At 40.9% G+C, this 71,533-nt stretch overlaps 7 protein-coding genes across 7 annotated transcripts; 2 read left to right on the top strand and 5 right to left on the bottom strand.

The window, feature by feature from the left end:
• Window positions 1-19,047: 19,047 nt before the first annotated feature.
• On the top strand, window positions 19,048-20,896 carry cuedc2 (CUE domain containing 2; the record flags this gene model as incomplete). The annotated part of the gene is made up of 8 exons (XM_079230091.1): window positions 19,048-19,121; window positions 19,204-19,347; window positions 19,440-19,501; window positions 19,703-19,833; window positions 19,973-20,140; window positions 20,263-20,327; window positions 20,587-20,647; window positions 20,750-20,896. The coding sequence occupies 8 exons, from the start codon at window positions 19,048-19,050 to the stop codon at window positions 20,894-20,896; spliced, it is 852 nt and encodes a 283-aa protein (XP_079086217.1).
• Window positions 20,897-22,830: 1,934 nt separating this feature from the next.
• Window positions 22,831-31,238, bottom strand: hif1an (hypoxia inducible factor 1 subunit alpha inhibitor). The gene is made up of 8 exons (XM_079229307.1): window positions 31,005-31,238; window positions 27,708-27,958; window positions 26,915-27,063; window positions 26,668-26,813; window positions 25,851-25,957; window positions 25,377-25,440; window positions 25,167-25,277; window positions 22,831-24,855 (listed from the first exon to the last, which is right to left on the bottom strand). Exons 1-8 carry the CDS (start codon window positions 31,182-31,184, stop codon window positions 24,799-24,801), a joined length of 1,065 nt encoding a protein of 354 aa, XP_079085433.1. The 5' UTR covers window positions 31,185-31,238; the 3' UTR covers window positions 22,831-24,798.
• A 5,199-nt stretch (window positions 31,239-36,437) lies between these two features.
• On the bottom strand, window positions 36,438-41,351 carry wnt8b (wingless-type MMTV integration site family, member 8b; the record flags this gene model as incomplete). Its single annotated transcript, XM_079230299.1, has 6 exons — window positions 36,438-37,007; window positions 38,226-38,368; window positions 38,462-38,587; window positions 39,175-39,313; window positions 40,370-40,403; window positions 41,281-41,351. 6 exons carry the CDS (start codon window positions 41,349-41,351, stop codon window positions 36,438-36,440), a joined length of 1,083 nt encoding a protein of 360 aa, XP_079086425.1.
• Window positions 41,352-44,372: 3,021 nt separating this feature from the next.
• Window positions 44,373-51,726, bottom strand: scdb (stearoyl-CoA desaturase b). The gene is made up of 6 exons (XM_079229438.1): window positions 51,650-51,726; window positions 50,326-50,603; window positions 49,388-49,518; window positions 48,537-48,742; window positions 47,438-47,670; window positions 44,373-46,109 (listed from the first exon to the last, which is right to left on the bottom strand). The coding sequence occupies exons 2-6, from the start codon at window positions 50,555-50,557 to the stop codon at window positions 45,910-45,912; spliced, it is 1,002 nt and encodes a 333-aa protein (XP_079085564.1). The 5' UTR covers window positions 50,558-50,603; window positions 51,650-51,726; the 3' UTR covers window positions 44,373-45,909.
• Window positions 51,727-57,528: 5,802 nt separating this feature from the next.
• On the bottom strand, window positions 57,529-60,966 carry trmt2b (tRNA methyltransferase 2 homolog B; the record flags this gene model as incomplete). The annotated part of the gene is made up of 3 exons (XM_079229512.1): window positions 57,529-58,155; window positions 59,882-60,636; window positions 60,894-60,966. 3 exons carry the CDS (start codon window positions 60,964-60,966, stop codon window positions 57,529-57,531), a joined length of 1,455 nt encoding a protein of 484 aa, XP_079085638.1.
• Window positions 60,967-61,009: 43 nt separating this feature from the next.
• Window positions 61,010-65,875, top strand: dnajb12a (DnaJ heat shock protein family (Hsp40) member B12a; the record flags this gene model as incomplete). The annotated part of the gene is made up of 9 exons (XM_079230012.1): window positions 61,010-61,142; window positions 61,485-61,662; window positions 62,353-62,498; window positions 62,599-62,769; window positions 63,213-63,292; window positions 63,406-63,515; window positions 63,606-63,778; window positions 64,074-64,216; window positions 65,204-65,875. 8 exons carry the CDS (start codon window positions 61,010-61,012, stop codon window positions 64,193-64,195), a joined length of 1,113 nt encoding a protein of 370 aa, XP_079086138.1. The 3' UTR covers window positions 64,196-64,216; window positions 65,204-65,875.
• Window positions 65,876-66,803: 928 nt separating this feature from the next.
• Window positions 66,804-67,682, bottom strand: LOC306746683 (DNA damage-inducible transcript 4 protein-like; the record flags this gene model as incomplete). The annotated part of the gene is made up of 2 exons (XM_079229635.1): window positions 66,804-67,309; window positions 67,520-67,682. The coding sequence occupies 2 exons, from the start codon at window positions 67,680-67,682 to the stop codon at window positions 66,804-66,806; spliced, it is 669 nt and encodes a 222-aa protein (XP_079085761.1).
• Between the last annotated feature and the right edge of the window lie 3,851 nt (window positions 67,683-71,533).

The following is a 71,533-nucleotide window of genomic DNA, read 5'->3' as shown; positions in this document are numbered from 1 at the left end:
GCACAAACAAACACTTGAGCCTGCATTTCATCTACTCATTTGCGGCGATTATTCAAAGGAAAAGTCGTATAAGCTACTTATGTAAGAGTTCTTAGGATTTTTTCTCTCCTAGCCTTGTTTAGCTTTAAATCCTAATCAGAGAGAAATTGTCTGCCCTGCAAAGTCGAGCCAGACTCAGAGAACGGTGAACTTTGCTGCTGGAAAACAGAAAGAACACTGAAAGTTTCACAGCTTTGTGGCTACTGTACGTAGAGTATAATCCTTGTCATGATCCCTGTGCAAATTGGATTAGCATAAGTGACATGTGTGTTTTTTACGGCTACTTTTGACAACCCGACAGGAACAGAGTGTGAGAGGTAGACTTGGAATGAAGCAAAGTACAACCTCATTAAGACAAAAGAGAAAACGGTGAAGTAAGCTCTGTTATGGCCCAAATACTGCCACTCTCACTGATTAAACCTCTCATTCTCAACTGCATCATAATCCTGCCTGGAACTCATGAAGGCGGATTCTTTAAGAGGTGGAAAAAAGAGGGATACAAAAAACGAGTGTCAGTCCCAATTTGAAGACCATCTTGGAATATTCCCATTGCATGTTCCTCCGAGGGAAAGAGCACTTTGCCAGAATGAGAACGGTTGCAAATTCCATCTTCCTCAGTAATCACACCCGCACCAGTCCGATGTCCCTGACTGTTGCTGCACCCGTATCTGTTTGCAATATCAGACCACAACAAATAAAAGCTGTGTAATGGAGGACATTAGAGGGGCCAGTGCATAGAGGCAGGATTTAATTTGCATGGCAGATTAGCCTTCTAGTCCCACTGGTGGGGCCACAGCCTCGGGGGCAAAGGCGCCCCTTTCCTCCATCTCTTTTATTCCTTTATTAATAGGATCTAGTCTCTTCAAATCCATTAATTCAATTGAGCAGGCCCGTATATAATCTGATTTCAAATCTAGCATGAAAATGCTTAACCAGTGGCCCCGGCTCCATGCTGGTTTTACTCTTCAGGCTACTGAAGGGTCCTAAGAGGAAGGAAGGAGATGAGAAGGCAAAGCAGAGTGAGGATAATCAAATATGTGTTCACTGAGAAGATGAGAGAAAAAAAGAGGACTGTACTCCAAACAAACAGCATCACTCGAAAAAAATAACAAATGGTCCAAAACAACAGTGTATTACGTTCAAGTGACAAAGCCCTCTAGAGGCCAGAGCAATTATGACTATTGTTTATCAGGAGCAAAGGAGGAAATATTGGCAGAATGAAGAAGTCACTGTTGACGGATCGGTCAACAACACTTTTGGACTTTGAACTGTTCGCTTCCCCTTTTCTTCCAATGGTCACTGTAGCTTGTGACTTTGTGACATTATTGCAGCCATGACGACATTTCTCCTAACGTTAACAAAATTATAATTATAAACCAAACAATGATCATATCCAACGCAAACTACGATAAGTCGTTTACCTAAACCAGTGATAACTGTTCTAAATTACATAATAATAATAATAATAATAATAATAATAATAATAATAATAATGATATGTAAGTCAGATCAGAAACTGTGTCCCTCTGAAGGGCAGCTGCAAACGCTGCATTTTGCTGTTAGATTTTTAGGACTTGAAATTGACAAATCTTAACAAATCACCCACAAAGTTGATGGGGTCATTTTCAGCCAGCCAATGCACAGTAAGTAAAATATACTGCATGTGCATTTACAAAAAGCAAAAAAAATCCCTGAGTGTTGTACACAGAATATAAACTTGTTACATCTTCCGGGCTACCTATTCCCAAATCCCAGTGGAGGAGGGAGGAGAGATTGAGAGAGAGAGAGAGAGAGAGAGAGAGAGAGAGAGAGAGAGAGAGAGAGAGAGAGAGAGAGAGAGAGAGAGAGAGCACGGCTGGAGGCTTTTTGGTCTCTGCCCTCTGCGCACTGGCCTGACTGGGGCCAAGTTTCGCCTCAGTGCCCCGACGAGCCTCAGCTTTACACAGCCACACAAACAAATACACAATCTCTCACACACACACACACACACACACACACACACACACACACACACACACTCACAGCTGGGGATACCAGTTATTAGACAGCAAGAGGAGAGGAGAGAGCCAAATACACACTTTCACAAAATCATGCATTCATAAATACATTTACAAATCCTGAACTCTTCTCTCTACAACACATAACTGAGTGACATGGTAGCAAGCAGCTTGACAGCTTGAAATGCTGCATAAAAGGCACAAATACGGGGCGGTTGTAATGAGCTTCAAGGGCTCTCTGTGTCAAAATAGCATTGAGTGTCAAGATAGTATTGAATATACGAATATAACCTGAGTCCCAAAATACCATGTTTGAGAATTAAACTTTCTGAGAATTAAACTAATTTTGTCATCATTTATCCGAGCTGCCCTGATGTGAAATCATGCTCTGCAGGGGCGTCTTCTGGATCGACTTTTAAACTTTGCCTAAGGTCTGCCAAATGCAGGATACCCGTCGCTATAGGTGCATTATGAATCCTGTGATGTCAACCTTGAATTACATCTGTGCGCCCCCCGTACCCTCTACCCCAATCCACGTCTTATTAACATAGAAGGCAACAGCAGCAGCAACAATGTTTTGCTAACAGTTCATGCATTACTACTCAGGGGAGGGTTGGCACCATGCATCCCTGCATCTCAAACACACACACATGTTCCCCAGTGTGATTGAGTGGGAGAGAAAAAAATAGCACAACACTGCTGATCGGAGCTGCTCAGCCCGCCTGCTCTGCACTCGGGGCCCCTGACAGAAGTGGTGATGTTTGAGATGCAGGGAGCCCTGAGTTTGTCCATCACTGATTAATAAAAACTCTAGCTCTTCTTGCCCAGCTGCAAGCTGATGTGCACATCTGTGGATCTTGACACACGCGCCGAACAAGTTTATTTTTACAATAAGCCAAAGTGGACACACACACACACACACACACAAACAAAGGCACATCTAAACAAAGACACACAAACACACATGCGTGAGCTGCGTGCACACACTGACAAATGCTCTACAGTGCGCAAGAGCTGTTATTTAATTTGTAAAACACTGTTCAGCAAAGCTGGAGCAAAATAGGCAATTAGAGACTCTTCTTCCTGAGCACTTGACTGTATTCCTTTAACCTTTACACACTGATTCATGTCAAAGGATTTGTCACCTTCGCAGTGGGGCCTTCACACACAGCTTTTCAAAACACACAATAGGGGAAAAGGAGGGGAAAAAACTTAAAATCCTCCTGTGAGGATTTGAGAATTTATATAACTCCCAATTATCAAAACTTCTTGCAGCCTTTGCAGGCCTCCCCCTGTTTGTAAGACTCACAAAATGTCTACAGTGCCACTGAAGAGTGTATAATGCCTGTATGCCCACATGACTGGCGAAAACACTCCTGCTCTTTCTGCCCCGCTGAGTCCTGCTGCATAATGGGGGTCTTGAAGGCTCTGGGCTCAGAGCAGGCCTGCCTAACAAAGCCTTGGTGGCTTGCAGCAGACAGGAGAGTGTGTTTGCGAGCCGGTTGCCAAAAACTAATTTTCAGGAGGTTTTCTTTGGGATGCAGTGGCAGCAGCATGACAGTGTGAGGTTTAGATATCTTGGTGAGCGGGGAGGGCTGGGTGAGATATGTGGGTCTTTTGTGAAGGTCCAAGAGAGTTGGTTAAAAAAAAGAGGAAGTTCACAAATTGGTAGTTCAGAATACATTTCAAAAGTTATGCTTGCCATTTTTTTTTCTTTACTTTTATGTTTGTTTCATTGCCGTTTGTAAATTTCCACCACTTCATCAAGCAGTTTTGGGAATTAATTTCAGATTAACCGCACGAAGGAATCCACTTTCACCAGTCTGCCAGCTAGTCTCGTATTTATTTCACTCACTCTGTATCCATCTCTCATGAGTATTTTTATCCTCTATCAACTCACCATTCACTTTCCTTTTTCCTCCACAGTAATGTACCTGTTTACCTATTGGGTGGTCTTGAGCTGGGCTAAACTAAAGCCCCAGTCCCTGCAATCTAAGTGTAGAGTAGCTGCTAATCCGATTTCAGGAAACAGCCGAGCCCCCACCTTCCTACCCACCACCCCCAAACACTGCTCCCCTCTTTTCTTCTCCCTTCTCCTCAGAGAGGAAAAGAAATAACAGAATGAGTGACAGTGAAGGAGTTGGAGGAAACAATATTTCAACTTTGGTTTAGTTATTGGAGTATTTTTCAGCAGGACTACATAACCAGGGCTGATACATGTATCTGTCCCTTTAATAAGGTGCGACACTGAGGACATAGTACCTGCTCACCGACTGGTCTCTCCTCTGAGTCCACTCTGCCCTCTCTAGTACGTTACCGAGGCCAAACATAAAGCAGTGTTTCATGGTGCTGAGGCTTATCTGGGCTCTGAAAGTATGTGAGACATGCCAGCAAACAAAGGAGCGTCTCTGCGCCAACTGCAGGGTGAGCATATCCCTTTCACAGGCCACACATCTCCCTGGCTTTGCTTATTTGACAGGCTCATGGTGGTTTTTAGTGGAGAAGGTCTGCACCTGGAAAGAGGCTGACCAGCATGGCACATGGACCAACCTATTCATTTGGTTAATACTTTCTAATACAATGTGCTTTAAGGAATTCCAAATTGCAATATCAAACTTATTTAAATGGCCATTTAGAGGTTAAAACAAAACAAAAATGGAACAAACAACAAACCATAAGCTCTGGTTAAACTGTAGAGATTGTTCAGATTTTTAGGTATCTCTTAAAAATGTTATTCACTCACAACTTCCCATGTTGTTGTAGTTACTTCAGTAATTGTAATTATGAAAGGACAGCAGTGATGAACATTCTTAAATTCTGATCTACCGCACTTCGTCGATACAAGGTCGCTTTGGTCTTAATCGACTGAATCATGAATATGAATCGTAGTTGTTTTTTTAGGCTTTTTCATGCTGAGAGACTTAAGTCCAAGAAATGTATGAGAACATATCTAGTAAACACAAGAATTTATGTGGTGTTTTTGTGAGTCTTTCTTGAGAAACAAAAAAGTGTTAACAAATTAAGAATTTATTTGTTCAAGGACAGCCCTATGGTGAAGTCAAATTAAGAATTCAGTAATATAAACACTCCAAACTTTGAGTATAAGTATAAAGATATTTGCAGTAAGTAAATTTTCTAAAGAATGGTCCCATATGGATTTTTTAAATATTAACACATTGACCTGCAAGAAGCATTGTGCAAAGCATCTTATTTCTGAGACTAGCCAAGAATATGTCATGCATAAAAAACATATTCTACGAAGCGGAAACTATAAATGAAGAGAAAATAATAAGTGAGTAAAAGAAAAGAAATGTACACTGGTAATGCTTAATTAAAAGAGTATGTACAGGAACTTATACACACTTTTTTACTTTCCACTGCAGCCCAAAGTGTATAGAAATGCAAGATGATTGGAAATGCTTCCAATTGCATGGCCCATATATACAGCTGTAGAAAAGAAGTGGGCCAGAGTGACAGCATGTTGAGGCTGGAGACAGACTCTTACCCTGAGGAAAGCATGGCCTCAGCTGGCCAAACATGAGCAGTACAACCCACAGCACATCCCAGCTACCCCTCTGTTTGTAGACACTAACAAGGCAGAGTGAAACCTGCAAACCATACAACAGCCAACAGTACTTTTGACGCAGTTATTTAAAAAGAAAACTCTCATTTTGAAGCAATGAAAAAAAAAGGGATATCGGTTTGGCAGACACGCTGCACCGTAAAGGTGCATAAAGGTGGACAAGACAATGTCATATTACTGACATGAATAAATCTGCTGTAGTATGTTAGACATGATGAAACCCCGCCACGCACCTTCATACACACTCGCACAGACACGGTGGTGTTCGGACAGCATTGTGTGTGACATGAGGGGATTGGTGTCACTGTGTCACAGCTGATCCCTGGTGTACTGTCAGACAGAAGAGACCCTCAGCGCCCTCCTTTACAGCTGAGAATACAACAGTCCATACGGCATCTGTCGTACCCACTGAAACACAAGCCAGTGTGTGTGTGTCTTTGTTTTACATGCATGCCTTCGTGGCCACATTTGTGTGTGCATTTTGCCTACTGAATCATCTTGTTGCAATGCCCAATTTCATTCAAATGCTTCTCCCATTCACTCATCTGATCTCCAACACCCACCCAGCACACCTCTTTTTCCCCGCTCATCCTAACCTGCCAGCCACCTGCCATTGTGGCTCCCCGATTAGCCCAATTCTCCAGAGTTCTTCCTGTGTTTATTTGTCCCATCTTTAACAGCAGGTCACTCTGGTTGCACCCACTGATGACCTTGTTCTAGCACTCTTGACACAGTAGGATTGCTCCATAAACGATAAGTAAAGACGCAGTGTCTGGGGGTTAAAAGCCTCCACTTTCACAAACAAAGGCAAGTTAAAAGTGACTTGGTTGTGATTGTGGTAGAGCTTCTGTTCCTTCTGGGACAACTGTGTTCACAGCTCCTTTTCGGCTTTATTGCTTGATTCAGAGAGTTACCAACTGCTCTAAAATCAATAATTTGCTTTCTCTATATAGGCTAGAGTGAGAAATTGAACACCAAATAAGTAAAAGAGAACGAATTTGTTTTGTTCCTCATTTGTTTTTGCACTATTTGTTAAGGCACCTGTGTTTCGTGCATTCTTGTAAAACTTTGGTAAATGCGCTTTTCTAGTCTTCCGACCATTTCAAATCACTTGTTTTACACGACATGTCATTCAGCCATTCACATCCATATCAGATTTTTACCACATAATTGGACTTAAAGAATTCACGACATAATATTATTATCTGAATATCAATAGAAATTTTGAATAAAAATATAAATATACTATAATTCACTCAAATTCGTAATTTTTTTTAAATTTGTTTGTTGTGCTTGTCTAATTTTTGGCAAATTAATCAATAAAAAGAGTGTAGATAGGTGGGAAGAGAGTTTGTAACCATACAATTGTGTTAAAGGCGCTGGATTACTTATACAATATTATCATGTATATTATTAACATGATATAAATAATGACATGGTTATTCTCAATACCAGTATATCGCAACACCCCTATTTGGACCATTCATGTTCTCCTCAGGACAAAATGTATTAAGTCTGATGATCCCTCAACTTTTCATGCAGCGCCATCATCAGGTATATTTTTGTACTGCAAAACTTATTTCATGACATTCCCATCAGCATTAGCTGTACTTTCTGTTTAGTGTTAATTAATTAGCAACTAGCAATGTAGCATCCGAACACGCTAAATTAAGATGGTTAACATGGTTAACAGAATACCTGCAAAACATTAACATAACAGAGCCATTGTGAGCATTTACCGTGATGTTAGCGTTTAAATTAAAGCATGTTGCTTAAGTACAGCCTCACAGCACTGCAGACACTGAGTATTATTATTTTTTTAAACAGATTTGTTATGTAACTTCAGTACTTGACACAACATGTAAGGATGCTATGATAGGACACAATACATGTTGTGTTGTTCCTTTTATAAATTAGCAACATATTTTTTAAAGCCTTCAAACTCAATAAACATTAAACAATGACCAAAAAGGCTAACCACTCATCTGTTTTCCCACTTTGTCTTCATCCGAGCAACTGAGTAAAGTGCTGATCTCACACTTCTATAGTTGCTGTTAGGAGAAGCCTCTTGAGAAGGCACCAAGGAGCTCAGTCTACTCCCTGGGTAGACACAGACCGAATGCTCCAGATTAACAGGTTTTCTTAATGTCTCCTCTCTGGCGAAGTTTCTTTCAGAGGGCTGAGAGGCAAACCGGCCCTGGTGAAAGGCTCACTCTCCATTAGTGGAGGTAAATGGCTCTTCTGTGAGCAACCTGCTAAAGCAGGGCGGATAAAGGGCCTCTCCACACATTTCTTCAGCCAGATTAGAGAGGTGACTCTTGTCTCGAGGATGTTAATGTTTATACGCGCACAGGGGAGCACTCTAGCGTAGGAACCTCAGCAGTGTCACTGTTACGTTTATCACCAGGAATTCACAAGGCTCTGCTCGTCAACATTGGAACCGCTCACAGTGCATTTTATTCTACATTCAGTCATTTTGCATGAAGTCACTTTGTTTATAGTTTGAGCCACACCGTAAGCCTAACATTTTATTATAACCACTGCTTTAGTATTAAATGTTGAGGATTGGTTTAAAATAATGGTAAGTACATCATGAAACTCTGATTGATCTTTATGTGCTGGAACTACTATTGAAAATAATTCTTCAAAAACAAGGGAATAGTAGAATTTCAGAAAGCTGGAAAAAATGAAAGGCTTGAGAACTAACATAACATACATGGATGTTATAGGTTTTAATGGTTTCATATTTTTCTACTTTACTTTTGTATTATAAGTTTATACATGTAAAAAATGTTTTTAAAAAAACATGCAGTTTTGCGTGAGTTGCCAAACTACAATATATTTCCCCTCACAGTTTTTCAACTCTAACTCTTCCTTACTTTTTCAGAAGAGAAAAAGGCTGCACCTAATAGCAGGCTCATTGCTTCCTTGCCAGCTACCAGCCCCTGATTGCATTTCAGCCGAGAAGTAAATACTACATGCTCAGTTACCAGGTGAAATCAAGCAGGCAGATGTGTCGGCAGCCTCAGTAGACACTCGCTGGACCCTGCCTCTGTCTACCTGTGACACAGAGTTTCTAGCCAAGTCAGCTGCTGCTGATCCATGTTGCTGAGTGGGTATGTGTGTGTGTGTGTGTGTGTGTGTGTGTGTGTGTGTGTGTGTGTGTGTGTGTGTGTGTGTGTGTGTGTGTGTGTGTGTGTGTGTGTGTGTGTCAGAGAGAGAGAGATAAGTAAGTAGTACGATAAGTTGGACGGATTTTGTTGACTTCTTAAGAAATAAACATTGAGTATGGATCCAAAACAATTAATTTGTAAGATTTCATGAAGCAATACCGATAACTTCAGATTTCTACTGACACTCCGCAGAATCCTTCAGGCCTCTTTGGTATGAAGAGTGTAGAAAGCAAGAGAGCAGCAGAGGTATGCTTGCCAGAGAAGGGGTGAGAATACAATAGCCCTCCTTCCAAGGGTCTGTAACCAAATACTCTAATAAAGTCACTGCCTGCAAATAAAGAGCCACTGCGCAGCTCGCCTTACAACAACAAGGACGGCATTATACAACTCGACTCTTTGTTTTAAAGTACACCACCACCAAATGTTAGAGAGCAAGACAACACAGCACAATGCACAATGACCCCGTAATACCCTATATTATTCTCATTTGTTGAACAGCGTATGATGCTATTGTCGAGGGATGCTTTCAAGTTCTTTAGCAGACAGTGTTTGAGTGATTCATGCACTAAAAACTGGTTCACTTACTAAGAATGTATGAACGTTTACACACACATGCTGTCAGATCTGAATCAGAAAGATAATGCCATTGCATAAAATTTCACTCAGACTTTCACAAACAGATTGGATAGGGGAATTTAAAAAGGTAAGAATGTTTACAATATGTAAATGTTTTATATTTAAAATGTTTTCTCCTTTTGCCTGTCAGGGCATTAAAGACAATGGGTTACTAGTATATACCACAAGGCTGAACTGAGTAGCATTAAATGTTGGATTTAATGAAACTTACAATTAGTTTATAAGTGAGTTGATCATTAACCTGAAAACACAAGTAATACGGTGTTTTTGTAATAGTCTATATGACACTGTAGCAAATACACCTGAGTTAATCAAATATTAAATACTAATGCAAACCGACTTGTTTGACGTAAAACACAAACAATGTAACAATGGTGATATTGACTGGACTTTCCTCTAAATTATAACTTCCCTGAATAAACACTTGCCTGTATTGTGTCAATAGTTGCATCCAGCCAAAGAAGGAGCCTCTCTTTGCTGATTTCAGGCCTCCCCGTTGCTTAAGGTTGTGACCCCTCTTTTTATTTTTCCCGGGGCTGTTGGGTTAATGAAGTAACAACAAACTGGGCCTGCGGCTAATTTGGAGTGGCACTTCCTGGCCCCTCCTGTCTCCACGAAGACGTATTTCATTTTCTCTTATCTCTGCCTCGGTCATGTGGCTTTCCGCATGGACGCCCATGTCTCCCCCAGTTGCACGACTAATGGAAACTTCGTTAATGTCATTAATCTGCAGACCAGGACATGAACCAAACACGTTTAACCTTTCTGGGCAGGCCTCTGCCACCGAAGCTGTAGTGACTGTCCACACACTCTTGTACTTGTGGCTCAGTGTGACGTGTAACGATAGGAGGTCCTCTTGTGTGCATCAATTGACGCCACTATAAAGATGTTCGGGTCCAACATGGGACTAGAAAATAACAGGGAGATTTAATACAAAAATGTACTTTCAATAATGTTTTTTAAGTTGTCAGCTGTTACCAGCGTTTCACCAGACAAAATGCTTAATAACTAATGAGTTCTGATTTCCTGCATCTCTCAGTTTTCACTAAATATCTATCTTTTCTCATCAGCCTCACTTGACTGAATGGGTGTTTATACATGGCAGCACTCTCACTTCCACCATGCACATTTAAACAATGGTAACGTCAAAAGACTACTTAATGACTAATCAGGTGGCTGTGATTCATGCCTCATTCAAAGCCCTTATTCACACATTCCACCAGCTCTATGAATGGACACTCTCAGCCCCACATGTCATATACGTTCATTCATAAAGAAGAAAACAACGAGAGGGGGAGAGAGGTTGCTAAAAAAAAAAAGGACTCTCTCTCTTGTAGGATGGGTAACCCAGGGGACATTTTCTTTTGTGTGGCGCTCAGCTTATGGGGCCAAATGCCAGCAGGCTTACCTCCACACTGTCTGTCTGTGTGTGTCCCCCTTTCCTTTGCACACAGTAATTAGGAGGATCTTAATGGAGAGGGGGTTTATTAGTGTCTGAGGAAGGCTTTAAACGTCACTTTAATTAAGGGGGATTCGGCAGACAGCTTGTGTGGCGATGTCACCCATTTTATAAAATCCTTGTTTGGGCACAACAGAAAAATAGAAGTGGGTCTTTAAAAGGAAGGGAAAAAGCTTTCCAGCGGAAGGCCGTCTAGACCTGCGGTCAGAGACAGAATAGATAGTCTGACCCTGGCTGAGCATTAAGATGACGGTCATTATCTGCAAGAAATTCCAAATGTGTGCATGCCGGGAGAAAACTAACCCCCCTTCAAGAAAAACAAAATCAGCCAAACAAACCGTCTGTCCCTCTAAAACTGTTAAAAGATAACCTGCTAAAAAAAATGGGGTGGGGGGGATTAATTTATTCTCAGCATATCCTATGGCCATTCATGCAGGATATAAAATCCTAGATTATTTCCTGCTTGGTTAACCCGCATCCGGCCAGTCCCTCTCACAAAGCCATTCTAATGTTGCCATTAGTTATGCTCCTCTGGTGGCCAAAAGATTGATCCCGGAGACTTGGAATCCAATAAATGTGTACATGAATGGCAGAGGGAGATAACACGTTTCCCACAGATAGTGCGAGGCACCGATCAGTGCTGAAAGACGATTGAAAAAGGCTGATTAATGATACCATATTTGTAAATAACCTCAACATTAAATTCAGCATTAAATTCTTTAATAGGCTTTTATTTACCTTGACCTTTTACTTTTTATGTTTATTATATTATTCACTCTTTTCAGAACAGCAATATTAGCCACTGAGAAATTGAATTAGTTTATATTTTTCTAGTTGTTTACCAAAAACAGATGTGTCAGGTGTGTTGTAAACTTTTCAGGAATTTAATAAGGATTCATCAGATGTTAGTTGACGAGAAAAAAAGAGAGAAAATAAGGGGGAAGCTTCTCAGTCCCCCACCCCCGCCAAAAAAAAGGAAACGACACACAAGACAAAATGTACTCACTCATAAAAGCTGATGTTGTCACAAACATCACGGGGCTATAAAAGTCAAGTCTTCCACAATAACTGCAGCTGCTGGGAGCCTGCAGAGGGGATCTGATAATGGGCCTGAGGGGAAACGACAACGTGCTCAGGGACCAGGGATTGTCTGCAAGACAGATAAGAAGACACGGGAACAGGTTATCAGCTAGTTTATGAGGTGTCACTCCGCTCAAACACTCACCTGTTCTGCAGGAACATCGTCGAATCACAAACAGGCGGCCTGTTAAATCATGCAGGGATCTGGCTGTTATGGATCATATAAATGTAAATCTCTTAAACAGCTTTTAAACCAGGTCTCATACACAATGTTTAGATTATTTTATGCAGAATTTGCTCTATTTTGTTAACTATTTTAAATAAAAACATATCACATTTAGACTTTATTTACATGTTTTTATGCAGAAAAACGGAATATGGTACCGACACTAAGACATATCATTGACATAACTCTAAGACTTAATATAACATACGGATTCACAGTGTAAACCCATGTGACATTGTGGCTTTAGCCAGCGTGTAAACTAAGAAAAAGCCTCATGTCTAACATGGAAGAAAATTGATGCTGTGCTTGAGAACACGTGAAAACATCTCAGAGCAGTCTCTTGAGGCTCACAGGAAATACACAATGTCCACACAGAACTGGTTCTAACAATGTTAGAAGAAGACATTGTCAAAGTTAAATGTCTAGATGTTTTAATTGTTACTTCAAGATAGATTAAATTAGCTAGCTGTCACAATGCACAATGCAAATTCCTTAATTAGCGCAAAGCATTCAACAAAGCAATGCTTTTTCTGTCAAATAAGGCCTGAAAACACTGAAAAGCATACAAACGGGGAAATACAATCTGTTTTAAAGCTTTACTTAATCACGTAATTTTATACAAAGTAATGAATATTTTAGAAAGAATTTGTTTCATGCTTCAAGTGGATAATAGTGTTGAGCAGTGAGAGGGAATTAGCTGAAAGAGCATCATGACTGACTGAGATAAATGGCAGCTGACCCGGGTGTACATAGATGTGACGAGCCTTGTGGCTCTCCAGGACAGGTACTCTAAAAACACTTCCTGTGAAGGTGGAGAACAGTGGCGTCACCTCACCCTGGGCCTGTCTGAACACAAAGCTTTTGTTGGCGCTACATTTCAACAGCCAAGACGGCAACCTTTTATACTTACCACTTTCTATAAATGCTATTGTACTTCTTTACTTTGTTTTAAAATCACACCAACGGCCTCATTCATTTATACAAATCACACAGAATGAAAGAGTTTCAGTGCAAAGAGAAATTGCATTTTCCACAAAGAAATCAGACTAAACTAATAGAAACAATGTCAATTTCTCTTCTCCGTTGGCTTCTTCCATGCATGATAACAATCACCACATCATGAATAATTAGAGAGTAGTTTTTGTTATCATCTTTAAGCAGCTTGCCACTGTACACTAATGTACAGGAAATGCATGTTTACTGAAATATTTAATTGCAAGATATTTCTAAAAACTTCATCGTATCGCTCGCAGCGCCTTTTTGTTTAGTTTTACATGAAATAACAGTTTCATGACATGCCTCAATGTGCAAAGCACAAAGCCAATAAATCAGAAAGAAATGTTCCTTTCCATGACAAAAAAAATGAAAAGAAACAGTCCAACTGCAGACTGCTCAACTGCTTGGGTACGTTCTCCAGATTTTTTATCATTATGCTTTCACCCACATAAATGATCAAAACAAATGACAATCTCTGCGCAAAGAGACAGAGCCCACAAAAGGGAGTCTGACAGCCATTTCCACAACAGATGTTTTTACAGAGGGGTGTCTTCTCTCCGCTGAGCAGTCTCACACATGAGAGACCCCCAAAAGCTTCAGAGAAACGTCCAGAAAACCAACATGTAAATTTGTAACTGCCATGTCTCAGACTAGCAGGCCCACGCCAATTGTATTTCTTTAGGAATAAAACAAAGAAAAAAGCGAGAGATCGTTAGAAAGCCATGCCCAAATATACATATCAGTGTGGATGATATAAAAAGGCGGAGGAATAGAATTAGAATTCCAATATCAGAAAAAGACAACAGACAACATCGTTATGTGTCATGAAAAGATAAGTCTCTATTGATCCAGGTTGTGGGCAAAGGCTGCACTATTGACAGGAAGACAGAATATGTCGCAGGGGCAATATTTCATACATTTGGCCGGTTCACTCCATCACTGCGAGAGGGTGTTTTTCTGGGCTGTATATAATAACACGTGTGCTCTTTATTTCCTTCAGATCAATGGTAATGTGAGGGAGGCCACACAAGATGGATGCCACGGGCAGGTTAACCTATCGACTGCTGAACAGAGACAGGCAGACCAAGACAAGGCAGACCAACCCATTTACTGAGATGAACCTAGCTGGGGTTTCAATCGCCCTACTTATTGCACCCATCTGTTGTGCCTTATAATGCTGAATAAAAAAAAATTAACTGAAGAACTGCAATTAAAACGTCCAACATCTTACATTGTTTACTTTTATAGATCAAATATCCATCCACTATATGGTTCTATTTTTTTCAGCAATAAATATAAGATTGTTCAATTTGATTTGAGACAAAATGATGCCTGCTTCATGGTTTACACGTCCTGTATAACGCTGCCCTCTTGAAAGGTGACGTGGAGGGGAGAGTGGCAGTGGGCTGCCTGGTGACCACTTCCTAGAGACAGGACAGGAGGCAGACGGGAGGGCCGGCTAGCCGACACAGGTGGCCCGGATCTGGATCAGGTCAGCCACGCCCCGGGACAAGCAGCCAGCTCATCTCATGCCCATGCACCAAGTCCCTTCAAATCCTTAACCTGCAGCTCTTTAGAAATTAAAAGGTATATGGGTCAAATTTAATTAACAACATGATTTGATTTCACAAATGTTTTTTTTTATTTATCGTACTGTACTAATCAAGACAATACTGTTTTGAATTACACAACCTTCAAGCCCAAGCAGAGAGGTGAAATGATCAGTAAGTCTTAGATTTTATTTGAAGACGGGTTATGATTGTAAAGGAGGCCTTATATTGTAAAAGTTTCAATTAATTAAATTGCACTGTGCTTGAATTCACTCTGTAAATGCCCCTTTTGTAATGCTTTAGAAAGATATGTTAAGTGTTTCAAATTTTTAACAAATTATCTTTCAAAATAATGTGTGGATCCTATCTCAGGTAATTTAACTGAAATGATCAGATCATTCTGTGCCATTCTATTGTTGCTACACATTCACTAAGAAAATACAATAAAATCTAAATATGAAGTCACTCTGGCTGAACTGCAAATCGAACGTTAATAGAATAATACTGTTCCGACAGACAGCTCCGAGCATTATTGTCTAAAGTTGGGTAAAGGGTAATTAATTTGGCAGTAAATCATTCAGTGTTTTGGTGACTCTGATGAGAATTGTGATCTTTTCTTTTTCACTCAGACATCCCCCAAGCCAACCCCCAGTCCCCATTGTCTGTGTGAAAATGGAAATCTGTGCCACCAGTACAATATCCACATTATGTGCCCTGCCTCGACATTGTTGCATGACATGCTTGATTGTACCCTGGTATATAGGAGCAAAAATGTGTAAACATACCATTAGCGCATATTAAGGTTTGTCCTCCACTTACTTATCAATGTGTAATGGATGCGTTTATACACTTTTTAATGATTTATTCCATGGTTGAATCAAATACCTCTGAGACATTGTCTTGTTCTTATGCCAAAAAACAGAAGAAATGCATTAATTTCCAAATTAGTTTGTCTTCATGTGCTTTGGAAAGACTAAAGCTGTCTATTCCAAAATAACATTAAACACATTTTATAAGAATATATGTATGTATCTATCTTACTGTCACACAAATGCACAAAACACTCACAAGGATGTTCTGTCACAGCGTTTTCACTCAAACATTCTACTTGTTTGTGCCTCCCTGAAAAGCAATTCATATTATTAACATTGCTTGAGGCTAAAGGTGCAAAATGTGCCTTGTTCTTATTGAAGGTATATGACATTTGTATACATTGATTTGACTTATTGTACATGTTTATATGTTATACAATGATTATGCAGCTGAATGCCTGGGCGTCTCTCAGAATGTTTGTTCCGGGTAATACAGTTTGAGGACGTGTGACCAGGACAAACTGCCCAAAAGAAGACTTTGACCTTTATCTTAAAGTGGTTCTATCTTTTAAGTGATCCTAAATTTACCTCATGATTGTTTTTCCTATATTCACCTTAGAGAATTCAAATCTCTTTTTGCTATGCTATCATTAAAAATGAAGTCAGTAAATGCATGCATGTCTTCCTCGCTCACTCACTCACACAAAAGCATGGACTGCTTAATTTAACCACAGCATGGAGTCTCGGCTCTAAAAAAGACAATGAGAAATCATGGAGATTGACCAAACATTAACAACATGTTGCAATCTGAGTTGTTATTCTCTGATAGGATTGATAGGCAAAATGAACACGTATACTTCCACAAAAAGATCAAATAACGTCGGCTGACCAAATTCATGATCAAGAATGTTGCTTCTGTATTGGTGAACTCCCCCCACAGGAGAGTTCACCAATACAGTTACAGATGGAAAAGAGCTGTTTTGAAAATATCAGAGTCTTTCATCCCCAAGGGATGCTATGAACTATTGTGGATCTGATATTCTCTTTAGTTTGGTTTCTACTGGAAGGAGTCCAGAGTGAACCATCTCTGGGAGACATGGGAGGTCCTGCTGTCACTAATAACTCAATGCTGCCACCTTGTGTTTGGGAATCCTTTGACTTTAAAAAGCTTTGGTAGGTCTGTCAGCATGAGTTAATATTTACCACTGAACTCTGCATTGGTGGAGATGAAAAACATGAATATACAGGAACCATGGTGGCTTTTGGATCGTTAATTATTGATTAGGGAAAAACAGAGCAGTTAAGAATTGGCTTTGTATGTAAAAGTGTAAGCAAATGTTGCCTCAAGCTTAAGTCTGATTTCTATACGTGTGAACATAATATTACAGTATATTGATGCTTCTGAGCGTTAGTGTGTGTTATGTAGTTTGCAGGATTTCATCAATGTCAGAGAAAGCCGAGATGCTCTCATCTGCTGCAGATTTAACACGCTCTCTTCTGATACCTCAACCCCACCTGTCTAGCCATGAGCTCAGAGTTGAAACAGAGTTCAGCCAAGTTGAGGATTGTTCTTGCTTGCTTTATCAGCAGCGTGTACCATATTTCCCCCATGAAATACTACAGCCGGCGAGAGATACTGCCAAGGGAGTAGGGAAACAATTGAATGGGCATTAATGATTCACAAGTACATATCTGCTATAATACCAACACAGGCGGAGGTAACTGAGAGCAGGATCTGATGACATCATTGATGTTGCCTCAGATAACACCTTGATCATCAACTATGTATGGTTCTGGCCAAAGATATAAGATAATGTCCAAGTGAGAGTAGAATACTTACTGGCCTAATGTAGGCTAGACCGATGTTCAGACAGTGAGTCAGGAAGGTCACAGAAAGGTTCGCATTTATTTAGGAAAGAATTTAGATCAAACATGTTAGCAGCTTCGGTTTAATATTTGATGAAAGCTGGAATACAAGAAAAATATTTGTATGTTTGAAACACATAGTTTTATAACCTTGAACAGTTTTTGGACACATATTAGAGCCATTACTAGCGTATTGTGTTTCTGATGCACTTTTCTTAGAGCAGCAGTAAAATATATCATTGGAACAAATAGTAATGTAGAGGTCCCTTCTTGTTTGTTTTAGCCGATTGTATTTTTTTATGATTTATCGAAAATTGTGTTGTGTAAGTATGTTAACCACCAAAAGACAACCCTAGAATATTGCTGCAATACCGATATTGAAATATTTTGTCTGAAATATTGTGATATTTGGTTTCTCTATAATATCACCAAGCCCTGCTTAAAACATATTGGAAACAATGTTGTGACATATAATATAAATAACTTTTGTTATGTGGACAATTGTTAAACATTTAATAAGCAGCATTTTAAATAATTGTAGTTAGAATAATTTTAGAAGTAGTATTTTAGAAAAGAAGGGAAATGAGAAAATGGTTTTCAATTTCGTATCTTCATAGTTTACATGTAGTTTAGGGCAGCAAGTCACAATTATTTTCATATTCAATTAATCTGCTAACTATTGTCTATTAATAAATTAGTGCTTTCTATAAAATGATAGAAAATTATGAAAAATGTTATTGCTATAAAATATAATATTTGAATATGTTGTCCTGTCCAAAACCAAAAGATATTCTGTTTCAAATTACTTAAAACAGAGAGAACTGAACATCCTCACATTGGAGGGGCACGAACAAGCACATTTGGGGCATTTGTGCTTGAAAATGACTGAAAAAAATAGTTGTTGATCAGCAACTAAAAAAGGTCAATCGGGACTATGTTTTAGTGGTGAATAAGCCCTTTATGAATTATGCAGGTATTTGCAAGACAATGAATTGAATGAAATGGTCGATATATTTGTCACTAACTAAATTAATTGACGAATTTCAGCTCTAAAAGATGCTTCAGTGTCTAATCTCAGCTGAACTGGTGTCAATTTGCTGTCTGTTTTTCACGATGCATAATGTATCCCCTCCTTTTATGGTTGAGCATTTAAATAAGTTCACCACACACACACACACACACACACACCAGCCACGCTGCGTAATCAGAGGAAATGACGTGCCAATGTTTTGAATCGTGCGGGCTAACAAGTAGCACGGATACCGCTGCACCGACCCACATCCCCTAACGCAGCTGGGGGAGCAGAGAGCTGCATGTCTCCGTAATATTTATCACAGTAAGTTTAACTCCATTAAAAGTCGCGCTGACCTTCAACCCGAGAGGTTTATTGGACTCAGCGTTAGCTCGTTAGCTCGCAGGAAGCGAACCGATGCCCGCTAGAGCTAGTTCGCTAACAACCCACCGCGACTTCTCTGAGAAAGATACGAAGACGAAGGTTACGCGTGTTGGTTAGCGACCAGTGACACTGTTAATACAGTTTGACGGGATTACATGGCTGCGTGAGAAAGATGCTAATTTAGCTAGCTACTAGGTTAACTACTCTGTCTCCTCTGCTGCGCTGCAGGACGTAATGGACCTCCACAAAATCATCCACAGCGCGCTCCATGAATTTATTCAGGCTTACATCCCGGATGCTGATCTCAGGTAAATAACCCCCCATGTGTTGCATACTTGCATACAAGCTCCGTCCAGTCGGTGTGTAACCTCTTCTTCCCCGTGAACGCAGCACACTGGACGATGTGCTCCTGTCCTACATCACCGGGGTCCTGGAGGATCTCGGCTCCCAGCACAGTGTCGAGGAGAACTTTGACGTCGAGGTCTGTGCAGAGATGTTGGAAGCTTACATACCTGGCTTTGCCGAAATTGACAGGTAAACAGACAGCCTTTTTTTTGTTTTATCTGTTTTGATTGTAATGTCATCTGTTGTTATCACAAACTTAAAAAAAACATTTAATTTTGCAGTGTCAAGGTCTGTGAAATGATGTTCAATCTGGCTTCAAAACTAACCAGCGCTCGGACCTCAGGTAGTGCTTTTAAAATTAATAGTATGTATAATACATGCAGTAAACTACTGTGGGAGTCCTACCCTTTCCAAATGGTTTCTTCTTGTCATGTTACCAAATGAGTCACAAAAAAAAACTTTTATTGGGCAGTGCCACCTATTTTAGACGTAGATCCTCAGCTCAACATTTATACTAAAGTGTGCTGATGTGTTTCTTTTTGAACTGATGAAGAAAAAGTTGCGCTCAAGGCCAGGAGAGAAGAGAACTTACTGAAACTCACCACCCTGCCCAGTGAGCCGCCACCAGCAGAGACGCAGTGCCTTAAAACACAGGCAGAGGGCGCCACTGCCAAGGTAATCATTGCACATTGTTTTCCCTTTCTTGAAGCATTTTAATTACTATGCATTAACGTATCATCATTGTTTGTCCTACCGCTGATATCCATAGTTTAAATGTGTCAGAGTGAGCTGATATTTGTGTGTGTATGTCCAGCTACCAGTGCCCGAGTGGGAGTCCCAGGAGCAGCACCTGCTAGAGATGTTCCCCAAGTGTAGTCTGTCTGAGGCCCGCAGCGCCCTGTGTATTGCCAAAGGAGACATGGAGGAGGCTGTACGCCTCATCATAGAGGGTGACGTCCAACTCAGCTCCACTCCTCATAATGTAAGTATCTTCTCTCTCTCTCTGTGTGTGTGTGTGTGTGTGTGTGTGTGTGTGTGTGTGTGTGTGTGTGTTTGCGCGCGCGCATGTGCGTGGTCTGATTTGATGTTGTCCTGTTGCCTCAGGTAAACCATCGGAAGAGTAGTTCCTCACAAGGAGACCACAAACTTAAAGAGAGCATCCTTGAGAAGTGAGTATGGTTGCTACTATCCTGCAGAGTTGGCCTCACTTTGTTTTTACTGTTCTCATATTTCTGTGCCTTTTTTTTTTTTTTTTTTTTAATATATTCTTTACTATTGGCACTAATTTTTACCTTTTTAGGTTATTGTAATTCTGTGTGGAAGGAGGACCCAGTAAAATAAGCTTTTCATTGTACACTACTGTGCATATGACAATAAAAATATCTATCTATTTGTTTCTATGTTTATGACTATGTTTCATCTCCATAGATACATGCTGGTGGATAGGGAGGAGGATAAGAAAACCCACCGGCCTGTCGCCCCAAAGGATGTAAGTTATACTCTCTATTCACTATACAACTCTATCATACAGTGTATATACATGCTGTATGTTTCATGCAATACAACTTGCATTCTGATGTGATTTTTACAGCCTCCAAAGAAGCTAGTTCGGTACCACGGTAACCAGGTGGTAAGCACTAAAGGAGAGCGGTATCAGCTCGTGAAGAAAGATGAAGCAGAGGACATGAAGAAGACGTATGTCAACCTCAAGCCTTCACGGAAGTATCGATTCCATTGATGACGAGCACAAAAGTGTAAGCGCAACTACTGACAATATTGTTTACACTTTTTTTTTTATTTATCAAGTTACTTTGGCCTACTTTTTTTTTTTTTTTTTTAAAGAGTTTTTCCAAGTAAAGGAACATATTTATTAATGTATCAGTGGCTTGTTTTTAAATTCTGCTACCATTCTATGCCTTTGTTAAAACATTTGATTATTCTTTCAGTTACTTGAGGAGCTTTTGACATTTTGGTGAGGTTGTTGTAACGTGTGTTCTCGTTCGTGTAACGGCCTAACCTCTCCATCTACTTTTTTGCCATCTCAGCAGGTCTGATGTTAAACTAACATTATTGTAATTTTTTACCCATTCATTGTTGTTGTTTTTAATTTATATTCATTTTAACTTCCCATAGATTCATAATCATGACATGATAATGTAGAGATGAATCTATGGTCTTTCTGTAAATACGTTCTTGTGGTGCTGTCGAGTTTCTTCTGGACATTACAAGTTTCAACTGCTTTTATTTATGTACATATCATAGCCTTGTGATTTGGACAGTTTGTTGTGCATAAAATGGTTTTCAAAGGAAAACTCATTTCTGAAACATGTAGGGTTTTTTAATGAACATTTGTGCAGTGAGTAGCTCCAGCGAGTTAGATGTGTGGTCTCCCTTTGTTGGATGTGGTCTCATTTATAGTTCTCATGATCCACCTACACTAGTGTTTACTTACAAAGACTCGACTATCGTGTGTACTGAATGTCGATGAAAAGAGTATGTAACGAAGCAGGTTAACAGTTATCTGGACAATGTTTTTCTCTGAATCTGTTCAAGATTTTAACAAACTTTTCCAGATAACTTTTGAAGGAGGTTCTATGCTTTCGAGGCCGACTAGCACAACCTTGAACTGTCCTCATAGCAAGTAAATATGCTGCGAGCAATTAAGTCCACAAGAGGAAGGCAAAAGTTCTGATTGGTTTTCATCCTCTCCCCCTTGGTGCAAATACAGGAAATGTATGTGATGATATGCAACGTTTTACATGATAGTAAATGTTTTCTTGAATTTCTAAAATGAAAAACAACTTTATAAAAATGAAACATGACAACCTTCTAAAGTGAGATGTGTGAGCTTGTGGCTGTAACCTGAGAGATCTTGACACAACTAAGCTTTTTTAAAACAAAATGGAAAACAAATTAATTCATACTATTTCCAGCACCACACATTAAATTATCAAGAGCACCTACTATTACGGCACTCATTTTTTTTGATAATAAAGTGGATGACTTATGGTCGCCACGAAATGTTTTTGCAAAAATGCTGTGGGAGGACCTGATTTTCAAGTTCATTCCAACAGCGTTGCTTTATTTTTGATATAGATGTTTAGATTTGCAAAGTCTCCGATCATGTATTTATTGTGAAGAGGGCCGTTGCTTTCAGGGTCTGTGTTACTAAGTGGTCCTCTATCACGGCCCCGTTCACCACATTCGTGAATTTTGCTTCGCTTGTAATTGTTGGTTGTGGAATTGTATATTCTGATAAATGGGTTGGTCAGGGGGGGTTTTCCTCCAACAAATATATACTGTCATTTATTTGTGTTCTTCTATGCATCCACTTTTAGAAACTATAAGCAATTGTTTTTGATTGGTGGTAATCTAGTGTGTTTTTTTTTTTTTTTAGCGTAGGTGTAACAATCAACTGTTTGAAAAGATGTGTTGTTACTGATTATCAGCAGCAATGTTGTCTTTAATTACTAGATGAAGCTGTTTTAACCATGTGCTTTGAGAAACCGCTGATGCACAATTTGTAGTAAATAAATACTAATTTTTGTAGATCACTCACCTTGTATTCTTTGAATTGTTCACTCATGTTTCTAAAGATACTAGTTCAAAGGCAACAACTATTTTATTCCATAACTTGATTATAGGAAATCATCACAGAACTCAGTACTGTAGAACTTTGCAAACAAACTTTAATCAGACGATAAAGGAGAGCACATACTGTATGTTTGAAACAAAAAACAGGCATCCATTCATAAAAACATGCCTCTATTTATATGACTCAATCCCACATTTAAAGCTGTTTAAGGCCAGAGTGAAAACAAACATTTTGACAATAAAATAAAAATATAAAAATCAACTCATTGCAGCATTTAGTGCCATGCCATTGTTAAGCGAGGCACAAACGTGCAGTAAACATTACCCATCAATAGAAGAGGGCGGTGAAACATCAAGTAAATTCTTTCTACAGAGGAAGTGTATTTGTTCCATTGTGGAAATAGATATGCATGATATCAACAATTTAAATGTAAAACTGTATCATAACAAACCCTGAAGACCTGTATATTCCTGGTTAATTAAGTGCTTGGATATTCCTATACCACTTAGCAATTCATCCAATAACACATGCAAACAAAGCTGTCTGAGTATGGAGACGCCCACCTACTGGTCTGTATATTGGTTTGGCACATACAGCACATGTGAAATGATCCTCCCCTTTTTATACATTTTTACAACCGTTCTGAAGACCACTTTAAACTTGCACAGAGACCTGCATCCTTCAAGTTGCTCTCACTTGAAAGGTCTTCAGAATATGGCTGCATGTAAGTGAAAATAAGGGGATTTTTTATGAAAATCTGGAATTAGACTTTTGTACACATTGCAGAATCATTTCATCTCAGATCTGCTGCATTTATTACAGCATAATGCTTGGTTGTATTTGATGTACAATATTGTCCAACTTGACAGCTAGATGGTACATAAGCTACATCCCAGCAGATGGCCCTGCTACTTCAGTCTGTTGATTTAACATTTATCATTGAAGCTGCTAACTTTAATCCCTTTTTACAGTTTTTACCATCAGAAAAAAGCGTCACCAGTTATTTCTCTTCAGTTTCCCAAAGCAGTGCCTTACTTTATTTTGTTTCATTTCCTTAACTGTGTAACTAAGATGGCAGAATGTGATTTATTTCCAGTGCCCCCTCACCTTTAACTGGTAAGCACAATAGCACATTCAGTCAAGTCAAAAGAATCAAACAAGCAGGAGCATAAATAAACACAAAGCAGCATCACTCAGTTAAAACAATTTAGCTGCAAGCAGTTACATTTTTCCTTCAGCTGATTATATGAGTACCCACACATATTTGATCATATTTAATTTCATTTTTTAATCACTGTACTTCTGTGTTTAATACCGTGCCTATACTTTCCTCTTTGCAACAGAAGATTCTTGCTGATCACTCCCTAAAACCATGTAGGTAGGCGTGGAGATGATGCAGATTTCGTGGCTAAATATATTAAAGACACTTAAAAGACCCGTCGTCTTTAAAGGTATGCACCACGTCAGTTTTAAAGCTGTCTTTGTGATAAAGACGGAGAATACAATATGATCACTCCACACTTAGTAATCAACCCACAGCTGTGTTTTTACATGTGTAAAAGAAATGTTCTGAATTTAACTGATGTGTACTGTGTATATAATACCCCTTGACTCATCCATTAGTGGTCAAATGTTGTAGTTATTCCAAAGGTACCGATCTCAGACAACTTCAACTGGATGAGCAAATGCACCCAACAACCGATTAGCTTGAATTTTGTCGAGAGGACACTAATTCACATAAATACATCTGGACGAAAGCCAAATCAGGCCTTCTTCGCAAAGACAAAATAAAAAAAAACACTTCTTCAAGCAGGGCGGATTCCAATGAGTTAGTCAGATGTTTCTTCTCTGATGGATGTATTGGCAATGACCAATGACCGTGGCACTTGGAGACGACTAAAGCAGAATGGTGTCAATATGGCCGCTCATTGCCAAAAAGTGATGCGTAGCTCCGACATCAGAATGTGCATTATGCACGCAGCAGTCTCACTTTCACACGGCAAACAGTTTCCAAAGCAGTCTGATGAAGTTTTAGGAGCGGGGCTCTAACTGAGATCCTGCTCATATCGCCCCTTGATCATGGTTTTCAGTAAAGGTCCAACCTACAGAAACACAAAAGGACTCTTGGTTAGCATAAGCTGCTTCATAGTGTCCGACATATTGCATTGTTTTACTCCTCGTCCCAGTCTGCATTTATCTTTCCTTTGTACTAAATCAGATACGCCATGAATATTCACATTAATTGGGTTGCTGGAAGGGTCAGCGTGCCCCAGGGATTTCATGTAACAGGTGACCTAAATGTCGATCTGATTTGATGTTCTAGAAAGTGGCAGCGCGACATTCATGTGTGACTAATGCAGCTGGTAGGAAAGAGTTTGTATTGGGAAGAGGATATAAAAGTACGTTATTTTACCTCATGTGGGTCTCCTAGTGCTTCTCCCAGCATTTTCTCAATATTTCTCATGATGGCCACTTTCTGATGAGCTCGGAGGGGGTACTCTATCTTCCTGGGTGTGGAGGCACCCTGAGTGAATGATTCAAAAGAAAGATGAGTGAGTATGGAGAAACATGTGGTGGTAAGGCAACACAATTAAAATAACGTTAAAACAACAAATGTGCATACTTTGTACCAGAAGTTTACAGTGATCGTCACTCCACCGTTTAATAGTGATTCAATGTGATGCCACCTGAGGAAAGAAGACATGTATTAATAAACTCTGGCTGTCAAAGCAGTTCTTACCAGTTAAGAGTAGTTTATAAAATAACACCAATATCCTGCGCTAACTGTGAATTAATAGATTAAACACATTAAAATGTATGACAAAAATTACAACTGCATTATACAGTAATTCCCTTCGACAGCATGCATGTCTATCAATTCTGGGCCGAACAATAAGGCACACTTAATGCTCATAAAGGAAGCACATTGATGGATCATTTTCTAACAGCATGTTGAGCTGTTAAATCAAAGAATATCATCCTGAAATACATCCAAGAAACTCAATACCCTGGAGATAATCAAGTGATTTGGTGGTGGAGATAATTTTGCTCCATAAGTAATACAGAATATCTCTAGAAATGCCAAAGTACTTCTTACCAATACATCGGGATGTAGAGCACATCTCCTGGGCCCACAATAGCCTCATAACCAACAATATTTTTAAAATTGGGAAACTTCTCATAATCAGGGTTATCAAAATCCACCTATAAAAGAAAAATATGGATTCATTACAAAACATGAAAATACTGAACCTCGTGCATCCAACTTTATTAAAAGTAAAAGACATTTATTCCTTCCTGCTATTCTTACATTTGCTTTAAAGTAAGTAAATGCACACTAATGTGCCAGTGTTTATGTATGCCCTTATTTTAAGTCATCTTAACACATTAATCTTCATAATAACTTTAAATAAAGTTACTCCAAGAAACTTTCATTTTTGTGTTGATTTTGGCGACCCCTGTAGTCAAACATGGTAGTGTTTCCAAGTACCAGATTCCCTTAAGAGAAAACCTCTCACCACACTAGGGGTCAGTCTACTACTGCCTGGGTCACCAGCAGCGTGCTGTCTATGTTCAATTCAATTCAATTCAATTTATTTTGTACAGCCCAATATCACAAATCACAAATTTGCCTCAGAAAGCTCCATGTTTAGTGCCAGCTGGAAGCGGCAAAGCATTGAGGCAAAGCTCTGCTCTCGGCCGGAGGAGGAGACGCTTTACTTATGCAAGTCATATAGATCAGTATTCAATTGAGACCTTTTCATAACCAAATAATGTGTCTGTCTCCCTCTGAGAGCTTTAAGTCAATAATCTCTACCACTGTAGATGAAGATAACAGAACTGAATCACAAATCTGCTAAATTATATGTTCATATTATTAAACCCTACTTGGATTTCTACATATCGTGACTTACTTGGCTCTGTCGGTCACAGGGGTGGTGCACAGGATATGGATAGAGACACTCAAACTGGTCTGGAGGAAAGAGAATGCATCTCTTATGGCCTTTAATTTGTGCAAAGAAGTTCTGCTGCTCGTCGTAATGTGCTGGTGTCACGTTGCCTAGTGACAGAATATTAACAGACATTTAGACAACATTTAGGACATTATACAACAGAAACTGCATCTCTTTCACAGTGGATAACATCTGTGAGAGCCCTTACCCTCCATTCCTATCAGCAGCAGGTTGGATGTCAGTTGTCCCCAGTTTCTCTTGGCTTGCTGCTTGTTGATCCAGTTCCAGTTGAAACCAAGGAAGTCAACAACAATCTTCTTCCCTACTGTGTCATTCAGGGTCTGCTGCAGGTATACCCTTGAAATGCAGGAGAAAAGAGACATGCAAAATGTATGAGCCACCTTGCTTTACTCTCTGCGACCTGAAGCAGGTCGCAACGCAGCTCATTTTTGCTATAAATGTGTCTTCAAGGTCATAAGCTTCTTTACAGTGTACGTCTATTTCAGGTACAACTCCTTTACAGCATGAGAAACAATATGACTTTGAAGGAAGTGGACAGCAAAATCCAAAGAGGTTAGAGCCGCTGTGAGTGTCAACGAGTCAAACAGTGACTTCACTTTAGTAAGTGATCAGTGCGTGTGTGTGTGTGTGTGTGTGTGTGTGTGTGTGTGTGTGTGTGTGTGTGTGTGTGTGTGTGTGTGTGTATGTGTGTGTGTGTGTGTGTGTGTGTGTGTGTGTGTGTGTGTGTGTGCGTGCTGCAGGTCAGGTCAGTGATATTTCTCATGTGTAAATGCTTAGTCATTTGCTCCACCTTCCTGCACACAATAACATGTCATGAGAGAAAACACCCTTCACTGTCAAACACACCTGCAGACTGTCTCTTGAGCTTCAAATAGAGGATTTTGTTTAGATTGAGCATCAGCCCAGAAAGAGTTAACATAAACAAATAGCTTTCATCATGTTCATTTTCCAACTAAAATATGTTTATGAATACATCTTACCTCTCCTCTCCTCCCATTTCCTCCGTTATATGCATTTTATCCACAAATTCAGAGAATTTCATTTCCATTCGTTGTGACTTGGGGACAAAGTTCTCAAAATTAGCCATTTTTTTCTCATCATAGTAGAGGAATTTGTGGTTTTGTGCAGTGTAAACAGAGAAGTCTCCATTCCCAATGTTCTCCTGGAGGTATGCAATGTCCCATTTAAGAGCTGGATACACAAGGTTTGTGTCTGTTAAAACCACAGGTTCCTGAAAAGAGATGAAGAACATTTCAGTCATATTAGAAAAACTGATATTTAATCAAATAGAACGAGCAAAAACAAGCAAATTCGATAGAGCAAGGGGATAATCACTGCAAGACAAAAGGGGTTACGTTGTCCATACATTTAAAGTGACTGTTCTTTGTGGCATTTCCTGATCCACTATCATGATTATAACAAGTAAGTATTGTTTTTCTTCATCTACAGTAGTTGCATAACTGCAATTAATAGTTTAACTTTATCATATATCAGACTATTGTTAATGTACTACATAAAATAGGGGAAACATTTTATTATTAAAAACTGTTCTATAAATTTTTTTTGTTAAAGTAAAAAAACATGTTAAACATTTTTGCATTACTGCGCATCATGTTGCGTCTGTGTTTCTCCAACATAATATCTCAAAAATACTGTATGCATGTCTTTCATAACCTTTTATGCAAAAAGGAACATAAATCCCAACACGCGCCCGCGCAGTACAGTTTATGGCAATGGACACACGGAGCTCCGAGGGCTACGTGACTAACTGAACGTAGACCGCTGGGCGCGCTCCCGTTACGTCTCTCTCTCTCTCTCTCTCTCTCGCTCGCTCTCTCTCTCGCTCGCTCTCGCTCTCTCGCGCTCTCTCTCGCTCTGCACCACCATGCTCTGGGACCGCGGACTCTGGTGAAAGTGAAACCGAGAGCCGAAGAGTTAAATAATGTGTTCGTTTTTGCGGGTCGTCTTATTTTATACAGATGTATCTTACATCATTTTTAAGCCCTGATACGACTTGCAGGTTTTCAGCAACATGACCTATGACCCTAGGGTTCAGCGCTCCACAGGGTTTTAACTGGGATGTTGTTGTTGTTATTGTTGTTGTTGTTGTTTTGATCAAATAACTATACTGCAATACTGTTGTCATATTTGTTGTCTTCTTTTATCTTCTTATACTATTAGCATGTATAGCAATGTTTTTTTGTATTCTTAATTCTAATCTTTTTTTTACCTTAAGTTTATTGTAATTCTGTGTGTAAGGAGGACCAAAATAAGCTTTTCATTGTACGGAGAAACAATCTGTTATCCGTGCATAAGACAATAAAAATATCTTGAATCTTGAATCTTAATAACGAGCCAGCATGGACGATACAACTTTTTGCTTTTTGCTTTGAAATCATTTGGAATGAATATGTATTTCCTTAACATGTCATACACATAATCTACCTGTCTGACCTGAAGACGATTCACGCACAATCGAAAAATAGAATTATGGCAGGAGTAGTGTGCCTTTTACATTTCTCAAGAGCTGAAAATTGAGCGCTGAGTGGAAATAGAGAACCTGGTACATTTTGAGAAGCGAATGAGACATCTCTATTGTGCACCAAGAATCACAGGACAGAAGAGAAGGGTTCAGATATCATAATGCAGAATCTATTTTATATGTTAACTTATCATTTTGCATATATCTGGGTGCGAAACTTAAATAAAGCATTACTCGTGTGAATAGGTTTCCTCATCGCGACAAACACAAACTACGGTTGTGTCTAATTAATGAAAATGAAAATGTTTGTGCAGTAAATACAAGGAAATGGGAGTTTAGTAATATTCATCAGAACCGTTTAGGGTGGAGTGAAAGGCCATTTCCTTTATAATCTAGATGTGATAACAAATGATAACATATTGTCATGAACTTCTATATATGCATGATGACGTGCCCCTTCAAGAGATTTCTGAAAAGGCTTATTGTCTATGTCGAACAGGTGCACAACCCTCCTGGGAAAGGCTCCAGCTGGCATCGACACTGACTAAAAATAAAGAGAGCTGGAATGAGGTTTGTATTCCTATTGTACGCCTTCTCGTCGGTTTTATGGAAGTCAAAAAGCTTGTTCCCTGCTTTAAACCAATACCACTCAGAAATGTAATTATGTCGTCCAGACAAAAGGTTAGCGGTGCCTCCATCCGAGTACCTGATCGTGCTTACACATAAACCTACAGCTGTTTCAGCTGTTTTTCCTTCGATGATGTATTTCTGAGTGAGACACAATGATGTCCACAGGTGTTTTCAACCAGATGTCAAATGCAAACAACATGATGTGACATCGCTGATTGAATTATCCTTGGACTTGAATTCCAACGGGTTTTGCAGTTTCATTATGCTTTCATTCCCAAAAGTATAAAATGCTCACGGATAGCAAGCAAAGTCACACTTTAAAACTTTCCATGTGCAGATGACCAAACGTGAAAAAATGCATTTCTGTTGTTACTTACTTTGGGACATCTGTTATTGTCACTAATATTGTTGTTTCATCTCTATAGATGCACCTCTAAAAGTATAGATAACCTTTTTACATCACATCTCTGCTCATATTATGCACTGTCAAAATAACGCAAAAATAATCAAATAAATACACAATTTTCTTTGTATTTTTGTATCAGAATCCAATCATCATCATTTCTTCTAAATCAAACTATAACAACGTGTGCTTACGTAGGCTATTACCAACTCATTTCAGCCAATAATATCGTGACATCCATCAATTCATTTGCACGTTATAGCAACAAGGGAGGTGTGCAGTCTGGAGCTCTGTATTTACATTGTACACTTTATAGCAGTCCAATCAAATGCTAAGGATTTGGCTCTTGTAACTGTACACAAACCCAGACTCCAACATCCAGTGTCCCAGTAATCCCAGTGCAGACGCTGAAGATGCTCTAACTTCTGTTTCACTGGGATCTCACCATCTAAAACTATAGGCCGCATCTTTGAATACATTTGTCTGGGATGACCTACAATGAAAGCCTTCACTCAACACCAGACTAAAATACTATATACCACCCAATAATACAATACTTATACCATCCAATAATAAAATACTTATACCACCCAATAATAAAATACCTCGCCATACATTACTGAGGCAGTGTGCATTGTTGCTTTATGGTGTAGGTTCTTGCTATGAAAAGGTCTGAGGTCTCTTACATTAGGTTTAATATCTCAATACACCTTACAAGAAGTAAGGTGTTTAAACTTTCAGCCAGCGAATGAAGTGCTTTACCTCGTTGTTTATCAGCATCTCTGCTCTGGGGTCCGTGTGAGACAGCCTGGGAATGGGCTGCGTTAGGAAAGAGTATTTTCGGAGCTGAGCCTCATCCCAGTCCCAGTTCTGGACGCCAGTGAAACCAGTGCCGCCTTCGCTCGCCGCCGGATCAGCCTCCGCAACGGTGGCCGCCGCCATGGTCGCTGATGAGCCGCCTCCGTCCTCCTCGCGATGCGATAACCCGCTTTTTCTTCCGGTCTTTTGGTTTCACCCGGCTGGGCTGCAGAGTCAGCAGCGGGACGACTGCGCCAGCTTTCCCATTCACCGTTATCAAAGGAACGGAGGGGATGTGCGCCGTCCCGCAGCAGCTCCTCTCCGGCTCTGCTCCGGACTGTTTACACACCAGTCTGACAGCCAGAAAGCAAACGACTCCTCCTGCAGCAGAAAGAGGAACAGCTCCACAGTCCGACTGCCCCGGATTCCAGACAGCGAGACCTAGTGTGCCGGGTGGCTCAGTGCTCGTCCTGTAATAAAGCGCCCTGGCCGCGAGAGGGCGCTGTTGTACTTGGTTTTCTTGCCGTTCTTCCAAAAGAAATGCATCGCCAGAAAGGTCATTGAGCGTGCTCAAATCACGTCATGATTATCATTACCCATGTTAAAAAAGGTTACTTTTCTTGAGTATACTTTATATGTCTACACTATATTTCAGAGGGCATGTTGTATGTTTTTGTCCCACTACATTTACCCCACAAAATAGACATTGCAGATACATTTTTTAATACAAAAACCCATGATTGACTTAATGATAATCATTATAATAAGTATAGTAATAAAAACAATGATGTATTGTATAATATAAACATTATATACAAACTCTGAAAGTGACTATTCTAGTGACCATAATACATGATCTAAGTTGCATGCAGGGGTTAATTTTAAATTCCCTCAGTTATGGAACTTTAGTACAATTTTGGGCTACTTTATTGCAACTTTATTGCTATTAATTTCACAGCTATAGCACAAATAATGTACAAAGCATTGTATTGCATTAAACCACCCTATACAGTAAATAGCTGCTAAAAGCAGTTCCATCTGGACCAAATACAATATTAAAGTGCAATAATAGCACTGTAAGGGTTCATTCTGCATAATATGTACTTTACTTTTGACACTAAGAACATTTAGCTGGTAATACTTGTGTATTTTAAACAACTTGAATCTAAATACTTCTTCCACCAGTGTTGGTCTGAACAATGTGCAATAATACACAGTAATGTATATGTCACAGATGAAGTACAACACAATTATTCATCAGACAGGTTGAGAAGTTGTCCCTGCTCTTTGTCTCTCTCTCTCTCTCTTTCTCTCTCTCTCTCTTTTTCTTTTTCTCTCTCTCTCTCTCTCTTTCTTTCTCTCTCTCTCTCTCTGTCTGTGAGAAGATATGGCCATGAAAAACTGAGCAAACACTTTTGAAATCCTCGTTCAATATTTAACTATTGTCATCATTGCCTCAACATTGCTGTATTGATCCCTCTTTGTGAGATAAGAGTGCACACAGTACCTTGCTCACTGGACTGATCAGGTGATGGATTCTCGCTCAGTTTTTTTCAATGTCAGACTGCATTGAACTAGATAGAGAAAATCTTATCAATCACTTTGATCATTGCGTTTTAAAACCTTTCTGGACCCTTTTTAAAGCCACAAAAAGGCAGAATTTCAGCTCAAATGCATCTCCTGAAGTGTCTGTAAAACCTGATACATCTTGTATGTTTTCCCTTGATTCAGGCTTTACCAGCAGGTTTCCACGGCAGGGACTAGTTTAGGGCTCCCTGGTGGGTTCCCATGCTCTGTGTTTCCTGTGCAGATCAGTGAGCTGAGCTGAGCTGATCCCCCGATGCTCCCCTCTCCCCATTCTTTGCAGATAGAACCAGGAGATTGACCACCCTGGTGAGCCTCAAGAAGCTTCTATCTCAATCCTGCTGATAGCAACAAACATACACCGCGGCCGCCTTCTCCCCAGCGGATGGACTGCTGTCAAAACAAAGACTCTCTTGAGGAGATACTGTTACAATGAAACGGTTTCCTGATGAGTGGAAGCGTCTGATGTTTCTTGAGCTTGTGGTCATGTAATCATAGCTAACAAACCGACACAAATATACACACAGGTAAAGTTATTTCGCTGAGTTTTTGTTTTAAGAGCTTTCATTTGGACTCATCTGGCTTTCTCTCACATTCATATTGACCCTCGCCCCTCTAGGTGTTGTAGGTTCAGAACCCCTAAGCCATAAATCCTATTAGCCACGGATTCTCTGAAGCATTATAAGTCGTTTTCCCATCTTTCAATGATTGCATTATCACTTGCTACCTGAGAGAAATTTGTATTATTATTATTATTAGTCTATATTATTTATATATATATATATATATATATATATATATATATATATATATATATATATATATATATATATATATGTGGTATGTTGCAGAGCCATAAAGTACTAATTTAAACAAAATCACATTCTACCTCTCTACTAAATACTAGTACTAAAAAAACATGTACACATTTCTATGAATACTTTTTGGTGTACAGAAGTTTAACTTGATTTTTGAAGCTCTGTGAGAAAGCATCTGCTTAAAACCCCACTCTTCCTCTGTGGTGTCAACTCTCCCTCCGCCACCTCAGGCTTACGGCAAATTGGACATGGCAGGGCCGGCCCGGGAGACGGAAGTTCAGACCCCGCGGTCGGAGGTCGCGTCACTCTCTGGGAAATTATGTGTCATGATCAACCTTGTGTGCTGTTTCACACGCCGTTATAATGTGTGTGTGTGTGTCTCATTCAGTTCATCTCCCTTCCATTTTTGCATTTGTGTGGTTGTTCATTCGAGGGAATATAATTGACGGAGAGAATGCTGATGATAAAGCCATGTTCTTGTATGTCTGTAATTCAGGTTTTAGCCTCAACTCTGGCCTCTGGTTCTTCATGTGAATCTCATGTTCTATTCATAATAGTCCATTAAGAACACACCCCTGATTAAAGCAGAGAAGTATAGTGCAGCAGGGTGAAGGGTAAGTGCCAATTTTGTGCTATATAAGCATTCATTTACTCTTTTGCGCTTCTCTCAGTTGAACCTGCAGTCCACCACCTGACGTTAGGTCTCCAGTTTAAGCACATATATTTATAGTGCTAGTTAATTTCCACTCTTTCATCTCCACTGCTGATGAACTGCAGGTCTTGTCTGAATACGTGAACCGTGCCACAGGTGTGTCAAACTGCTGATCATTAAAACAGCAAAACAAGTTTTTCCATCGTCTTTCCCACACATTAAATGCTTGCTGCGTCAACAGACATTCCATTGTCAGATATGTTTTTTCATCTTGGCATAAGACGGCAATTTTCTGCTGATAGTGAGCCAACGCGGGACAGCATGGCATGTTTAACCAAGAAAAAGGTCCCAAATAGGAATCAATTAATTCTGCACATCGAGTTTAAAGTGGCTTTGTTCTATTTAATCCAAAATGTGTGTCCTACCTTAACTTTGCATTATCTTCAAAATCCTATGAATGAACATTTTGATGTGGCCCTGTTGTACTCCCTATCACAGTACATTGCAGAACTTCCACAGAGCCGCAGGGCAAAAGCTTGGTATGCTGCTTCTTTTGTTGGTGAGAGGGTTTCGCTGCATGCCAGGCCGAGCAATCCAGCCAGCCACAGGGGTCATCCGAGGGAGGAGTTTTGATTATGATCATTATTTGGTAAATAAGATGTCAACAAGGTGTTTCCTTGACACTTTATTGAGTAAAAGGAGGAAGGTGCAGAAATGAACGCCCCCTTCTCAATGGGACCTCTAATCTCCTCTTTCATGTCCCATCTCGTCTGAAGGGTTTCGGCTTCGGCTGCCATGTGCTAGTTTGCCTGGGCCTGGCACTTCTTACTTGCAGGTGGGGTGAGTATCCTGGCAAGCATGTGTTTATAAAACCCACTTGTTTGGGCACAATACTTGAACTAACTTCTTTTGAGAGAACAGTGTGAATCAGTGCAAAGCCTTTTCCCAAAGTCCTTTAGAAGGCGACAGCCCATTGAGAGTAGAGAAGGAGGGATTACCTTCCTCGACAGTGGTGCATTTCCGAGAGAGCTGATTAGCTCTGCATTCATTGTTAAATCGAGCAAAGGAAGGCCCTAGAGGAGTGAAAGGATCCAAATAGGTGGGCCCAGAAATAAAACAGCCGCAGGAAGCCCTGCACAGGCAACCCAAAGTTTTCCCAACATTTCTTTCCCCCTCTCCTAAGGAGGTGCGGCGTGAAAAAGGAGATTAGCATACAAAATTAGAGGCAGGATGATTTTTAAGGGCAACTTGCCTCATGCCCTCCACCCCCACGGCCCTACTCTGTCTGGACAAAGTTAATTAAACTAGTATTAAACAGTAAAGAAACTTCCAAGCGCTTGGGAGTTAGGGGGGCTCTTTGAGGATTACCATGATGAGGGAAAGAACGGGGAGGTATTTGTTGAGGCGAAATTGAGAAAGGCGTGATGGAACGAAGAGTACGCTGGAAGTTTTTTTTATTCTTGTTGGTTTGCCCCAGAGTATCCTGACCCCGATGTGAACAATGTGAAAGGAAAGTTGTGTTTACTGCAAAACCATCAGGTATCACTGCCACAAGGAGTAAAGAAGGATGAGCGACTTCGTCAGGCGGAATGAAGATTGAAGGATTTATTATTTTGTCATTACAATTTAATAGAAAACAAACCATGGAAGCAACTAATAACAAGAAAAACTAGGAAATGTGCAATAAATTAACAATATACAGTACAAAGTGCTTCATTTTATATACAATTAAATACATACAGGAGGGCAGCAAAGGTCAGGGCGAGCAAGGGGAGAGGAGACTTTAACCCAAAGATTTTAAAATATTTCTTAATAAATTCAAAGCTTGACAGTGATAGTTGAAAAATACAAAGATTACTGGTAGTTCTTTTAATGGAAATACCTGAAGGGTTCTTAAAAGTTGTGATTTTAGAAGCTAAATTTGCCATTTCACAATGGTCAGATCATCCATCACTCCAAATGCAACTATTAAAAAAATTCCCAAGGTTTATGTGTATGTGTGAAAATAAATAAATCATGTTGTGGATAATTTTGAAGTCAGAGAAATACTCCTCAAATGCCCAGTGAAAAAAAAAACGTATAAAAATATATCTTAAATACATTTATACCAAAACTTCTACAAAGTTGTAAACTTCTCTATCATGTGGCTTTGTGCACATCCCACTGTCTTTAACTTGTAATACAAACTTGAGAATGAAGATGGTCTGAACTTTTTTGCTAAGCTTTTGTCCAACACACACACACACACACACACACACACACACTTTCTGAACATGCACAGAGAGATTAAGTGTTGACAGGAGCTGCAGTGGTACAATTACGATGACAGCGTTATGAAGAGGCTCAGTGCTTCTTCCTCAGTCTGAGGTTCTTCCTTCGGCTACCGGCACTCTCATTCCTTCCTCTCTGACCTCCTTTCTTCACACAAAAGTACTTGGTCACTGTCTTTCTGCACTGCTCACACTTAACCGTGCAGCACCAGTGGAATTTACAATTACAGCTCGACACTATCTCAGCTTTGCGTTCCTCCACAGCCAGCCCGCACTCCCCGCATAGCCTCTTGCAGCTTCGTTTCTCCCATTTGCTCAAGTTCTTGCCCTTCTTGAGGCACTCTCGGCCCTCTGTGCCAGGCAAGCCCAGTGTGCGGTTTTCCAGGCAGTAATCGGGGGAGTCTTCGAGGTGGACCAGCTCCTTACGAGAGATGGAGCTGAAGGTCTCGGCGATGGCCCCCCGGCTGGCTGCGCTGTTTCCCGCTCCTCGTAGGAGATCTATCTTCAGAGCCCTGTGGTACTTCTCCTTCAAGTAGTTCCCCACTTCCCTGAATTCTGGCAGCTGCAGCCAGCAGGTCTGAGTGGTGCAGCTTCCCGACACCCCGTGGCACTTGCATGTCTTCTGCATTGTCCCCTTCACGGCCTGGAAATGTCAGAAACATATTATTAAATGTATGTATAGTTTACTGTGTTAAAGAATGTTAGCCTCATATACAAAAAAACTATGTAAAAGTGTGTGTGTGTGTGTGTGTGTGTGTGTGTGTGTGTGTGTGTGTGTGTGTGTGTGTGTGTGTGTGTGTGTGTGTGTGTGTGTGACAGTATGTTCATTGTCTCTTGATTGATGTGTTGTCAAATTAACTGATTGAATTTGAAGTTTTCCAGTGAAGTATAAAGAGGGATGAATACATTGAAAGGAAGAAATGATAGCTTCAAGGTCCATAGCTGAGTTCCTTAGTCGTCCTCAGTGTTTCCTGACTTTACCCGACACAAAACAGCTGTCGGTTGAAAGGGGACGTTTTCTTTTCGTGAGGAGGGGATGAACTTTCTGTTGAGGTAAGGCTGAATCAAAGTTTCACATCGAGTCCTATTGTCCCCCCAGAAGAAATAGGAGTATTTATTTAGCATGTTCATTATCAACATGTTTTCTAGTGTGAGAAGACCCAATGGAGAGTCCCATTGAGTGGAGAAATGAAAAAAAGAATTTTTTCTCTCTTTCTATCCCCATTTTTTTCTGTTACAATGATGCTCCAGGTGCCATGGGGATCCTAGGGCCCAACAGGGGGGAGCAAAGGCACCGTAAACAAAGAGCACTTCAGCTGCACGCCTGTGGTCCCCTCAGACTCCCCCGGGGCCAAACAAAGACCAACATAAATGTGGGATCCTTATTGCAAGAATAAAACTAAACACTTATTTTAAAAAGCAGCATAATACAGAATGCTGTGCAATGTCTGGCTCCCCAGGATCTCTAATTAAGCTTGCACCAGTGATCCTGAGATTCTCGGGTTGAGGTATTGTCATATGGGGCATTCAGCTCTAGTAAATAGGCCCTTCTGGTACACCGAACACACTGTTATTATTGGGGACGAGTGGCACCTCACTTATAGCGATGTGAAAGGGATGCTTGGGTGGCACACTCAGTGTAATTCTGAGCAGGGGAAAATTATTCAAAAGGTGCTTTACACTGTGCAATCAGTTGGAGGGCCAGGAGACATTCCCAAAATATCAAGCAAGCCGCCACCCAGTTTAAATACTGTAAGGTTCAAATCAAGGCATTAACAGCACATACTTGTGCTACATCTTATATCAAGGGCCCATCTCTCATTGCCAAGTGGATGGAGTGTAGTAGGAGCAGCCACTGTACCTTGCGCCCAGCCTCGTTATTGTGGAGATTCATGGCTGCTCGTGAATCCTGTCCAGTCTCCAACGCATCCACAAACTGTTTGGAGATGGCCTCGCCAAAGCCAACGTTGTCGCTGCAGCCTCCCCAGAGCCAACCATGACCACCTGGGAGAGTGAAGAAGAATCAAGTTCAAATCATCTGTGCCATTTGATTCAAAAGTGGGTATTCATGTGCACATTTTCGTATGTTTCTCTGACCTCGCTGTCCGTTCCTGCTGTCATCACAGCCACAGTTGTCAAAGTCTCCGAGGCTGCAGTTCCTGGTCAGAGTGTACATGACTCCAGCGGAGCTGATGGCATGAACGAACGCAGTCTCCCGATTTGCTGTAAGAAGAGAGACTCATTAATAGCTTATCTAATCACATATATCTATCTGATCTGTTCTCTAAGTAAGTTAATTTACCTTCAATTTATGTTCCATATTTAGTCTTTATTTTATTTTTTATAAAAGAGCTTAAAAAAACTTTTACTTAATTAGTCAATTTCCCATTTTCTGCCCAGGCCCATAAATCCAGACTTAACGTTATCTGCATTTCTAAACTGCCCCTGCATGAAGTTCATTTTGTATTGCCAAACATTTGACTCTTTGTCTTGTGAATCTCAGTATATTGCTTTCATAAGCTGCAAATAGAGGCAGTAATTCAGGGGGATGTTGGGAAATGGATTAGTGTGTTTGTTTTGCCTCTAGCGACCGTGCTCACTGTAACTATCCTAAAGGGTGATGAATGTGTCCACTAAGCAAACATCTCTATTTCACAAAGGGGGGAAAAAAAACTCCCCTCTAACACAGAATCTTGAAACATAAGCAGACAGTTACAAAACGCAATTGAAACTCCATTAGGCACATTTCCCGTTCAGAGGTGGATTCTCTCTCAGCATAGCTGCAGTGCAGAGATGCTCCGTGGACTTACCGCTGCGCAGGCTGCTGTGTGTGGACAGCTGCAGAGCTCTCTCGGGGCAGTTCCAGCGGTCCCATGCAAACTGGTATTTGCACTCCTCTATGCCACTCTGAGCTCCTGCTGCCACACTGCTGGAGTAGATCAGGTATGCCTGCAGCAGCAGAGACAGCGGACATATTAAACCCATAACATAATGCACGCTCATCTTTCAACGATGACCACACGATAACTAGGAAGTTGAGACATTTCTAAAGCATCTGGCTTGATTTGATACCCAGATAAGATTAAATTATATATTAGCGTCATCCTCACGGATGAACCGGATCCAACCAAATTAGTAGAACATCATTTTTTTTTTTTATAATAATAAATTGCATAAGCCCAAAAGATATAAGAGATCAGACACTTGAAGAAAAAAGAGATTAGACACTTGAAGACAAGCAGTGTCCACAGATCCAACACATCATGAGAGCCCTTCTGGTACTTCTGAACACACTCAGGGTTTATAAAATCAAATGTTATGTGCAGAAGAAAACTAGGAATGCTGATGTGAACCAGCCTCAGTCGCCTTTTCATTTATATCTCCCGATGGAGGGTCAAATGTTTCACTCTTCAATGTGCCTCGCCACTTTGCATCTCAAGAATTTCAAAGTGGATAGCAGCACATCAACAGGTCCTTCATGTAGATTATACTCATTGTCAGTTTGATGACCAAAACAATGTGAACTGATTAAAACATTATTCTACTTTTTAAACTTTATCAGTCGCGGTGAATATGCTGAATTGTTGAGCTCTCTTAAACCAGTACGCTCTGTCCTTGGCTTTCGCCCGCCTCACTGCGGCTTGTTCACACTGTGTGAACGATAATATAACTAATATGTCTCAAGTGGCCTTTGGGGAGATGGAGTGCCACCTCTTTCACAGGGGTCTGGTTCGCTAATGATGACCACCCACTACAGCAATGCCTGCCCTCGCTTCTTAAAAAATTCAACCCGCAGATACGCAGAGCCTCTGAATAAGGTCAAGTGTACAGAGGGGGGAAAAAACACAAAGGACCAAGAATATCACTGATATATCATTAGTGCCATTGTTGCATACATACAGGTACAAGAACACTCGAGTTCAGATATCACAGACACCATGTTTTCTCTCTGTTTCTCTTTTGGGGAAAGGACAGGGAGAAAAGATCAAAAGAAAGTTGGCTTACCTTGGGTCCAGTCATCAAGAAATTATTCACTGACCTGGAAAAGGAGACAGATTATTCACTCAGGGAAGCTCAGTGTCCTTCACAAATTCCTCTGCTAACATCTCTCATTAGTGCGCTTTGTAACATGTTAAACCATGACACCGGTGGGCATCCTAACCAAGTGACTATATATTAATTATTATTGGCAATAACTATGTTATCAACAATTTCTTACTTAATGTTTTTGGGTTGGCAGGTTCTGCAAACCTCTTTGACTGGTGTTCATCCTTTGTATTTCAAAAATAATGTTGTTCTAAATTAGTAGTCCAATTTGAAATGCTCATGTGTTTCTCACTTTCTAAAAAGCCATCCAGTCTGTCGATATAATAAAAAAAAAGTAATTGATAAATGGCTTTAACTCATCATGTCCACAGTATAAAGTGTTAATAAGTTAATAAATAGATTTTGGTTTTCAGCCTTTTTTTAGAAATAAGCGGCCAGATAGCTTCACAACCTGGCAACCAAAATGTTGTTCTAAATAATGGCTTACAACTGATATATAAAGCATTAGTAAATTACTTATGCAGCACTAATAAAGCCATTAGTTACAACTTATAAATCCGTTTTTAAAAAAGTGGTATTGGTGAAATGCATGAAAAAAGATCCAGCAAATCCACATTTTACACTTCCTTATTTCCAATTGCACAATTGTTAAATTCAGCAATGTTAATAGTCAGGTTGTGCCTTTTAAATAAAACTACATGAGAGAAAATACATATAAATAAGGGCTTACAAACAATACTGGAAAAAAACAAATACTTGTTTTGCCACTGCCGTGAAAGGAACAGTTTGAGAGATGAACATCATCAGGACACAAACAAACTGCATAATTAAGAATGTATACATAATACTTTGTGATCATTTAAACTCACCAGCAGCAGTATGGCCTCATGTGAGCCAGGAGAATGAATGTGTAATAGAAAACCTCCAAATGCATGAACATCCTGACAGGTGACGGTGACTTGCCCGTCCACAGCCTGCAGACAGTCTAACGATGGAGAGGAAACTGAGCTACCAGCACAGGAAACTTCAGCAGGGCTTCTAAGATTCAAGGAGGGGGCTCTGAAATGGAGCTGCTCTCGTCCCAACAAGAGATTATCTGCTTAATTAAAGATTTTCCCCCTTCTTACTCTCTCGGCCAATCAGAAGTATTGCACCGAGGAGAGACTGAAATGATCAAAAGGGCACCCTAGGCCTTCAGGGCCGGGCAACGGTAGGTTCCCTGCCTCTATTCAAGAGCAAAGGAAGATCTATTTAATCCTATAGGAAAAGTGTAACACTGATCCCTTGAATTTTTGGCCGGAGGGAGAAAAAAAAGTTTATTTTATCAATCTAACGCGCAGTTGATTGCCAGGGATTAGTGAGATAGTCCTCTGGATAACGAATTGTTAGCTTGATAGACAACTACTGTTGGTTCTTGAGGAAGCAATTCATGGTCCAACAAAGGTGTGATTGAATCAAAGTGTATCACCCTGAAACGGACTATTACTCACATGGGCCTTCAATGTGCCATCTGACCATTTCATTTAAAATGGGGTCAAACCGGTTCATTATATTTAAGAAAATCTGAGACATAAAAAAGATATTTCCACTAAGAAATCGACTGCAGGTTGCTGTTTCTTGAAATAATCACGGGGGTATCATTTTTATTGTTTCTCCCGATCGCGACGTGACAGTGGCAGGACTGCATTGAACAGGATTATCAAACAAGAAAATTACTAATTTTCCATTTCATAAAACTTGCGATGTTGTGCACTGACATGTTGTTAATACTGGCATGAAGTCATATTGCGGAATCACGTATAGTTTCTTACAGGTTGAAAAAAGTGTTTTTGGGGTGATGATTCACTTACGGAATGGACATTTCCATCTCATGTTTGTAATTTCAACGTTTTCCTGCATGACTATATGAGAATTTAACAGCGAAAATTTCTCCGATGATGACCCCTCCAAGAGTAAATAAAAGGTGCATTGGGGCAGGGGGAAGGCCTAGCCATTGATCAGATATGGGGCATTTGCATCACTAATCCAGACGTTCCTACCTAACACTGCATGGAGGGTTTATTCCCCAATAACCCCGTCTGACCCTCAGGACCATTTCCTTTGGCGCAGGGATCCCTTTATAGCAATCTTCTTGTGTGCAAATTAGGATTAAAGAATAGTGATGTGGAGGGGAGGGGTGGGACTTCTGAGGGATGTTTTTGGATTAAGATTTACAAAGGAATGACAAGTAAAATTAGACAGCGGGATCCATCCTGTTGTTTTAGCATTTTAATACAAGATAAAGGATCCCTTGAAGTGTCACCAAAAGTGCGCAGTCACGCCTATATTTTATTGTAACAAGTCATTTCCCAAGAGTGAGGAGTCAGTAAACACCCACGATTGTCGCTTAGTGTGAAAATAGCGTCCCTTCTATCTTTTTTACACCTTTGGTCGCTCACTGAATGTGCGCCTAAATTGCCACCGATGGGATTAAAACATGTCGGCCTATTTCAGTTAGACTATCTAAAATTATTTCAAGTCTGAGACATCAGAAAGGCTGCTAGCAGCAGCAACATTACATCAGTCAACAAGTCCTCAATGTTGCACAAGTCTGCAAGAATTGAAATTGCATGAGTGTCCACAGTGATGAGTCTGAGCTCTGACTGGCAACGTGATCGACACCGAGGTGTTGCATGCCATGAAGAGGATGGCCTGACAGTCAGCAGCCAATGGACAAAGGGCTGATGTCACTGTTGGGGCATCACAGATCATCAGTGGTGGGACCACTTACAGAACATTTGGACAGGACTCAGACTGGAGGCTGCACTCTGGAGCAGACTGCAGCATTTTGTGCCAAAAACCACCAACTGCAACAAGCAAATCGCATTTACTGCTTTTGAACAGAGAAAATGTGTTAGCCCTTTTTTTGCTTTTTCTCATAAAGTTATTCACCAGCAGAGGGAGCCAGTTCACCGATCCTTCAAATGGTTGAAAGATGTGTTGATAACATACACTAAATCTAGTGGATTGAAGACAAAAGGGAGAAAATAATCTTTTTGCTCACAAACTGCTGATCAAATCAGGCTGTTTCAAGTTTTAAGCCGGCAGGAGTGGACACAAAGCTGCAGCAGCATTACGCAGTGTCTTCCTCCAGGAAACCTTAAGGAATGTTCAAACTATCTGCAGCAATTTTAAATATGTACGTTGGGGTTACAAGTACGACAGCGTTAGGTGTGGGTGAGATAAGCGGGCTAAACATGACGAGCAGAGGTAGATCCCCATCAGAATAGGCATGTAGACAGGAGACAAGGCTGTCTATTAACAAGCGCAGCATGTCCAAAAACAGAAGCGGAAAGATGAAGATTAAAAACGTTGAAGAGATGTTTAACTCCTGTTGAGCCTCCCAATTGAATGAGTGTAGAAAAGCATGTTGTGGAGACATAATTATCTGCAAAGATCCCAAATATTCCAACCATGTCTAATACATCAGTATACTTCACTATGGGAATGTGTTTAAAATAATACCTAATGAAAACACATTTTCACATGACTCAAGACATAAGCTCATGCTTTTGGGACATTTGACATTACATATTGTATGTCACAGTGCGTAGTTCGTCAACATTTTTTATTTCTTTAACGCTTTGCTGCAAGAAGTGCATATTTGCTGCTCTCACCCCATTTTAGCATCATTTTGTCCCAATTTGTTTTTTTATTGCTTATTGCTCATGAGTTATACCCCAAATGTTTTCTACTAAAATATGACTATTTTCCATAGTCATTCAACTAAGCACCACATTTCTATTATTTTTGATAGCGAGTTACGTTTTTTGTCACACAGCAAAGCACGTTGTTGCTTTTAAATACTTCCTTCTAGTATAGTTAATTATCAGTAGTGGTTATTTTTTTGTAGTATCCACGAGTCACTGATAAGGAATGTAAGAGAAATGGTATGATCATATTTTTATTCAGTATAGGAATAAGGAATATTACAGAATTTCAACAAAAACAGCAAAACATATTTTGTCACAAGTAGAAAATTTGGTTTATTTACGGTACATACGTTGGGCAAAAATATTCTTTGAAAAAAAGTGCCATTTTTAAAAGGCATTCAAACGTCAAGAAGTTAACACTGTAAAAAAAAGTGTTGCTCTGTAAAAGCGGAATTGTGGCAAATATCACAACATCATCAATGATATAACAAGTTTGGATCTTATTTTAGAGCAAAATATTTGTTTGGTTACACAAATGTTAAATCACAGTAATCCTTTTATAATTTGTTGAATGGTCCGGTCTCTCTTTTATTATAAATAAGGGATTTTAATTTTTGAAGTGTTCCTTAAAAACAGACAGACACAAAACAACTGTGGTTCAATTTAAGCCCCAATTTATTTCCATAACTTGCACTTTTAATTTTCCTCATCAGGTGTGCAACCCACATAAGGCAATCGGTCAAGAGTCCTGACACGTTTCAATAATATATGTCACACAGCACAAAAGGTAAATCTTTCATTAGCCTTGTCTGAGGGAGAGCTTATCTCTGTATTTCAAATGAATACAAAATAAATGCGCGCATATATATATATATATATATATATATATATATATATATATATATATATATATCTTTCTTTCCAGGTTAAGAGTGAGAAGTCTGGTTCTATGTTTCAGTCCGAGTCGGCTTCACTACTCAACCAGAGGCATACAATGCGTTACACCAGAAAGTTTTATGCTCATTAAAAAAAAACCCTCGTACAGTTGAAGACAGTGGGTTTGAAAATATCCCAAAGTATAGCACATCTGTACTGTATTCACCTAGGGTTACTCTGGTATGATAAATAAGGGCAGTTCAATTGAGTGTGGACCGTCTTTGTGTTGGCCTTGAACACAGCAGCTTATGATTTAGTAAGACTAATATCTTACCAAAACATAAAGAAAACCGTAGCTTATAATAGATAGACAAAAATAAAGATGGAACTTCACTCCTTGTGGAATGAGACAGAGCAGTACACAGACGTTAGAGCGAAAAGCCCTCAGTATCGCCTGTAGAGAAACATCATTGTTAAGAGTTTCAATAAAGCTTTCCAAGTGCCAAAAACTATTCATAAATAGCACATTAACAAATAAGATATACAGTCAATTATTCTGTAATCACTGCTTTTACACACTACTCACACAGACTTATTCTGGTTGTCCTACTGCTGCCAAAAGAGACTTTTAATCCCAGTTAGCTAATTTCATTCTCTTTGTGCCAGTTTTATATATTATGGTGAAAAGCTGTGCTTGCACATGGAGCCAGGTCACTGGCTGTGACTAATAGTTGGTGAGGACACTTCAAAACTTAAGAGACCCACACATTTATGGAAAGTCTACAATTCTCAAAAGCCAATATTAGTCTCAGGAGGTTTATCTTTTATTCAGAAGCATGGGAATCACCCCTAACCACCACTGAAATGCTGCTACGTTCCGTCTTGGTTCGACACATAGGTATCAGTTTCAGAGCTTGCGTCTAGTCTGACTCAGCCACTTTTGCAGTTGCCTTCACCCGTCCGCTGCCTGCGTGCAGTGATAACTTCCTTCGACACCCTCTTGGCGTCCTTGGCCAAACCCAGGAAGCACATGGTGTCTATGAAGGCGGTGGTGAGATTCAGCTTGATGCCAAACTCACTTGTGGCGTAGTCAAACGGGAATGTGTGGTGGTAGTTGTGGAAGCCTTCCCCTAGAAACCAAAATGAAAGACTTAAGTGTTTTGCTAAATGTCAACAAGTTCAATTGCATGAATGAGGATATGCATGCAATATGTGGTAAATTCTCACTTATTTAAACATCACATGATGAGCACAAGAGTGAATTAGGGACCTTTTTGGGGAAATTTAAAATCTTAAAACTGACATGTGATTTACAAGCGAACAAAAACCAAGCTATCAGATTTTTCTAAATTAGTCTTTGCCATCGTGGCAATTAAAGTTTGTTGTTATGGTTAACTGCGCGGGTGTGTCCACAGCCTTAGGAGATACGACACCTAGGAATCCCATGGGGCATTTCAGTAGAAAAACCTCCAAATCAAGGAGCTTAAAATGATGACACCCACATGGATAATACTGCAGGTACAGTTACAAGGTGAACGTGTGGATATCATGGAATAATGGATACATGTGTCATCCAAAGCTCTTGGGCCTGGTAGTAAACAATCTAGGAGACAACTTTTGTGTGGATGAACGTTGAGGTAATCAACAGAAACCTTCGAAAGAGGAAAACGCTTCCAGGGCAAGCGGGAACAGTCTCTACTACTCCATTTAATACGATTGAGTTTACTAAAGCTGCTCTGGGTGCGTAGGAAAAGGAGTCAGGTGGGAAAACTACTTAAATAGCACAATAGGTGTGCCTTTATATACAAAAATAAATTTAAAAAAGTGAAACTGGACTTTGGAACAATTGTTTCCAATGTCATTATTTTCTCCATTTGCTTTCATAGTTTAAAATGTAGTTTCATGCAATACAAACAACAACAAAAAGCAACAAAGATAAAATGGGGCGGACGATGATACATCTGGAAAGACAATTGAAAGCAAAGAAAAATCTGCCTGAATTGTGCAATCACTCGTTAGCTTGTGAATTTGATGCCGTTTTGCAGATAACAATGCTCTTCGCTGTTTGCAGCAGCATCACACACCCCCATGGTGTCAGCCACCACAAATACAGTCTTGACTGGTGGAAAACAATGATACTGAAATAACCCAGTGTTCAAATCAAAAACATCTGAATACACAGCTCAAAAGCAAAAGAACGCCTCTGAAGTTCAAGGCTTCAACTGGCACAGGGACAAAATAAACATCGACCCCTGGATTATCGAACAGCCCCACTTCAGATGCCTGAGCCCACACTGGTTGACGTGACAAGACAAGCTTTCAACAAGAGATGTGAAGCGCATTCAAATATCCCCCAGGCGAATAAAGTGTTCATAAAGTTTAAATACTTGTGTAGTCACAATACAGTGACGAGTTACTGCCGGACAAATGATACATAATGAACAGGACGTTTCCTTACCGATGGCACTGAGAGCAACCAGTCTGTTTTCCCTCGGGTTGATGGTCTTGTCATAAGGCCTGTTGCCCCAGATGTGTGCAGCGCTGTTGACCAGCCAGGTGGCGTTGAGCATCACAGCGTATCTTAGCATTCCAGGGACGAAGTATCCCACAGACAAGGACTCACCCCAGAAGTACCAGGGCACAAGCATGGGCACGCCGAAGCAGAGGATCACCACGGAGAGCTTGTAGTGCCTAAAATAAATTTTAAAAAAAAAAGTCACACAGATCCCTTCTCACTCAATCACATAGACTTATAATAATGTAAATTTCCTTTTTTTTTAAGTAACTGACATTTAATCTTGTTTAATTTACACAATTTGATTGTTAAAAACATACAAATCTGTACCCATGCCAGGGTAAAGGGTCCCATAAAAAGGACACAAATGTAATCCCACATTGTTATCAGGGAAATTATAAACCTGTCAAACTAATGAACCCCCTTGTTTGAGAGCAGAAGTGAAAATCTGGGACCGTGTCCAGAAAAGTAGATAAATTGACAGTCGACACGAAAGGACCGAGCTGTGATTTGATCTCTGGTCCAGAATGCATCCATTATCAGTAGATCATAGATATCAAGTGTGATCATGGCCAATATAACCCAGACTACAACTTCCTGTACAGCTTGGGCCGACAGGAAAAAAATTTAATAACAAGAAGCTTTTAGAGGCATCCATTCTGCATTAGCGATATAGTCAGTGCCATTGCAGGACGTAGTGAGACATTCATAAATCATACTTTGGGGAGCAACGGTGTGAAGGCTCAGGTGATGGATAGTGGCTGGCCAACAGTCAGTTCTTCCCCATTTCTTACTATTGAATCTTATATGATATTTTCTCTCTGACTCATTTTGCAGACGAGTTCAAGAACGTCCGTCATCATTTCATTTCCCCCAAAAATGTATTTCGCAAGTGAAAAATATTTGGACAGAAAATACATTTTGATAACATGAGGACTTTCACTTTAGTTTGTTAAGCCTGCATCTTTAAGCTCCCCTCAGAGAGACCCGCTTGACAAGAAGAGCAGCAGTAAAATGACAACTCTGGGTAATGTTTGCTCACCGTCTCTGAAACATAACCACTTTATCTGCCTTCAGGTCTGACAGCTCCAGTTTTCTGCCCTTTTCAATGACGTCGGGATGTTTGCGAACCATGAGCCAACCGACGTGGGCGAAGAAGAACCCCCGCGTGGCATTGTGGGGGTCTGCGTCCGTCTCGGAGTACTTGTGGTGGACACGGTGGTCCCTCGCCCACTCATACACGTCATTCTGTTCCCAAAGAGACACAGATCAAGACACATAGATATGCGTGGAACTTTCAGATAATCCGATTAAAGGTCAGCGATAACGGTGGCAACGAAACCATAAATGCAGAGCACTCAGATTGCACAATTTTACTGAAATCTTCATACCATTGCTACTTTATTTTTGCTGATGTGATGAATATTAACCATTAAAGTAGCTTTTAGATCTCCTTCAGGCATGTTTTATGATTTGTATATAAATGCTCTGCTTTCAATAATACTTAATGTCAATGTTTTTTTCTCTATTTGCCTGATTGAAAAGTGTCAACATCACACTTTTTGTTGCATATTGGATAGATAATGTGTTGTTGTGACGTCACACAATCCTGTTTGTACATCTATGTGTGAAACACAAGGAATCTGTGCCCTTCAGCAGATAAATATGAAACAAGTATCAAACTCATGCACACATCGTTCTGCACAGTGAAGCTCAAACAGTCAAGGGACAACAGCCAAAACAATTATTTTTTTTAGTTAAGGGAGAGTTAAAGATGAAGCAGCAGCTGCCAAGGAATGCACATGCAAATAATGTGCTGCTACAACAGCCAAATCGCCCCCTTTGGGGAAATCAATAAAGGCGTATCTTGCATTACATTTGGTCCTGTTTTACCTGAAAGGCCATAGAGTTGGCGAGAGCGAGGAAGACTCGCAGAGGAAAAGAGGCCTTGTAGGATCTGTGGCTCCATAATCTGTGTGCACCAGCAGTCACACCGAGAGCACTGATGACGTAGCACACTGCAGCTGGAAGAAAGAGAGGTGGAAAGGACAGATATCTTAGGGGAAACTGTCACCACTACACTGAGATTAATTTTACACCCGTGAGAGCAGAGTCACTAGGACACCATGTTCTTTCCATTACACCCTGGCCTCTTTGTTCAGAGAGAAGTCATCTATGTGGGGAGATGGGGACAGTGGGGGCACGCAGGTCTGCCCTCAGTTTTGTTGTTCTAAAACTGCTGAATGTGTTTCTATGTGAAGCCCAGACAAGACTACCCAGGATTTGAGACCCGGGGGCTTCTGACTGCCAAAGAGCATTCTGTTGTGGTGCCACACAGCTCACAATGGGATGTCTATGGGAATGGTGATTGTGCTTTGTCTTCCCCGGTGAAATAATATGCAGCTCAGCATTGCAAAGATAGGGGGAAATTATGCAGTGCCAGAGTGGAAACAAAGTTAAGACTGTTCAGGAATTCAAGTCATGCCTCAATAGTACATATACAGGGGGCAGACATTGTAATTATTCAGCTTAAGGTTTGTCTTTCATCAGGGAAATTCAAATACTTCTAATTTGGGACATGCTAAACAACTTTACAATAAGCCACAGGTTTGAGTGCTACGTGAAGGTTTAACATGCATTTTGAGTTGTAAAATGAAAATTACAAGGCCAGAGTGACTCATTGTCCATTACTCCCATAGGCATTGACCCCCTCGGCCAGCATGCATTGTAGTTAGCAATGATAACACAACATCAGCACATTCTGTTCTCCGACTGTGGCCAACAGGGTGGGAAAAAAAAACAAAATGTTGCCTGCTACAGTAAATACTCACTCCATGCAAGAGTTGAAACCGAGGCAGAAGGAAGGAGAACCAGTCCATACAGAGCGGACAAATGAAGGAGGGACATCAGAATGATATTTCTCCACACCAGTATCTGCGGCGGTTTAGGACCCGCTTGTTCTTTATAGGTGTCGTCAAAAACATCCTCCACCATCGAGGTTTCTGCCATGGCACCTCGGATCTGTTGCGTGCCATCGTGAAGAAGAGTCCTGGTTTCCGTCATTCTCTTCTCCCCCCCTTGCTCTCTGAATGGAGTTTCTGAAATGTTACTGCGCAGCAGGAAGAAGAAAAATAAGAGATGTTGCTCAGTTAAATGCGCACGGCGGGATGCAAAAAGCAGAGGAGGTACGGCGGCTGGCTGCGTACACGCAGCAGTGTGCGGTTCAGTCTCCAGCAGCGCCGAGGGGTCGCGCAGAGGCTGGGAGCGTGGCACCGTGAGTGCAGGGCACAGTCCGGATGGGTTTGGTGCGTCGTTGCCGCTCTTACTGGTTCATAGTTCTTTCCAAACGGAATAATGCAAGATAGCGGATGTCGCGCTATCACACGTCATACCACTTCCCACCGCTATATAACGTTACCGTTGTGCCATGCACGTGATATGAAAGTCCGACACGAATATAAAAGACGCCGCCGATGCTGTGCGGGCGACCGAAACGGCTGATGTTTCACTATTCACACCGTGACCCACGTATCACCGGTTGCGTGCCCCCATTTTATTGTCAGTGCCGTGCGCCGATTCTCGGTGATTTTTTGATTGACTTAAAACTGCGAGCATAGAAAAACAGGGTGCCACTCCTCTTTCACTGCCCGGCGGTCGGTGGCGACGTCTTCACATGAAAAGCGGCAACGTTGTGTCGCCGTTGCTAAACCGGAAGGTGGACCCTTTATCGCCCTTAATTCACCTGTGGGTGCCCCCGTGCCGTGGGGGATGCCACAGGTGAAAGCCTCGACACTTCGCTTCCGGCGGGACGGTAAACGTGTCTGGTCGCTCAGCTAGCAGGCTAGCTGAACGGTGGGCGTGCTGGACAAAGTTTGGCCATTAAAGACACCTTTTTCATTTATTTATTTTTAAAGTTAAATGAACATTCCTACACGAAACCCGTCCCGCTGCGGTGATGTGACGAGGAGATGCAAGTTAGGGCAGAATGTCGTAAATTATCTCGAGTGGAAATCTGCTGGTCCCAAAAAAAAAAAAAAAACAGCTGCGACACCATTATTCAAATGCCGCTGACAGTTTGCATGCGACACTCGGCGCCTCTTCAGTAGTTCACGTTTGTTTTCCCTTACAATGGCTGCTTCGGTCGGGTCTACTCACCGTGTGTTGTGCTCTCCAGCCGCGTCTCGGTGTAGAGGAAGGCTGCCGAGCTGCAGGGGAGGTGGAGGTGGAAGAAGTAAAAGGCGAGTGACTGGAGCGGTGATCCCCGGTGACTGAAGTCCTCCCTGCGATGCTGAGGTCGTTTTAAAGCAACTGGTCGACGAGGAAATTGATGCCACATGCTCTGAATGCCCTATTGGCTGTTTGCTTACGTTACCCACCCTCCGTTTTTTTGTTTTTTTTAAACCATCAGAATGTCTTAAATATGTTTTTGCCTTTTCAAATCAACCTCTTGATCTATATGGCTTTGTAATCTGATGACACAGTGCGATGTGTTGTACCCGGGTCAACTCGTCTACCACCATTATGTCATACAGCAATGCCACTATCAAGACATTTTTGCATTAATATGACTGCGCCCTGTATAGTCTCCATTGCACTGCACAGAGTGACATGCCAAAGGCAAATTAGTTTGTCAAGCTTCAGTTAACAATTTCAAAGTATAGTCTTGTGAACTCTGGTCAAATATATATCCCAACTTTTGGGAGATACATACAGTTTTCCTGTAGACTACATTGAAAAGTTTTCCTTCAGATGTTGATATAAGCTCCAAAAGTAGAACATCTTATTTAAAATTATAACAGTATTTGTGAAACTTTGCAGCAAAGATTGTGATTATATGCATCAGACCTTTTTACTTTTCTCAAGCATGCACTTTTGGTGAATACACCAGACATTTGTAGTGAACAAAAAGAACATAAGCAGACATTAGTAAAATATTAGAATAGTGAGCAAATATATAACCCTAACCCCTGCAAGGGTGGTACATAAGGGACTTTCACAAACATTGTCATTATCTTCCCATTACTTAACTCAAGAGATAACAGAACTCCCTATCTAAAAGGCAAGGCTGCCTTGTTGCAATGTATGACATCAAGCACATAAACCGTGGTAACCCTTCGGGAAAATTTTGTTCGCTCATACTGTACTCATGATGTTATTGACCTTTAGTGAACTAGAATGAATGGGATGTTTCCTAAAAAGATGGCTCCGAAGAAGTTGTAATGGCACCATCTGCTGCACAAATACAGCTACTACAAGGCAGATGAAGAGAAGTACTACATCCTACGACAGGAGGTGCACACAATAATATGGCCATCTAACACAATATAATGAAATCCAATGTGATAGACCAGCGGCCAATGTTATCTTTGTAAAGATTATAATGTATACCCACTGTGTAATAGATGACTCAACTATAATGTCACCTTTCACCTAGTGTAGTAAAGCACAATCTGTCAGATTGTATTAAATCAAGTCCCCAAACTTCATGAACTAACCAGATTAATAAAGGTGTAAATTGTCTCCATGAACAGTACAATCTGCACATGCTCACGCAGTAGTGCAGATTAGTTGATCTGAAGAAGAAAAAAATGGTAGCAACATTATTTGGCACTGAAAAGTGATCCGTTTCATTCTGAAAAGTCAACTTTTTCAAAACCAACATGGCTCAGTTCAAAATTCTGTTTCAAAACAAAACTCCTCATCTCTTCTCTGATTTTGACATCAGTGAACTCATTCTATATATATATATATATATATATATATATATATATATATATATATATATATATAAATAATGTGAGTTTAGGATTTTGGGTATCAGTGAAGCTACAGCTAATGCCAGGTTTGACGCTCAATAAAGCGGTAGAGCTAGTGAGGCAGTCTGAGCAAGTAAAAGAGCATATTAGCCAGCAGGGAGCTAATGCTAACTGTTCTCAACTGAGTGAAGTAGCTTACAAGCAGCGTGCGCAATATAATGAAAAACAGAGTAACGGAAACTGGCAAAGGGACCAGAGTGAAACAATGTGTTAACAATAAGGGACACAAATGTTCTAGATGTGGCAGAGTGCGTCTCTCAAGAAGACAAATGTGCCGCACGTGATGCAGAATGCAACAAGTGTAAGAAGCTAGGACGTTTTGTAGTGGTACGCAGCTCACGCGTGATCAACAAGGTCACTGCACCCTACAAGGGAGGAGACGGAAGACACGTCAATTCCTGACGTGTCTTCGACTCAAACAAGGCATGGACGGTAAAACTGCCAGTGCAAGATATTCAAATCGAATTTAAAATCGACACAGGGGCAGATTGAAGTGTCATTTGAAAAAAGACTTTTAACCTGCTGAGAAATAAGCCATGACTGAAAACTGTTGTAATCAAATTAGGCAGCCCAGGAGGTAGAGTGAACTGCAAGGGTTACTTCACAGCTACCACAGAGTGGAAAAAGCAAACGTTTAGGTTTAACGTAAATGTGATCAAGGGGTGACATGGCAGCAACTTGCTAAGCCTTAATGTAGCTATCACTGTGGGTTTAGTCCAGCGAATTGAAGATATTCAATTCGCTGGACTAAAACCACAGAGCATTTGAGTTATGTCAGCCCAGCAGACTGAAGATAAAGCCCATCAAAATCAGACTGCTGGAGGACGCTTTACCCTACAGTGTGACTACGGCAAGGCGTGTGTCAGTGCCTATGCTCTCTAAAGTAAAAAAAGAACTCCAGTGGTAGCCAGTGGTGTAATAGAGCCAAACAAGGAGCCCACGGATTGGTGTGCTCCGATGGTTGCTGTACTCAAAAGAACAAAGAGCAGCCAAGGATTTGCGTTGATCTAAAACGCCTGAATAAAGCAGTGAAGTTTATTCTGCGCACAATGGATGACATCCTACCTATACTGGCAGCAGTGGCGGTTCCACATGTAATTACGCCCCGGGCGAAACCCCCCTCCGAGGGCCCCCGTAGCCTCAAACGTAACCTCTTGACACATGTCAAGAGGTTCCATACGTTACCCCAAAAGTGACATTTAAAAGTCCGTTACAACTCTGTGTTCTGGATTAAAATCAAGGCAGAGTTACTGAGTTCGCCAAAAAAGCTCTGAAACCCTGCCTCCATTCCAACATCCTGTCTTTGTGAAGCAGGTTTTAATGAAGTGACAGATTGCATATAAAGGTGTATGGTACGGAGTAGAGTCAGTAGACTGGACATAGACAACAGACGTCGGGGTCTTTTTCTCCCGTCACCCCGAGACGGACCGGCTCGTAGCAGAGAAACAAGCTCAGGGCTCCACTAATGCAGCGTCATGGTGAGTTGTATGTTGTCGGTGGCTGAAAAAAGGTTTGGTACCACTGCATTAGAGTACGGCTCCATAGCCCACAGTGGATCCCCACGCGCTGCGCGAGCCGCCCCGGCACCCCCCCTTCCCCTTTCTCCCCCCCCCCCCCCCCACCCGACCGGCAGGCGCAAAAGCGCTCCCTCCCCTAGACACAGCAAGTGGCTTCTTGGATTCAGACTCAGAAGAAGTCCATGAAGTGAGACTCCAAAAGACTCTGGACACAGTGGCGAAGGCTGGTTTGAAGCTCAACCACGAAAAAATGGCTCCTGCGTCAGCGACAACTCAAATACCTTGGACCAAGCTGGACATGGTCCAACTGCAGACCTTACAGGATGCAGAACTGCGTGATGTCGGGATGGCCCAAGTATGCCGTTTGGTGCCCGATAAGGTAAAAGACTACTACACTTCCAGACATCAACTCACAGTTTCAGAAGGACTGGTGTTGTATAATGATGGAATAATAGTGCCACGAATGATGAGGTCTGAGATATTACAGCGCATACATGATGGACATCAAGGCATAGTGAAGTGCCGGGAGCGGGCTAGGTGTAGTGTGTGGTGGCCTGGAGTAAGCAAGCACAGCCAGGTTGCTGTCAGCACATGTAAGGACTGTCAGGAGTCCAAGCCGACCCAGAAGAAAGAACACAGTTACCAGATTAATAAAGGTGTAAATTGTCTCCATAAAATTGTCTCCATGAACAGTACAACATTTTTTGGCTCCAACTTCTCAAATGTGTGAACTCATTCTATATCAATGTAAAAGTATATATATACACAGGACTGTCTCAGAAAATTAGAATATTGTGATAAAGTTCTTTATTTTCTGTAATGCAATTAAAAAAACAAAAATGTCATGCATTCTGGATTCATTACAAAACTGAAATATTGCAAGCCTTTTATTGTTTTAATATTGCTGATTATGGCTTACAGCTTAAGAAAACTCAAAAATCCTATCTAAAAAAATTAGAATATCATGAAAAAGTATACTAGTAGGGTATTCAACTAATCACTTGAATCGTCTAATTAAGTCGAAACACCTGCAAGGGTTTCCTGAGCCTTGAAAAACACTCAGCTTGGTTCAGTAAACTAAATCACAAGTATGGGGAAGACTGCTGATCTGACTTCTGTCCAGAGGACCATCATTGACACCCTCCATCAGGAGGGTAAGACACAAAAAGAAATTTCTCAAAGAGCAAGCTGTTCACAGAGTGCAGTTTCAAAGCACATCCACAAAAAGTCTATTGGAAGGGGGAAATGTGGCAGGAAACGCTGCACAACCAAGAGAGATGTCCGCAGCCTTAACAGCATTGTGAAGAAGAGTCGCTTCCAGAATTTGGGGGAGCTTCAAAGACAGTGGACTGAAGCTGGAGTCCAGGTATCAAAAGCCACTGTTCACAGACGTGTCCGGGAAATGGGCTACAATAGCCGTATTCCCATGGTCAAGCCACTTCTGAACTCAAGACAACGGAAGAAGCGTCTGACTTGGGCTATGGAAAAGAAGCACTGGACAGTTGCGGAGTGGTCCAAAGTCCTCTTTTCAGACGAAAGCAAGTGTTGTGTTTCATTTGGAAGTCAAGGCGCCAGAGTCTGGAGAAAGGCTGGAGAGGCGCAAAATCCAAGTTGCTTGAAATCCAGTGTGAAGTTCCCACAGTCAGTGATGGTTTGGGGTGCCATGTCAGCTGCTGGTGTTGGTCCACTGTGTTTCATCAAGTCCAGAGTAAATGCAGCTGTGTACCAAGAGATTTTAGAGCACTACATACTTCCGTCTGCAGAAAAGCTCTATGGAGATGAGGATTTCATTTTCCAGCATGATCTGGCACCTGCCCACAGTGCCAAAACCAGCAGTAACTGGTGTACTGACCATGGCATTACTGTCCTCGATTGGCCTGCCAATTCCCCTGACCTGAACCCCATAGAGAATTTGTGGGGTATTGTGAAGAAAAAGCTGAAAGACACCAGACCCAACAATGCAAATGAGCTAAAGGCCGCGATTGAAGCATCCTGGGCATCCATACAACCTCAGCAATGCCACAGACTGATTGCCTCCATGCTACACCGCATTGATGCAGTAATCCGTGCAAAAGGATTCCCAACCAAGTACTGAGTGCATTAATGGACATTTTCAAATGTTTGATTTTGTTTTGCTGTTATAAATCTTTTTTTTTTACTTGGTCTGAGGAAATATTCTATTTTTTTGAGATAGGATTTTTGAGTTTTCTTAAGCTGTAAGCCATAATCAGCATTAAAACAATAAAAGGCTTGCAATATTTCAGTTGATTTGTAATGAATCCAGAATGCATGACATTTTTGTTTTTTTAAATTGCATTACAGAAAATAAAGAACTTCATCACAATATTCTAATTTTCTGAGACGTGTGTGTGTGTGTGTGTGTGTGTGTGTGTGTGTATATATATATGAGTTTAGGATTTTGGGTTTGTGCCAAACAAGCAACTTGAACGTGTCACCTTGTACTCTATTTTCTGATATTTTGTACAGCAAAAGACTAAACAGAAGATTTATGCAAAAATAACCAGTTGTTGCAGCACTAAAACAAAGTCCTGAACAGAGTTTTAATCAAGCAGATGAGTGAGAACACCTGTGTGGGTGAACCCTGGGTTCGGCACACATCATTATCCAATGCCCCATTAGCTTTCGAAAGCTACCCGAGTTGTTGAAGGGTTGAAGCCCTCCTCTGAACAAGAAACAACTGCTACCTCTCAAAAAGAAGCACCACTTCACAGTGAGGAGTATGTGGGAACATGTCCACAGGCACAGCCAGAGCTGGAGAAAACGCCTCTCCTGTGAGTTTCTTCTCGGGGTCGGGGGCACAACAAAGCTCCCTAAAGTTCCTCATGGCCTCCCCGTCCGGTTTACAGGAAACATAGACCAGCCTGCGGATGGCAGGTTGGTTTCTCAAAGCTCGGACCACTCTGTAGTGCAGCCCAGCTCGAGCAGGGTTTACCACAGCTGCAACAAGGCCTCCTCCACCTGCGGAGCTCAACTGGGACATAACACCAGGAAGCGCCACCTCCGCCTTCCCAGAGATGAACTCACAGTTCAGCACTTTGTTGAGAGCTGCGTTGTGTCGAGCATCTTCCACTGCCTGTTCGATGAGCTCTATACCAATAATTCTGTCCACTCTGGACGACATGGTGATGCCGATGGCACCTGTCCCACAGCATACGTCCAGGAGAGTACCACCAACTTTTGTTCCTCCTCCACCAGCCTCAGGGTTTGGGAAGCACAGGTGTCTCACTGTGCTATACAGCACCTCAGCAGCTGTCGGGTTCACCTGGAAAAAGGCATCAGCAGAAATGCGGAATTTGTAGCCCAGCACCTGTGAATGACAAAACAAAAAATATTTTTACAAAAACATAGGCATACACAGAGTTTGTGGTACCCACTTTCCTTTGTCTATTATCAGCACAACTTCAGAATTTATAGGGGGATTTATATGTCGATGTCATGTTGAACAAAGGCTGTGAAAATAGTTGTATGATAGTATATGAGTTGTGTAAATTGTGTGACTAATAAATCATCTGTACCAGAAAGCCTGCATTACAAACAGTGTCTGGAGTCATGGGCATTTACTATATGAATAGGGTCTGTCTGGAAGATGCTATCAAAATGCATTATGGGAACTGTAGGATACAGTGTTTCTGGAAATTGATCCATATTCAGAAATACAATTCAGGATATACTGGTCTTCAGTGGTGAAATGTAAGTACATTACACTACATTAAGTACTGTAGAAGAATTTTGAGGTACTTTTGAGTATTTCATTTTGTGCTGCTTTATATTTCTAATATTCATAGGAACTTTTTAATACACAATTTGTGTTTCAAACCTTTAGTTACTTTCTGGATTTAGATTGTTAATTTTAATCTATTCATACATTATGATATAATATATGATATTACAGCTTAAGCTACTGAGCAGTACATAAAGTAATTAGACCCAACCTTTATCCGTTGTACACATTATATTCATACTTATAATCCAGTAATATAGTTGATTATCTCTGGGCCATTCTCTAAATAATGGTACATTAAGGGTATTTAAATGCTAATACCTTTGTACTATTATTTAACTGCAAAAAATTAAGGATTTTTACTTGCAATGGATTATTTCTACACTTTAGAATTGCTAATTTCACTTCGGTAAAACATCTGAATACTTCCTCCACTACTGCTAGTCTGTGCCGCATCCATTTTGACAATTTTCGTTCAAATCTGTCTCCCCCAAGTCACCAAACTTTCTGGAAGTCTAATATTGAATCAATGGAGTACTCTAGTACAGTATTATCTTTATGGCTGATAATTAGCAAATTTTGAGAAAAGGGTTCTCCCAATTTTGCCATTTAATGAAACCATAAATTGACACATTGAATGTGGAGAGAGGTGACTGTATCATCCCCTTTAGGAAAAGTTCCTTTAGCCAGTCTGCATCCTCAGTAAAAGCAGGACACCTCTGGAATGCCCTGCCTCTGCATATACGCACTAGCAGAACATATCCCTCTTTTAAACACGGCCTGAAGAACTGGCTTATAAGCAATCAGGTGTGTGAGCATGAATCGTGACTCCCTCCTCAATGATTGTGTGTACAAAATGTGTGTATGTTTATTGATCTTTATGATGTTTTTATGATGAGGCCTATTTATATATTTGATCGTAACCTGTATGTTTATTGCTTTTTATGATGTTTTTGTTATAACCATTTCTGTCCTTTAGTGATGGCTTGTTATATCTGGCCACAGGGACTACGGTTGAAATGTAGCCTTAGCTAAGACTGACACATTTACCCCTGGGTTGATTGATGTGTACGGTCCCTGTTCAAATAAATAAATGAAAAAAATGTATTACCGTGTAAAAAACATGTAATTACAGTGAGATTGGCATGTGTATAAAGATAAACCTATATGTAGCACCTGGATTTTAATTAAGATAAAACATAAAAAGTATACTAACAATTCTACTGTACACAATTTTAAAGGTTACAAAGTTTGATATATGTCATGGAAAATTCCCTTACGGTAATTTTGCCCAGGTGTATATTAATATTACCTCCTCGTATATGTGTGGCTGACCATACAGGAGCTGGTAGGGGGATTCCTCGTGAGTGCAGCGAGTCATTGTGCTCTCCTGGAAAAGCAGCGAGTCCAACTGACAGGCCGATCCTGGCCCCAGCGTGAAGTATTCCACCAAGTCGGCCTTGTGGACTGCCACCTCCTCTCGGGTGAGCCCCTGTGGATGAAAGTACACTATAGCCATGGTGCGGCCCTCTGCATTGGTCCTCACTGTGACCTCTCTCCAGTGACCCCCAGTGTGGAACAGCAGGCAAGGCTCCAGGGGCGAGAGGCGGATGAATTCCTGATAACACCTGGCTACCAGTTTGTGCTTCTCCGGCATGTTTAGCAGGTGGTCCCCGTTGACGCAGACTATGTTTCCCTTCCTGCCCGTGCCCACGTAAAAACCAACTGTCTTTGGATTTCCATCCACTCCTTTGTTAACAGAGAACGTGGACTTGTTGCGGTAGCCATCCCTAACTGGCGATGGCAGAACAGGCAAGACAGGGAAGCCGGGTTTACATCTGACAGGTGATGATTGTGATTGTAAGTCACCTGTAAGATTCACGGAGAGCTGAGACAGTATCCTTTCCTGGTGCTTTTGCTTGAGCTCCAGTTGCTCATCATAACTCAGCCTCCACAGAGGAGTGACCACATCAGCCAGCCTTTCCTCCCAGGACAGATGATCCACACAGGGAGGTTTCTTCTGACTTTTTCTCTCCTGTTTCTTCGATGGTGGTTTCCTTTGGCCATCTGAGACAGTGTCATTAGTTGAAAACAACAGGCGGGTTTGCCTCACTGTAACGTTATAGAGAATATTACGTTTGGCAAATATAACTGACCTGCTGTGTAAAGCTGCTAAAGCCATTTCCACTTTCAAAGAAGTCGCTGTAATGGCGGATGGTTCTGAAAGTGTCAGCTAAAAGACAATAAGAGCAGCTATATGTATACAATGAACACCACTGACTTTACGTATCAGAGTATAAAACACTACTTTCTGTCGGGTGTACGAAGGGCATGCTGGCGGGTGCTTTCAACTGTTACGACGTCCGAGTTGAGAGCGACGTCGCTTTGGCACGTCATCTCCGTGCGTCTCGGGGCAAGTAAACATTTCCGCTGTGTCGCGATGGACTCAAACAAGGACGAAGCGGAGCGGTGCATTAAAATAGCCCGAATTGCACTCAACAACAACCAGCCGGACAAAGCCAGGAAGTTTCTGGACAAAGCGCAGCGCCTGTTTCCGACAGATCAGGCGAAAAGTACGTCGAACAAACGCCTGTTTCGGGGGAGATTTCATGTCGTTTGGTGGGCCATCGCTGTAAAGACCAAATCAGCTAACGTTAGCATAACCATCTTAACGTTGCACCAGCTGCTCCAAGCCGACACTGGTATTTGTAGTTTTTCAGCACCCCCACCCGCATATTCTGCAACGTATTTGGTTACTTGAGGTGTTAAATTGGTGCTTATTTGCAGTTCTCGTTTACAACGCTGACGTCACAGTGCTAACCGTTAGCTCGTTAAGCTAATACATTATCTGACTAGGAACAAGACTCGGGAGGGGGGGTTTATCGTTGAATAATATGACTCCACCTTCTCCACAGACTTATTGGAGTTGTTAGCGCAGAACGGGAAGCCTCCCGATGAGAATGGCGGTCCTGTGAACGGAGACGGACCCGGCATGAGACACCGCGGCCACGGAGAGGAGCCCAATGTGTCTGCACAGGGGGCCACGGACTCGGGGAAACCTTTCACCGCAGACCAGCTGGAGGCTGTCAGAAAGTCAGTGCACGTGTGACTGTTCCTTTGGCCTAGTAATAGCGCAGTGCTACAAACACAATGAAGATACCACTACATGTTTTAGTCGGTACCATATCAATCAATATATCAAGTGACATTTTTGTGCGCTATATATTAAAGCATATTCAATTGTTGTTTTTGGAAAGATATACAGACATTGTGACGGCGTGTAATTAACATTAACAACTCAGCTGGAGCAGGCAAATACAACATTTTAGTTGTGCCTTTTTTAGATAATTTCGAAAAAAATCAAAGTCTGCATTACAATGATATGGCAACAACAAACCAATGTGATATTTTTAAAAAGTTGAATTGAATGATTTGGATTTTTTTTAAAGAGATTTAAAAACGAGCATTTTAGTACCAAAATGATGAGAATATTCCGAAGTAGCAAAGTGAAGTGAGTTTTTTTTTTTGTGTGCTGACCATTCATTGTGAGACTTTAGTTGTCTTAGAGAGCGATCCACATTCTCAGAAATACTCTAAGAATGTACAGATTGAATAATCTCTCATTTGTTGTTTTTACAATGAAAAGTGTTTGTTTGTCATTGCTGTCACTGTAATGAGATATTTGATGTCACATTAATATCCCAGGAGATGTTTTTATATGTTGTGTTTCCATTTGTTTCCTCTCAATCTGCTAACTGTTTCGGTTTTGTTTTTTTACTGCAGGATTAAAAGCTGTAAAGATTATTACCAAATTCTTGCTGTTGAAAAGACGGCCTCTGAGGAGGATCTTAAAAAAGCGTACAGAAAGCTGGCTTTAAAATTTCACCCAGATAAAAATCACGCACCTGGAGCCACGGAGGCATTTAAAGGTAAATTTAAAGTAATCTCCAGTGCTGTTCTACGGAGGACATGTAAATGTAAGCTTACTAAGGGCAAATATATCGTGGCTTTTTGTTGTGTGTCTTTCAGCGATTGGTAATGCCTATGCTGTGCTGAGTAACACTGAGAAACGAAAGCAGTATGACCAGTATGGAGAGGAGAAGTCACACCCAAGCAGGCAAAGGCAACATCGTGATTTTGAAGCCGACATTTCACCCGAGGACCTCTTCAACATGTTCTTTGGTGGAGGCTTCCCATCGAGTAAGTAGAGGGCAGATTAATACAGGTTTAGTCAGGATGTTGTAATTTTGTGCAGTGCTATGGAGGCCCAAGAGTCTTCCCTTCTTCACTATGTTCCACATATCCGTATGCACCTTCCGCCTAGCAAAATTCCTCGTTTGTGTAAACATTCCTGGCAATAAACGGATTCTGATTCTGATAACCTGAGTTTTGATTATGATAGTGGTTTTGTGTGTCGTATTCTGTTGGCTCTTCTCTAGTCAGCTATCATTTTCTGGCTGGAGTCAACGAGATAGAGCTGTCTGACTGGCTTTTCAGCCTTGTGAATCTCTCTTTATTCATTTATCCTTTTTTGCCAAAGCAAAAAACCCTCTGGCAGATCCCAGTGCGAAGCCAGTCTAAGCACAACTTTATTCTGCTAGATTCTTATCATTAATATGCTACTTTTCTTAAATTATTTTCAGGTAACGTACACGTTTACAGAAATGGAAGAATGCACTTCGCACACCATAATAGGCCAGAAAGACGAGAACAGCAGAGAGAGGTAAGTCCTGTTTATAATGACGTAATAACACGTGCTTTTGATACCAGCGGATGTACTGTATGCTCTGCAAGGAAACGGTCATGAAATGTTTTTGTTTTTTTGTCTCTGGACAGGGAGGTCTGGCTCTGTTTGTCCAGCTGATGCCCATCTTAATCCTCATCATTGTTTCTGCTCTTAGCCAGATGATGGTCACCCAGCCTCCCTACAGCCTTAGCTACCGCCCGTAAGTGTTTCACCGCTCCGAGAGCTTTCTGAGGCTGTGTAAAATGTCTGATCTGTCTCCCTGTGTGCTTATGCCTTGTCTGTACATCAGGTCAGCTGGGCATATTCACAAAAGGCACACATCGAACCTGAAGGTGCTTTTCTATGTGGGCGATCGCTTCAATGAAGAATATTCGGGGAATAACATGAAGAATGTGGAGAGAAGTGTAGAAGAAGACTACATCTCCAACCTTAGAAACAACTGTTGGAAGGAGAAGCAACAGAGTAAGTTTGCAGTAGGACTGTATAACCCAACAGTTATTGTAACTATTGATTAATCTGCTGGTTATTTTCACAATGAATCAGTTGAGCTAACTAGTCCAACTTAATGTACAGTATGCCACCTTGATTTTAAGTTTGGTGTGTTCTTAGTTTATTGGTGAAATTAAATAACACTGAGTGAATTACAAAGGATTAACTTAACATATGTCATATTTCATGAGTAGTTGATTGTAAACGTATTGGTGTGGATGTAGCCTGTGAACTAGCGTACTGACAGGCTCTCCTCTTGTACTTTCAGAGGAAGGCTTGCTGTATCGTGCTCGTTACTTTGGGGATTCTGAGTTGTACCAAAGGGCACAAAGAATGGGTACTCCCAGCTGTTCCAGACTATCTGAGATTCAGGTTTTATCGGATGGCTAGAAACCACTTGCGCACATATGGGTAAGTTGCCACAACCATCACAGTGACATTACATTAAAATGGCAACTGTATTTATTTATAGTTTATTTGATAGGGAAGGTTACTGTATATTTAGACGAGCTGAAAGCAGCTATCCAATGCATCGTGGGGTTTAAGATGTTAACATCCGTCCTTAGAAGGACTTGTATGAACTCATGAATACAGTACATGAACTGCCAAAACTCGAGTATTTTGCATTTTATTATCCTACTACTTACACACTTCATTACAGTTGACAGGTTTCCAAAGCATACCAAATGTTTTTGGATTGACTCCAAACTTTCACGCCTGCTGTTGCAATTCATTTAAATGTAACTATTTGCCTCCAATATGTAATCCATCACAGCAATTTAATCAATTTTATTTTGGTTAATTTACTTGTTGACTCGTGGTAATGCAGTTGCAAGCAGGGACTGACACATGATATTTAAAAATCAACTATGTTGTCTCAGATGTCAGTGTTTTCCACAAGCACTTTACTGCACCAACAAGAAGGGTTTTTAAAACGGGTCCTGCTCACAGCAGCATTACCATGTGGTAGCAGAACTTTGACCAATAAAAAAAGCCATCAATAAAGGCAACCTAATAGTCACTTTGATGGATTAACTAGCTTGACCAAGGGTCAAGTCTCTGCAAGTTGGTTTAATACTGAAATAAACAAAGACCTATGACTGCCTGGAAGGTGGGAAATACTACTTATTTATTTTATTTTTTACATATTGTATGATTTGGAAAAAATTATGCACAGCTATGTGAGGCTTGAAATTCCCTTAAATGGGCAAAACTGTCTGTGTGCTCAATTTATTCTTGCAGCATTTTCACTGATACTGAGCATTGCACAAGTGATAATGAATGTTCTGTGTAGATGTTTGTTGTGTTTGCATGTAAAGGAATCTAATCAGTTCATCCCATGTAGAGTGACTGCTGCATAGCTATATATCAGTGATCTTTTTTTAATGTTTTTTGCAGGTTCGTCGGTACTTGAATCTAATTAGAAGAAATCGGTCGGAGCCCACTGAAATTGGAGCATATTTCTGCAGCAAACCAAGAGAATCAAAAATGCCTTGCGTGCAGTGGGCAGCAGACCTCATCAGGGAACCTCTCTGCAACTTGGTGTAGATTGACTTCCTGTAGAACTGTGAGAAACTTTGAGTTGACTGATGACATTTTCTTACTCTAGTGTCTTCAGTATGGTGAGAGTCCACTGGGCGTCACGGTGGAAAGTAAGAGCATAGTTGTCTATTTGAATGGTAAACAAAGCTGCTAAGATTAGCTTTCTCTGTCCCAGTCTTTTTTGTTTTCCTGAAACATTTTGAGAAACCTCATGGCCTTCTCATAGACAAATGTCTGAGCCACTCACAAGGAAAATGTGTAATTTTTATAGTTCTTAACCAATGTAAATATTCATTTTACTTTTAACAGTGCAGGGTTTATTGCAGTTAATATCATTTATTACCATGTTATTTTGTGGATTTGCTTGTAGCCTGTTGGATCATAAGTATTGAAAATTGTTGCACAAATAAAAGTAAACCATATTTATTAAATTAACATGCTAAAATTGTATAAAAGTTTCTTTGAATTAAATTGGTCCTATGATTTAAATAGTGCATATTTTCTCTTTTAAACAAAACTAAGAGTCAACAGCCATGCTAGCGGCCAATGAGGCTGTACTTAAGGACAGCGGCGCTTTAAGCTAAATGTAACGCTTGCATTCAAACATGCTCACAATGACTGTTAACTTGCTGATTTAGGTGTAATGGTTTTCAGGTTCACTATTGAAGTTCAGCGTGTGAGAATTCTAACTTTTTGCTAAGAGCACTAAACACAAAGTATGATGGTCATTACTTTTGCAGGTATTCGGTCATAAACCAAAGTATTTAGTATAGTAGATGAAAAGTAAGGGCACAATCAGACATTACAATTATTTTGTGGAGGGTCGTGAACATCAGAAACGGATATAATGGCATTTCGACCAATAATTGTTGAGACATTTTACTTTAACCTTAGATTTGACCTGACATGTTAATCACCAAATATCTTTAGGATTTATCCCCTGGGAATCATGAATATCTTGTATTGCAGTCCATATCATTTGTTGAGATATTTCAGTCTGGGCCAAAGGGGTGAACCAACAGACGTATTTTGCCATCCCTAATGCCACACCGTTGGTTACAAATATACACACAATTAATAAAAAATGATTTTATTTGTTTAGGTTCTTTCAGTTGAAAATGCAAAACACATGTTTCAGGTCATATTTGACTATCAAATACATAAGTTGTTCCTTTTTAAGGGTGTGACTTTACTTTCATAGAAAAGTAACTGGCCCATGTTCAAACTTGAATCTTTCAAGTCACCTGCATCCAGGTGAGCAGCTGCCATGAATCATACGCTGGTTCCAGGGAAAGCTTGATATGCTTGTAATGCACTGTATACAACCATCCTGTTTGACATTTGTTAGAGCCATAAGATATAGTCTTAAAAAAGACAATGTTTAACCCATCAGCCTCCTTCTACAGTAGGCCTACATGGGAATTCAGTTCAGCTAACCAGGGAAATAAGCACTTGCTCAGCAGCACTCCTCAATCAGCAGCTCCCCTGAGCAATACAGTTTCCTCTTGACGGCCCTGAAGCTCGTGCTAAACCTCAGGGTGTCTTGGTGCCATTTAGATGTCTCTGGTGAGTGGATACCCTTGAAGAGCTTCTGAACCTTTGGCCACAGTCCGCTGGACTCGAGCCTCAGCACCAGCGTCACATGGAAGGTTGAGACCAGGGTGGCATCCACTGCTATTTGGTTCACAGTAGATGGGGAGTCCTGGTCCCCCCTGTCCACACACAGGTCAATGAGCGCTCCCCTGAGGCCGCAAGGCTCGCTGACGGCCAGGTGAAGCAGCTCTTGGCTGATATTGTGCAGTAGATAGTCAGGTAAGATGAGTTTGGAGCAGCCCAGGATGTTTGAGGCATTGTTGAGACTTTGTATTATTTTTGCTACAACCTCAGTAGCCAGGGCTTCCTCCAGAGGATAACAGAATAAACTGCTGTCCAATTCTGATAGGGATATGTCTGCCACAGAGCCTAAAACAAAAGAATAAAGGTTAAAGTCTTGTCTGGTAGTGCAGGACTCACTAAAAGGAGGCCTCCTCCTCCTTTAACCCTTTTCTTTGTCAGTTCATGCTACTTCCTTTAACTATAGTGCAAGTCAACTGAAATAAAACTAAATTACATGTTGTTACAATTTGAATGCACACAATGGAGCCTCCTCACACAAAAGCCTGCAACACTCACCAGTTTCACTTCTGCTCCACTGATGGTCAGCTGTGATCGTCTGACCCTTCAGCTCCGTCAGCCTCTGCAGCAGACTGCCCCAGGACAGTCGCTTTGAGCCCCTGTCCTCCGCTGGAGAAGGAGGAAAGCTGCCGTCCGGGGAGTGATTGCAATAAAAAGACATATTTACAAGCAAAGAAAAAATGAAACTATTGTAAAAAAAAAAAACAAGTGCTATGGTATCTCCAACTGTTGGTCCCCGCTCATGAACCAGATCAGCTGGAAAACACACTGCAACAATGGAACAAAGCGTATATACACGCCAGGATGCTCCGCCCTCGTTATTTATTAACCAATGAGGTCTCAGCTCACGTATTCAGCTCTCTGTCCTCCCTAGTAACATTTTTGGTCCCTTTGATGAGGCAAAGGCCAGCTCCACCTGACCCTCCAGGCGTCCGACCCCCAACCAAACTTGTATTCACAACGTTGTGTTTTTCTAAGATAGTTTTGACTCAAACGTAAGATTAAACGTCGAAATCAACAGACCAATCAGCGCCCTTCGTCAGAAATGCCATGAAATACTAGTATGACACACCCTCTCAGTTTTGGGACAAAAGATATGATGAAAGAGCTGTGAAAAAGATTCACTTCTGCCCACGGCAGCTTAAACTGACACGTAGCGCACGCATGTCTCGTGTTTTGTGCAACTGATCGGAAATGTGAGTGCTGACCTTATTTTATTTAAATCAATGCAATGGAGTCACTTTATGAGTCTCTCAAAGACCGTCTTTACGATCCTGACGCATATACTCAATACAACACTTAATACAGCCCTTTCTAGTTGCAGACGTTCGGGCCACAACTATTGTAATATGTGTTTAAACCTTTCTGACATCCTACTGCTTAAAACCCCTAAAAGAAGGATTTATTTCCGAGAAGGATAACCTCCTCGTAAATAACAAAAAAAAACAAAGGATTAAGATCTATATTTCCGTTCAAAAGGTTGTCGTCGGTCTATAGATTATTGAACATAATCAATACTTTTGTTAGTGCTTCAGTTTATTTTATGAGGGAGAATACTTTTTATGATTTCCCAAAATGTGTCATTCTTAGAGAAACTGAGAGTAGGCAGTCCGAAAGTTTTAGGATCAACTCCTCTGACTCCTGACTTCAAACACGCAGAGCTGCGCGCGCCCCCCCAAAGCAATCCTCTTGCCTTGCTTAGGATCGACATTAATACATGCGTTGGTCAACGTGTTTACAGTATGTGTTTTTTGTTTTTGCATTTGTGTGCTTTTTTAAATCAATAGTTCATACAGTCTCGTGCGGTCTTCTAAAGCTGAATTATTGCTTTGTGTTTCAGTTCTAATAGAGATGGGACTGAGGCTGCTGTATGGGACTTAACGGGGTGCTGCAGGTGGTAAACAAATAAACGACTTACTGCTGCACACTATAGCTCAGCTCCTGTAGCAATGAACACAAACTGGCTGTACGTTGGAGAATATATGACATCTAGAATACATGTAGATGGAGTCCGGACTTTATTGTGTGTATTTTTGCTCTGAAGCGACTTCGGGTGGAAACCATAGGTGGAAAAGCAGGACTACGTGTAGTCCTGTTGGGTCTGTCCTTACTGGTGTAATACGCTGCACATGCAGATGGTGGCGCCTTTGTACCAGCTGTGAAACAAAGACAGTGAAGAAGCTGCAATCAAAACGGAGTGTCTGTGTGTGCATGAATGCATGTAACATGAATGTGCCTGAACACACGCTCTTTGATATGCATCCGTATTCAATTCAATGCAGTTTATTTTGTATAGCCTAAAATCACGAGCAACCGAGGAGGATCCCTCTCCCTGGATGGACAGAAGCAATATATGTCATGTGTACAGAATGAACAACGTAACAGAGTTACAGCACATTCAATGAATATGACAGAAATCATTCATATAATTAGCAGTAGGCATGGACCACGAATCACGATCCAGATAACCACGATCCATGTCAGGAGGGGTGTCAGCAGGGCCACCATGGCAAGAAGCAGGAGGCAGGAAACAGGAGGCAGGTCCGGCTCCAGACACAGCCACGATCCATGGGAACTTGAGGAGAGGAAGCACAGAGGCTCCCGGGAAGACGTAGAGGAGGACTTGAGGGCTCTTTTATGCACATGTTTTTATTTTGTAAAGATGTAAATCTTTTTTGCAAAAATGGAATGTCTCTTTTTGACAAAGATCCTGAACTATGTAGTTCCATGCACCCCTGACATTCTGCTACTAAATCATTCTTACGCACTGGACTTATCACAGCATCAAAAACACATCTTATTAACCGGCTCGACAGCCGCAACAAAATGCTAGCAATGCGTTGGAGTCCACCTCATACTCTTACAAAAGCCCAGTGGTTAGCTAGTTATCTTGATGTTGTGAACATGGAGCTCTCAATAGCTAGAATACATGGTGCTAAAGAAAACACTATTTTATCCTGGTCTATGGCTTTAAGCAAAATCCAACAATATATGTAACTATCATAATATAATGCATTCCCTTGGATAATGTTTAAAGATGTATGAGGTGGGGGGGCGTCATTAATAGTGGGAGGGGGGTAATTAACACTATATATATATGAGGGTGTATATGTATGTGCGTATATATGTGTACGCATATATACCCTTATGTATCTATGTTTATTTTTATTTGTATAGTTGCGTGCATGTGTATCTTTATGTACATGTAGTGTGCACATCTTTCTTTATATGCATATCTAGAAAATCAATTAAAAAAAAACAATTCTCACAGAAAAACAAAGTTTGAAGAAAAGACACAGGACAATCAGTTTGTCAATAATTGTATGAGATAATACATCCACTGTGTTACTGTATAACATAGTTGCCAAAGTATTCTGGTTCCAGCGTTGCCCGAATCAAACATTTTGTTGATTGAGTCATAAAGGTCTGCCGTTGTTCTCGTGAACATCCGTTTCCCCCAGATGGAGAAACAACCAAACTACTCAGGGCCACACCATGTGTTGTTGAGATATGGGAGGCATGTGCGACTGACACTTACCTGCAACACTGTTCTCTGTTCAGATCGTTGAGCGTTAGCAGACACAAGCCAAACGATGATAGGTATGCTCACTAGCCTAGGAAGCTCCCGTTAAGTCTGCAGGAGTGGGACAGAACCAAGCATCCTCGAGAGGAGGAGAAATAGGTCCGGAGGAAACCCTGTTGACACGCTGCTTTGTCACCGATTGAACTGTGATAGATCTTCACGAATCTTGTGATGTTCTGTTCTTGTTGAAGAGAGGCAATGATCCAACTTCATGGTCAATTTGGAGGCTGTAACATTGTGGTATACTGAGAGGTCTTTTAATGTTTGGCTTACTCTCAGAGTTTGTATCTCTGCAATTCGTCAGCAATCGCTGTGTTTGGTTTGATCGCTGTTGGATGCCAGTATGAGAAAAGACAAACGCAATAATACTGCAGTGAGGAAGAGGTCGTGTCTGGACCAATGTTGAACACAAACCTTTGCTGGGCACTCGGCTCTCTTTGAGCGGAACTGTTGTCTTCTGGAATCATTTAAGTTACAAAAGAGAAAACGGCGAATTCAAGCGGCGCGAATTCGCGTGAGTTGAATTCTCCCAACTCTGGCGGAGAAATCGCGTGACGCAGAGTTGCGGCAGCGAATCAGCATTGAGAATCAGCGTTGAGAAGCTCCGCCCGTCACCACCGCCGTCTCCCCGTTTCTGAATGAAACTGCTGCTGCTCCGCCTGAACCAGTGCTGGTAGCGGCTTCATTGAGACACTGTTGTGGGACTACGGATAATATTATGAACCCAGACACCATGGAGTTTGATGTTCCGACATATGTGGAGTTTACACAAAAAGTATAAAGCAGAACTGGTGGTTATTTCCATGGTGGATGGCATAATCGGTATCGTTTTACGGAGATACGCGAGATGCAGTTCCTGGATTAGTAGGTGAAATTCACCGAGCTGTGTGCGGCTACGGATGATGTTATGAACCCAAATACGAGGGTGT

This window comes from Taurulus bubalis, assembly GCF_910589615.1.
Source record: "Taurulus bubalis genome assembly, chromosome: 14".
NCBI lineage: Eukaryota > Metazoa > Chordata > Actinopteri > Perciformes > Cottidae > Taurulus > Taurulus bubalis.
The sequence above is the reverse complement of the archived record's forward strand: the minus strand, read 5'-3'. Positions and strand labels throughout refer to the sequence as shown.

What these genes read in the sequence shown, in the direction of transcription:
- hif1an (XM_079229307.1), bottom strand. Translation starts at nt 31,184, where the DNA reads ATGGCGGCGGCCACCGTTGCGGAGGCTGATCCGGCGGCGAGCGAAGGC. An exon ending in GCTGCTGATAGGAATGGAGG is followed by an intron (nt 26,814 to 26,914) that starts GTAAGGGCTCTC and finishes TTCTGTCACTAG; the next exon opens with GCAACGTGACACCAGCACAT. An exon ending in CTGTAAACTTCTGGTACAAA is followed by an intron (nt 25,278 to 25,376) that starts GTATGCACATTT and finishes TCATTCACTCAG; the next exon opens with GGTGCCTCCACACCCAGGAA.
- scdb (XM_079229438.1), bottom strand. Translation starts at nt 50,557, where the DNA reads ATGACGGAAACCAGGACTCTTCTTCACGATGGCACGCAACAGATCCGA. An exon ending in GGTTTCAACTCTTGCATGGA is followed by an intron (nt 49,519 to 50,325) that starts GTGAGTATTTAC and finishes TCTTTCTTCCAG; the next exon opens with CTGCAGTGTGCTACGTCATC. An exon ending in CCAACTCTATGGCCTTTCAG is followed by an intron (nt 48,743 to 49,387) that starts GTAAAACAGGAC and finishes CTTTGGGAACAG; the next exon opens with AATGACGTGTATGAGTGGGC.